Raw genomic sequence first — 72,089 nt, forward strand, 5'->3', positions numbered from 1 at the left:
GGGGGCGGGAAAGTGATTTTCCTGAGACGAGAACGAGGCCGTTCACAGATCAGTTCTCGAATGGCTCAGTGGCCACAGAGGGGCTCTGTTCTCGAGGAATTAAACGATTCGCTTTGACCGTTGTTTACAGACATTTGGTGACTACGTGGAAAAAATAATGTCATGTACGTGAGTCAGTTTTAAGTGTGTCGCAGGGTTCAATAAAACTTACTTGTCCTGCCATAATGATGAGTGCCTTACTTTTAGAAGTCCCTCTATATAGCATGGAAGGACAGATTATTGACGTGAGATACACTATGTGATCATAAGTATCAGGACACCTGGCTGTAAATGACTTACAAGTTCGTCGCACCCTCCATCGGTAACGCTGGAATTCAGTGTGGTGTTGGCCCATCCTTAGCCTTGATGACAGCTTCCACTCTGGCAGTCATACTTTCAATCAGGTGCTGGAAGATTTCTTGGGGAATGGCAGCCCATTCTTCACGGAGTGGTGCACTGAGGACAGATATCGATGTCTGTCGGTGAGGCCTGGCACGACGTCGGCGTTCCAAAACATGCCCCCTCGTGTTCTGTGGGGTTCAGGTCAGGAATATGTGCAAGCCAGTCCATTACAGGGATGTTATTGTCGTGTAACCACTCCACCACAGGCCGTGCATTATGAACAGATGCTCGATCGTGTTGAAAGATGCAATCGCCATCACCGAATTGCTTTTCAGCAGTGGTGCTTGAAGCAAGAAGGTGCTTAAACATCAATGTAGGCCTGTGCTGTGATAGTGCCACGCAAAACAACAAGGGATGCAAGCCTCTTCCATGAAAAACACGACCACACCATAACACCACCGCCTTCAAATTTTACTGTTGGCACTACACACTCTGGCAGATGACGTTCACCGGACATTAGCCATACCCACACCCTGCCATCGGATTGCCACATTGTATACCGTGATTCGTCACTCCAAACAACGTTTTTCCACTGTTCAGTGGTCCAATGTTTACTCTTCTTACACCAAGCGAGGCGCCGTTCGGCATTTATCGGCATGATGTGTGGCTTATGAGCAGCCGCTCGACCTGGAAATCCAAGTTTTCTCACCTCCCGCCTAACTGTCATAGTCCTTGCAGTGGATCCTGATATAGTTTGAAATCTCAGTGTGATGGTCTGGATAGATGTTTGCCTATTACACATTACGACCCTCTTCAACTGTCGGCGGTGTCTGTCAGTCAACAGACGAGGTCGGTCTGTACGCCTTTGCGCTGTACGTGTCCCTTCACGTTTCCACTTTACTATCACATTGGAAACAGTGGACGTAGTGATGTTTAGGGGTGTGGAAATCTCGCGTACAGACGTATGGCACAAGTGACACCCAATCACCTGACCTCGTTCGAAGTCCGTGAGTTTCACGGTGCGCCCCATTCTGCTCTATTACGATGTCTAATGAGTAATGAGGCTCTAATCTGGACTACCTGGCAGTAGGTGGCAGCACAATGCACCTAATATGAAAAATGTATGTTTTTGGATATGTACGGATACTTTTGATCACATAGTGTATATAAGCGAGAAATAAGACCCTACTGCATTGAATATCGTGGTTCTAACAACAAGTGTTCATATTCGTATCAGTTTTACGAACATTTTAGTAAACGGGATGTCATGAAAGTGAAACGTTTTGAGAAACAGTGCTCGGTATAGACAGGACCCCTTATAGCTCGTTTGTATATCTGGTATCAACCAAGTCCCCTTCCCGTGTGTATTTACAATATTATGCGTAACTGACGACATATCTACAGTTAAAAGGAAACATAGATATAAATATAAATTTTATCGTTTGGAAGATTTCATTTCTATCGTCCAAAAGGTCACCTATGTCGTGAACAGAGCATATCACAGCGCTGGCCTCTGAGCGAGCGGAATTCGGAGACCGTACTTAACACATATACACGACAGGCAAGCATGTAAGCTGCGCAGTACAATTGGAAAAGCAAAATTATACTGAAATTGAGATGACTGATATGTCGAGATAACGTGCTTACATTAAGGTCTCCAGTGTGCTGAATGAACACCTTATCGCAACTATAATTAAACTGGTATCCAGTAATACTTACGAAGCCAGACAACAGTGACTAAGAAAACGCAGTCTTTAAAACACTTGGACCACTTGAATGGGTTATCTGAACAGGTGGTTGGAACTTTTTAATATCACGTAACCACGTGCATTATTTTCGCAAGGTGTTTTTATTCTGTATCAGAATCCATTGTTTAGCAAGGACATTGGGTGAAACTTCCCGTTGGTGTGTTTGTGAGTACCCTCCTTGTCGCTAAATTCTGAACACCGGTACATGTAAGGAATGACTACAGAAAATAGTCTTGATTAAAAATACTCACTGATGAACTGTGACTTGCGACCCATGAAAATTTTACTTTAACGCTACATGAGATAAGCACAAATTAACGAATGGATGACTTACTTTCAGCAATGGTTAATTAGTGGTTTTAAATGAATATGAAAATGTACCTTAATGAATTGCTCCCTATCATTTGACATATGAAAAGTGTAAATGCTCCACCTCAAATACGAAGAATGTGCGACGAGCATGCTTCGCTCACAATTGTAGTTTAAATACTTTTCCATACAAAAACTGAATACATTGAAAACAAAATAAAGACAAAGACTCCTGCGATATCGTTACCTGCTTCGAAGATCTCACTGCAGACTTAACTTCTGCAACGATACGGAAACAGTTCAAGTAATCTTGTGCTGCACAGATAAGTGCCGATTGTGCAAGCAGTTCTCATGGAATAAAAACGTTCGTTGAAGGGTAATGATCTAACACAATTTCGTCTACCGTTTCATTTATAAACTCCATAAACATGTAGCGTGTTACATGCTATCCATTTGGTAATGGCAAGTATTATAAATATATTCATGGAGATGGTGGGTAAATTGTTGATTACTTCAAAACAGAGTTCATAATACACGGATAAACATAGTTATACTTACATGAATCCCGTGGTATTTTAAACCACTGCCAAGCAAAGATTTTGCTCACAAAATCCTAATGAAATCGACGACAACAGCAAGAATATTTTAGATGAATGAGAAAGTTCGCCTAGTCGTCTCTTCGGTTAACTGATGCCTAACTCAAGTACTCTGTCTACGAGTCCGAGGCTTTGACCGTTTTATTTGCGTTAGAGAAGTACCGTTTCTACCTTGAACATCGGGTTTTCCAATTAGAAACCGACAATCAGGCTTTGAGCCGGGTATTGGGTAGGCCACTTAAAACTGGCCGTATTGCTAGGTGGGCGGTACGCATTTCGGCGTTTCAGTTTGAAGTTAAACATGTCAAGGGCTCTGAAAATATCCTTGCGGACATCACACACATTCATGCCCGAGGCAGGATTCGAACCTGCGACCGTAGCGGTCACGCGGTTCCAGACTGTAGCGCCTTTAACCACTTAGCCACCCCGGCCGGCACTCCGTATTATCCCCAGGGGTCCTCTGCGGAGAGAGTTAACCGAAATCTTACGTCCGCGTTGATTATTTACCATCAGAAAACCCCTAGTGAATGGGACTCCATTCTTCCCTGGCTTTGTTTTGCCTTTAACACCGCCAGTCATGAAGCCTTGCGAGCTACCCCCGTCTCCTTGATCCTTTCCTATTCGATTAATTCCCCTCTTTCAAACTTTGGGGAATTTAAGATCTTATTCCAGCCGATATTAGTCCTAGTGTTATCAAGGAAAACTGGAACCTGACCAGGTGTAATGTACTCAGATCCCATAATAAATAAGCTGAGTGCTATAATCGTAATCGAGAAACCTTTAAGGGTAGGCCAGGGGATCAAGTTTATGTACGCAATTTCCCAAGGAGACAGGTGCGTGAAGGGAATCTTAGTAAATTTACTCCTCGTTTTCTAGGGGCCTTGCACTGTTGCGTATATTTTAGGCCTGGTAAATCTGTTGGTCAAGGAGAACAGTTCAGGTAAGCAGTATCGGGTTCACCTTAGCCAAGTTAAGTTTGAGGGGGGTAGGTTCGGCTGTGGCTGGCTCATGTTATGCGTTGGATTAAACCTTGGTTGCTATTCTGTGTTTAGTCTCCCGCAGTTATCGCGATTATGTTGTTATCCTCTCTCTCCACCAGTGGCAGCAGCAGTGTGTATCGATATTCGCACCTTGTACTATCTTTGACCTCGCGCTTATAGTTTCCGGCTGTGCTGTGTGCGAGCAGTTGGTCGGTTGGCGTGGAGCAGCGAGGAAATCTCCGCGGCGCGTAGTTTGGCCGGGCCTGCAGATGGTCTCTATGTGGTGTCGGAGTGTGTGGTGCTGTTCCCATTGCTACGAGGCCTGTGGCTCACCGACCCTGGACACGAAAGTTGAGTTTTGCCTTAATCTACCAGCAAGTCACGACTGTTCACATTGTGTCGTTTGGACTTCCTTGTCGTCTGTTGGGACATTCCCGCGAGCGACAACGTGTGTTTTCAAGTTGGCAAATTTTAGCCACCCTCCGGTGGAGTTTAACAGCACTCGGTTATTTTGAATTGAAGTGCACCAGTGAAATTTTCTGCCTTGTGGCCGTTAACTTTCCGGTTACCTGCCTCGCAGGCAATGTGTTTTCCTCATCGTGTTGTCGCTGTCCAGCATGGTGTGTAGTTTGACAGCTCAATGTATAATTGGTTGTGGGCGCCAATACCTTCTTCGTTGTTTCATTGAACCCCCTGTTGTGTGCTGGTCGAGTGAAGCGAAAGTTATCTCGTCGGTGGGTCCGTTGACTGTCTGTCGGTTGGGTTGTCGTCGGATCGAGAATGGTTGGGCCGACTGCCTGTCTCACCTAACCGAGCGTTAGTGTTTGAATTCCAGGCCGACGCTCGGAAACTTCTGATCGCCGTTAGGTGTACTGCCTTTTCTTGTTTGTTCTTGTTGTTTGTATTTGTATAGCTTCAAGCCGATTTTTAAATTAAGGTTGTTTTGCCCTTAAGGCGTGAGATTGTTTAGGCCTTCAGCCTAATTTAAAGAACTGTTTTAAGGTAAGGCCTTTGGTCTTTTAAAAATTTATTTTGGTTTCAGTCTTAAGTGATGGGCCTTCAGCCGATTTTTAAATTAAAGTTGTTTTGCTCTTAAGGTGTCAGATTGTTTAGACCTTCAGCCTAATTTAAAGAACTGTTTTAAGGTAAGGCCTTTGGTCTTTTAAAAATTTATTTTGGTTTCAGTCTTAAGTGATGGGCCTTCAGCCGATTTTTAAATTAAAGTTGTTTTGCTCTTAAGGTGTCAGATTGTTTAGGCCTTCAGCATAATTAAAGAACTGTTTTAAGATAAGGCCTTTTGCCATTTAAAAATTTAATTTTTGTTTTGAATCTTAAGAGATGGGCTTTCAGCCGGTTGTTTTTGAAAATTAAAGTTGTTTTGCTCTTAATGTGTGAGATTATTTTGGCCTTCAGCCTAAGTGAAAGAACTGATTTAAGATAAAGCCTTCTGCCTTTTAAATTTCTGATTTTGGTTTGAGTCTTAGGTTATTGGCTTTCATTCGATGTTAAATTAAAGTGGTCTTGCCCTTAAGGCATGATATTGTATGGCGCGTTCAGCCAGTAATTAATTTCCAAAAATTAATGCTGTGTTTTTTTTAAAAAAATCTCGGTTCTTTTAATTTTTGGTTAAATAAATGAAGCTGCATGTTCGAGTGTAAGTGACAGACGCTTATTTTGGCCCTTTTCCACAATGTAAGCTACCTGTCCTGTCCTGCGGGTTTAGGAGGGCGTATCACAAGTGTGCTGTGCGCTGATGAGATTATGGCGGTTGTGGTGGAACAGTCGTTAGTGGGCAAGTTCTGGGGAACCTGCCGCACCTTAGTTGTATTAGGCTTGCCTAGGGCACGCGCAGCTCTGCCTATGTGGACTTTTATTTCCCTAGTTGCTCATGGGACCGAGATGGAACCTTCGACATCTTCTCCTTTTCTTCACAGGATACTGGGTGTACCACCTGAGAGTACTCACACCCATTCATCCAAAAGAATGAGGGAGTAAGGAGAGGACTCTTTTTCAGGAGTCCTGAAAAAGTGTCTCCCTTCTGTATTCATAAAAGCTAAAATGGGATTGCTGGTACCTTAAAGTCAAGCAAGCGGTTGCGAAATGGTTCCTTTCTGATCGAGACTAGCTGGGAAAAAGCGGGTAACGGCCACAAGGCAGAAAATTCCAAAGGTGCACTCGAATTGTAGTCAACCAAAATAGTTAATTGCACCGCATGGCGGCTAAATTTCAGCAGCAGAAACACTCGGTGTTGCTCACAGGAAAACCTCCCTAACAGCAAACCACATGAATGGACGTGGCTTGCGTAGTTGAAACCGCTACTCAAAAGTTGTATATGCAACCACACCTTCCTGTTTAAATGACGGCTGCTTCCCTGACGAGTAATAACTAAAGGACTGTCTTGTTCTTCATCTTGTTCTTCCGCCTCCGCGCCTCTCCATCACCACCACCAACCTCTCCTCCTCCTCCTCCCCTCTCGCTCCCCTTCCCCCTCCCCCGCACCTGAGACGTCATGTGTTGTGAGCTGTCATAATCTAGTCGCATTTCCTGAAAGACGTATTAACGAAACTGTATTCTGTTCGTCGCAATTTCCATCAGCACAACAAGATTGAAAAGAAATCGCGAAGCCATTTGAAAACAGATGGCATTTTCTAAAACGGGAGCGGTCGACGGTAAACACGTCTCAGGTATTCCGCTGACTGTTGCGGGATGTTATTTCGTCATCCATAACCAGTTTCACAGTCAGGTACTTTTTGCTGTTACTGATGCTAATTATGAACTAATTTACTTTTATTGTGACAAGTGGGCGTGTATGTGACGGTAGTGTAATTAAGAATACAGATTTTTACAAGAAAGTTGTGAATGGCACTTTCAAACTACCTCCACCATCAATGGTGAGTGGATACACACTACCTAAGTATTTGTCGGCGATGAGACTTCACCATTTGGTAAAAACTTCATGAAACCATTCAACAGGAATCAACTGGACGGAGAACGAAGGATTTATAATTATCGAGTGTCACGTGCCATATGAATTGTGGGAAACGTATTTCGAACAATGGCTGCAAGATTCTGAGTGCTTAAGACTCAAATGAATTTAAATCTGGACAACATCTCTTCTTCTGTAATGGCTTGTTGGACGCTTCAGTTTCCTACGCAGAAACAGCATAGACAGATATTCCTCATGAGAATGTTGCGACAGGGAAAATTACGACGCAGGAGTGATCGAAATAGGATGTCATTGCGACTTACTGGGGCTACAAGGAATTCTAACTATGTTCATTGCCTCTGCTCAGTAAGTTGGAGAAGTTTACGACCGACACTTTAACGATGCTTGCAGCGTGCCTTGGCATGAGAACTTTGTCTGTTTTTCGCAAGTGTACATGTAAAGACCACCGTATTCATCGTCTATTTTCTCATTTGTCGTATTTTGTTCTGCAGTGCTTGTAACAGCTGTCATTAAAGATAAAAATAAGTAATGTTGGCTTTAAGTTACAGCTACCTGATTCCAGTATTTCAACTAATTTTATTATGTAGTGATGTAGAATGCCTGGGCGTCTGTAAGTTATGACAAATGCCCTGGATAAATCATGGGGCAAATGCCTGGAATTCATAAATAACCAGACATTCGTGTATTTTAAAGATTAGTTGATAAACGGTATTTATAAAAAATTTAAGGTGATATTTTGTATTGGAAATGTTGTTTTGCGCCACTGCGTCTTTAATGGTTGGGTAATCAAGTTGAAAAAGCTGTTTTACAGTGAGGGGAGAGCTATTAGGGAAAATAAACTGGACGGTAAACATAACTTTTTACATGTTTAACGAGGTCAATTTTATCTTCACAATACTGCAGGAGTCATACGGAAGTATTTAAAAATACATTTATAACCAAGAAAAACATTCCAACTGTTTAATACATTCAGTAATAATTTTGTTATAAATAATTATTCTTGAATAGTATTCAGAGATTTGACACGGACTATAAAGTGTGTTACATTACAAAGCGATGACTTAAGTACAATGTTTTTTTCTTTTTCTAGTAGATATACCGGTTATGACTACACAATGCGGTGTGTGTGTGTGTGTGTGTGTGTGTGTGTGTGTGTGTGTGTGTGTGTGTGTGTGTGTGTGAGAGAGAGAGAGAGAGAGAGAGAGAGAGAGAGAGAGAGAGAGAGAGAGAGAGAGAGAGAGAGAGAGAGAGAGAGAGAGAGAGAGAGACTGTTTGACTGGACACTGTATGAGTGCAAGAGAGAGAGAGAGAAGGAGAGAGAGACCGAGAGTGAAGATCAGAACTGGTGAAAGGGTACAGTACCGCCCGACATTGAAAATAGGTACAACATTCTTCGTTATTCATGTCAGAACATCATAATTTTTGTAATAGCAACTCAATTTCACTTAATACACCGAAGCCGGATACCAGTGTAGGAAAGAAGGACAATTTATTTATTTAATTGATCACATGTGCACTCCCACAAAATAAATCCCTACATCCAGTTTGGTGAGATCTGTGAAATGAATGAATGTATGGTCGTCTGCTAACCGCAGATAGTGAATGTGCAATATATGATAATCTTTGAGAGGGTCCTTTGGTCACCTTTGGTGGAACCAAGGAGAAGAAATTTACCTGAGCTTTGAGCGCCATAAATGTGGCTGACCAATACGATAACATGGTGCTCCCTCACCTCGGCGGAGGTGCGAGCTGACCTGAAGAATGGCCATGTTTCAACACTCTGGCGCTGGATCTTGTGTTGGTAAGACCTGTCTTAGGTGTGCTCCGTAAATACAAAAGAGTGGAGAAAATATCATACTTAAGAGTAGTTTGGCATAATTATTTCTCTATTTCAGGAACTTTTGGGGGGAGAATTAAATGACAGGCAGGTAATATTAAGGGGATCGTAGTAATCTTCGGAAGTGACCAACGGTCACAATGAAACCACGTGTAGCAATAAGTTGAAATACTTGCGAGTGCAAGTACTAAGTTGAAATACTTCAGAGTTCTAAAGTTAAGCTGAATTACTGGCGTGTGTACTATAAGTTGGAAATATTTAAGAAATGGCGTGTGCAGGACTTGAAATTAGAGACGAGTACTTCCACGTGGTGAGTACTGTGTGAGTCTCAATCTGTGTATGAGACAAAGGATAAAGAGAAGTACTCGTCCATGGTATCAGTTGAGGACTCGCGTGCGTGACGAATATGTTCCTAATATTACTTTGCGTGTTATGTTTCCGTGTGATGCTGGATTCAGACTCTAATACTCTGAGAGAGAAGCAAGGTGAGTCAGCCATATATCCAGCAACGCTTGCATTGCACAGGAAGACGTGCATATATCCTTCAGAGTTCGTAGTAGGAAAGAAAAGTTACGAAGTGGAGCAATGTCGTCTGAAACTGGGATGAATACTAATTGAAGTGGGAAAGCTGAAAGTGATGTGATTATAACGTTGTGACTATTCTTTGTGTTGTATTGTATGTGGCCAGTGTGATGTATTTCATGTAATATAAGTATGTGCGGTTTGCATGGGAGAGTAGCAAGATAGGTTCAGAGGCAGTGGGTTATGCATGTTCCTTTTTGTAGCGCTCGGTCTGGAGAAAATTTTCGTGATGATCGGTGTGAGAGTCGAAGTGTGAGATATAGCAAAAGATCCACCATCCTATCCAGAAAGTGCACTGTAGCGATAGATCATTACGAGACCATAAGATAATCACCAATGTAAAGCCATGCCCACTGGGTGGAGTTTCTCATGTGTAATTGTACTATAAAATGGAATGGTGTGTTTAGGTTATCTGTGAATCATAATAGAATTTATTTGAATAAAAAAGATAGTGAAAAGAAAAAGACTGGTGGCCTTGTTCTTTGAATAGTGTGTAGTCATGATATCTAGAATTTATAACGTGTGCGCCATTCATATGCAGTGCGATGGCCACGTGTTGATCAACGTCGTTGGGTGAGAAAGAAAATGTGGTATCGCCAGTGCGTAGTGAACAATCAGAGTTGTGTAAATTTTTAATAGTCAGATGTGCGTTATCCGTTTCCGTTGCGTAATATTCAAACAGGAGAATAATTCGTAGCTTAATGGTGGGTACTATAGCTCATAATCAGTCACTGATGTTACACGAGAAATAACAACAAATCCACTCGCTTGGCAGACCACTCATCTTGCAGGCCTGACTGCTTGATGCCACAGTATGAGCAAGGCAGGTGGGTGTCATAAACACGCACCGTTCCCTGGTGGATCAAGTGTCCCTTATTTTAATTGGTAAATTATACACTCTAGCAGTGAAAGCTTTTTTATAAATATCCAGAATTTAAACATTCAAAACTGCTTTGGGCAAATTCCTGTTAAATGCCCATTTATAAATGTCCTGCCCAGTGGGCATTTGTCCAGTCCACACCACTATCCTTGAGGCTATAACACTTACCAAAATACATATAGAAGATGCAGCAGATAGTTATGAAAAAGAACATTGGATGCAAACTGAGAGTCCTGTAAAACGTGCAAAGGTTCTACGCTGAGAAAATTATAAGCGATGCTCTATCTGCAGGGCAAGTAGGAAACCTGATTTTCCACTACACACTTGTCATGCAAAATTATGCAGCAATAAGCAACAGTACCACTGTCGAAAATTTCTACAAATTCGGAGATACAAAATTCTATGTACAGCGCCGACCCTACATTACAGCGCCGACCCTACATTTTAATGTTTAATTTTGTGAATTGTATATTTTAAAAATAAAAATCGAGTAAACTTGAATTTTCTTTTGTGCGTATTACCTTATAATATTTCTTTTGAGTTCTGTAAATTATTGCACACGTTTCTTGAATGATCTCCCCGAAGAACAGTGGCGATATCATTGCCGAGAATTTAAGATCTCCGTAAAATCTTCCAGTTACTAAGAACCTTAAAGCTGCTGTGAGGCGCTATTGAGCCGATACTGACTGCCTCATATGTGTATCTCTTTTTTATATTTCCTGTGTAACAATTTTTTGTAACTCCAGGTAATTACTGTCATATGGATGTAATTATGCCACTATGACGGGTAAATTGGTATGAAATAACTTTTTTCTCTTTAAAAGCGATTTCTTAGTCCACGTTGTCCTTTTTTTCGTTTACTTGTTTTGGCAGACTCACGCAGGACAACTGCGGCCGCCGGTAAACGCATCAGTTCAGTTTCCGTTGCAGAACACCTCACCGCGGCGCTGGTGACACCAGTTTGCGATCGCGTGGCCAATCTCTCGTGTGCGGCGGGTTGAGGCAACACCGACTCAAAGGAAGGCCTCGGGGCTTGTTCGTGACGTCACGTCAGCTAGGCACGGCGAACGCCAGGTCTGTTGCAGGCATACTCATAATGGTGGCGTCTCCCTCTCTGACACAGGTAAATGTGAAACTATTGGCGGTAGTTGACCAACACACATTGTTCTGAGGCATTTCTGCAACCAATTAATTGTGCAATTCATTACACTTCTTAACAAATAGTGTACTCCTGAACTTAAATTTCCACCTGTTTTAAGGATTGACATACAAAAGCAACTTGATGGTCCAGCAGCAACAGAATTCGTGCTTCTTTACCTTATCTGTAAATCTGGGGAACTTACTTTTATACTGGGTTGTTTTTACAAGAAACTGTGAACATATTGCTGCTCTTCTTTAGGTATCTTGGTTGACTATGGGGTGAGGAGCACTGAATGTTAATGAAATATCTTGCTATTGTACACGTTGGGGGAGGGGGTGGGGGACAGAAGAAGAGGTAAAAGAGAGATACTTGTTTTATCAAACACATTTTTTTTTGTCTTGTAAAGTTTCTCCATTCAGTTGCAAGAGGGGAATATTTATCTTCTCTAATGTGTGTTTAAAAAAAGTTTAAGCTCAGCAGTATTTTCGATATGTGAAGCTATTTTGTTTCCTGTTTAGAATTCCTTTCGTTGAAACCGACTGTAATCTAATGACTGGCAACAGTTGGTTATTTACAAATGTAAATTAGTTCATATGTCCAGTCAAACGAAAATAAATAAATAAATAAATAAAAGAAACGAGTTAATTGTAAGGGGGTTGGGGTAAGTTTCGATAACAAAATGGATCAAGTAGATATAGTTACCGGAATGTAAAATTTCCGAAGCTTGCAATGGGACAAAGCATCTTCTCATATTGATCTACGTTTGTTTCTACGGGATTCAGTAATACAGAACTATGATCTTCATTTGTAGCTTTACGATAGTAAGAAAATCTTTCATCTAAATAAAACTGCAGAATCCAAAAGAATACCAAACATTTTGTCCAAAAATAAGAGATTCATAGTGATAAGCACGCCCAGGCGTTTCTGCCTGCTACAGACCTGGCGTTCGCCGTGCCTAGCTGACGTGACGTCACCAACAAGCGCCGAGGCCTTCCTTTGAGTCGGTGTTGGTTGAGGCCGACTGCAGCCGATATCGCATCGACAAGCCGCAGCCATCCGTCGCTCAGACCTCGGAGCAGTTAGGCAGTTTCTAAAGCACTCTTGGTCAATATATAGGAATGGTGAATCGTAAAAAGACAGCATAACCTATTTAGTACCGCTACACATCACTGTCATACACGTAAAACGACTTGCGAAACGCCGAAGTGTGACGTACCGGAATATGTACTGTACACTAATATCCGGCTTATGTTTTTAGCCACACCCCATTGGCGAATGGAACGGGGAAGCGCGGAAAAGGTGGTTATACCAGAGGAACCCTCCGCTACATACCTTAGCAAGAGTGACGGGATACAAACTGCAGAATATCTGAGAAGTCAACATCAGATATTCAGTACTAGGGGTCCGCAGCTCGTGGTCGTGCGGTAGCGTTCTCGCTTCCCACGCCCGGGTTCCCGGGTTCGATTCCCGGCGGGGTCAGCGATTTTCTCTGCCTCGTGATGACTGGGTGTTGTGTGATGTCCTTAGGTTAGTTAGGTTTAAGTAGTTCTAAGTTCTAGGGGACTGATGACCTCAGATGTTAAGTTCCATAGTGCTCAGAGCCATTTGAACCATTTTGAACCAGTACTAGGGACGAAGATGTGGAGGACAAATGGGATAAATAGCGAAAAGCATCTTTCAGTATGACTTAGACGAGCATGTTCTGAGCAAGGTCACAAGGAACTGGAAAGACCCACTGTTGCTTAATACCCGTATTAGAAAAAGTGCTACATAAGCAAAGACAGCTGATTCAAGACGAGTAAAATCTTAAGTGACAAAAAAAAGCTGAACTAAGCGAAAATGAGCATATGGAGAGCAATGAGGGAAGCTTTCAATGAATTTGTACCGATCTTACTAAAAACCCTAAGAGGTTTTGGTCTTAAGTAAAACCAGTAAATTATCTGTTCAGTCGAAGTTATCTACTCAGTCACTCTGTGTTCATAATGGCACCGAAACGGAAAGGAACAGAGAGAAGGCCGAAAGACTTAATTCAATCTTCCGAAATTGTTTCACCGCGAAAGATCGTTACACGAACCCTCCTTTCAATCATCGTACGAATCTCGAAATTGCAGATATTGAGACAAACAATCACGGAATAAAAAAACAACTACAGTCGCTTTATATTGAAAAGGTACCTGTAAGATTCCACGAAGCGCTGGATTCCTGTTTTCGAGAAGGGTGGTAGGGTACATGCACTTCGTTATAGGCCTATGTCGTTGATTTCAATGTGTTGTAGAGTTATGAAACATGTTTTATGCTTCTATATTTCGACGGTTTTGCAGAACGAAAATATTCTGTATAAAAATAATCATGGATTCTGGAAATAGACATCATGCGAAACTTATCTCGCTCTCTTCTCCCATGAGATCCATAGCGCTGTAGCAACGGCACTCAGGTTGATACTGTGTTCCTCGACTTCATGAAGACATTTGACACCGTCTCGCACTGCCGATTAGTGAAAAACATACCAGCTTGCCGAGTATCGGTCCAGATTTGCGACTAGATTCACGACTTCCTTGCAGACACAACTCAATACGTCACTCTTAACTGAACAAAATCGACAAATGTACGCGTAATTTTAGGAGTACCCCAGGGGAGTGTGACAGCACCGTTACTGTATTGTAACATACTGCGGACACTCAGGAAAAAATCCACTACTATACAGCTACAGTACTGATGACAAACTGCTGGTAAATGTATCTATCGCAAAAATCTAGAAGTAACCATCCGGAGTGAACTTAAGTGGATTGACCATATAAACAAATAGCAAGAAAAGCAGATGGCAGACTGCGATTCAGAAGAAGAAGAATGTAACTCATTCGCCAAGTAGGTGGCTTACAAGCTGCTTGTTCGACCGATTCTCGAGTATTGTTCGTCAACCTGGGACCGTTACCACGTGGGTCTGACAGAAGAGATAGAGAAGGTCCAACGAAGAGTGGCGCGCTTCGTCATGGGATCATTTGTTCGGTTTGAAAGCGCTATAGCTCAAGTCCAAGATAAGCCCTGTCTTCGTGCGACCGTAAATACTCGTGGCCACCGCCGCCGGAAATCATGTACAGTGCCTACATTGCTGCCAACCCTTTCTCAGAAGGAACATCCAGGTTGTCGTAGCTCTGTTATACGACATTGTTCAAATTCAGTGAGCTGTTCATGATGACATTCTTCACGAACATCAACTCTCCCGTCCAGTCTCAAAGGTAACTAACGCTAATGACCTTCACAGCGTGTATTTAAAGCACACACAATTTGCGTCCTCATAGTGGCTCTACCAGCGCCACTTCTATCCGAATGGCGAAAAACTTGGATCGACATCGTCTTTCAGATATAGAGACACGCCTACCAACTTTCGTTCATGTTGCATAACTCCTTCTTGATGTTACTATTTTTTCCGTCATTGTATTTTCGTATTATGTGACGAGCCGTTAAACGACCGGCACAGGGTCACGTAGTATTCCGTCAACTGACTCGCTCCAGATTATTGCGATACATCGTAGAAAGAGACCCATAGAACATAAGTAAGTCGCGTCCAGACGGCCACGCAAAGAATTTAAGTTATAAAATAATGTACCTGAATTATAGGTTCTTGTGTATGCTAAGAGTATATCTACTTTATAGAAAAATACAAGCAGTTTACGACTGAATTATCTTTAACAGCGAAGAAAGAACTCATACACAAAACCGTTAGCTTGTAGTTTGACAGCCGTGGTGAGCTCCCAGGGACCACTTAACATGCAGAGCACCTTATCATGGCCATGACTAAATTGCATCATTTCCAGTGGTAAAATTAACCTGCATTAAATTCATTATATTGATATATATTCATTATATTGATATATATATCTCTGAAGGCCGGTCGCGGTAGCCGAGCGGCTCTAGGCGCTTCAGTCCGGAACCGCGCGACTGCTACGGTCACAGGTTCGAATCCTGCCTCGGGCATGTATGTGTGTGATGTCCTTAGGTTTAAGTAGTTTTAAGTTTTAGGGGACTGATGACCTGAGATGTTAAGTCCCATAGTGCTCAGAGCTATCTGAACCATTTTTTTCCTCTCTGAAGTGAAAACGATGCGGTATTCGCACCGTGGGTACCAGACTGTGGTCAGCTAATTGTTCTAGCATTCACAGGCCAATTCCCAGCTGATAAGTTCGAGAGGAGGTCTTCAGCGGTTCGCAGAGCACGTCTCAGTCGATGAGGACGCGGCGCACTCTGTGATTTACGTAACGCTGCTCCGAGGCCGGTCCCCTCAGTTATTAAGCCGCCGACTGCCAAGGCGCCGCTCCCAGGAGTCGCTTGTATAATATGCGTCATAAATGTTCCGAAACCTTGACGAAGGTCTCACGCGACGTTGCGCGTTACCGACTCGACGTAACGACGCATGCAAACCAAGTCCACCGGCAGGTAATTTACGCCGAGTTGCATCACAAATGACGGCACAGCTGTTACTCCTGTCTTAGTGTTAGGAATCTTGCCATTCGGCCCCTATGTCTACATTATGTTATAATACGTCTCCCATATTCAATTCCAAATTTATTTTGGCATTTCGGCAAAATAGCCATACAGCCATCTACACGGTACAAGATTTTTTTTTACAAATACAGGCTTATTATACATTGAAGAGCCAAAGAAACTGGTACACCTGCTAATATCGTGTAAGGCCTCCGCGACCACCCAGAAGTGCCGCAACACGACGTGGCATGGACTCGACTTCGGTCTGAAGTAGTACTGGAGGGAACTGACACCATGAATCCTGCTAGGCTATCCATACGGGGGGTTGGAGATCTATTCTGACAGCACCTTGCAAGGCATCCCAGACATGCTCAATAATGTTCATATCTGGGGAGTTTGGTGACCAGCGGAAGTGTTTAAACGCAGAAGAGTATTCCTGGAGCCACTCTGTAGCAATTCTGGACGTGTCGGATGTCTCATTGACCTGCTGGAATTGCCCATGTCCGTCGGAATGCAGAATGGACATGAATGGATGCAGGTGTCACTTGCCAGAGTCGTGTCTGGACGTATCAGGGGTTCCATATCTGCCCAACTGCACACGCCCCACACCATTACAGAGCCTCTACCAGCTTGAACAGTCCCCATGGATTCATAAGATTATCTCCATACCTGTACACGTCCATCGGCTGGATACAACTTGAAACTCGTCCTACCAAGCAACATGTTTCATCAACAGTCCAATATGAGTGTAGACGGCCCCAGGCGAGGCGTAAAGCTTTCTGTCGTGCAGTCCTCAACGATACACGAGTGGGCCTTCGGCTGCGAAAGCCCATATCGATGATGTTTCGTTGAATAGTTCGTACGCTGACACTTGTTCATGGCCCAGCACTGAAATCTGCAGCAATTTGCGAAAGGGTTGCACTTCTGTGACATGGAATGATTCTGTCCAATCGTCGTTGGTCCTGTTCTTGGAGGATCTTTTCCGGTCGCAGCGATGTCAGTGATTTGATGTTTGCCAGATTCCTGATATTCACGGTAAACTCTTCAAATGGTCGTACAGGAAAACCCCCACTTCATCGCTACCTGGGAGATGCTGTGTCCCATCGCGCGTGTGCCGACTATAACACCACGTTAAAACTCTTGATAACCTGCCATTGCAGCAGCAGTAACCGATCTAATAACTGCGCCAGACATTTGTTGTCTTATAAACGCGTTGCCGACCACAGCGCCGTATTGTGCCTGTTTACATATGTCTGTATTTGAATACGTATGCCTATATCACTTTCTTTGGCGCGTCAGTGTAATTGAACTTTCATTAGTGGACAGGGTTTCCCATAAAAAACGAGTGATCATAGGACAATGAAACTTACAAACCACTGAAGGAATAACATTTTAGTTTTCACGTGAGATGATAACTGTTGCTTATGTTACAGGTTACGAACGTTGCTCAGTGCGACAACCAGCTACATCCACGACAGCCGGGAACTGCTCTAGAGATTGCTGCCCAAAACATGGGTGGACCATGGAGTGTTCAGCTGTCGTGTCACAAATCTCGTGCACTGCTTGAAGATCGCACATTGCGTCCAGTATTCTCAGCCATGGCAACGTTAACTTCTTCAACAATTTGTGGCGCTATTGGCCGTCGGGCTCTCCCGAACTTCCAATTCATGTTCTTCAACCGTGGTGCCGAAGGGCGACCTCTCTGTATTCCGTTAACGCGTCGACACTAGCGAAGACCAGCAACACTGTTGCTATTGCCAAGTCCAGACCGGTGTTGGCTGTCGGCAACTGTAATGCACACTGGCGACTGTGTTTGAAGCGTATGTCGCCGTACCAGCAACTTTGCCTAACACTCCTAACAACGCAAAACTTCCACGACATACTCTGAACATCATTCCTATAAGGCTGTGTACCCATATGGCAAATAGCTTTCTGTCAACACTAGCTCGAGTAGCTCATGAAATCATACTCAAATTCACGTTATGCACAACTGTAACATCGATTGTTTCAGTACTCCGGTGTCTGTAATTCTTCAGTTGGTCTACCATTTTTCGATTAATAACATAAATTTGTCCCTATAAGTAACCCCATAGACAAGAGTAATGAGCAGACTATTCCGACGAGCGAGGCACCCACAAACGTATGCCTGCAGTGTCTTCCTCCGCTAAGGAAATTCATAAACAAAATGGTTCAAATGGCTCTGAGCACTATGCGACTTAACTTCTGAGGTTATCAGTCCCCTAGAACTTAGAACTACTTAAACCTAACTAACCTAAGGACATCACACACATCCATGCCCGAGGCAGGATTCGAACCCGCGACCGTAGCGGTCGCTCGGTTCCAAACTGTAGCGCCTAGAACCGCACGGCCACTCCGGCCGGCAATTCATAAACCTATCTGTCCTGTACATCCAATACAGTGACCAGCCAGAAAATTATGATTACCGACTACTATCGATAAGGTGACGGCAGCGTCATCTGGCGAGGAATGACTGCTAATCAGACACACGAACCGTGCATGTAGCATCAGTGAGCGCGTCGTGCGTATGTAGAATGGGGAAGGCGCGCGATCTATCTGAGTTTGACCGAGGGCAGATTGAGATGGCCCGGAGGCTCGGCACGAGAATTTCAGAAACTGCACGAGTGTTCGAGAGGTGCTGCAGTGAGTGTCTACGACACGAGGCGAAACCGAAATGAAACCGCGTCCAGACATCATGGGGTTGTGCGGCCACCCCTAATTACGGACTGGGCAGACTGATAAAACAGGACAGGCAGCGATCTGTGGTGGAACTAACACCAGACTTCAATGCTGGGCAGAGTGCAAGTGTGTCTGAACAGTGCACCGAACACTCCTAACGATGGGCCTCCACAGCTGACAACCCATGCACGTGCCAATGTTAACACCACCACAGTGGGAACTGCGACTGAAATGGGCAAATGACCATCGACATTAGTCGATGGCGCACTGGCAGAGCGTTACATGGTCTGGTGAATGCCGATCATGCCGATCGCAGGGTGCAAATTCGTTGTCTTCCAGGAGAACAGCTCCTTTACACCTGTACTGTGGGATGGGGACAAGCTGGAGGCGGCTCCATTATGCTCTGGGGAACATTCACTTGGGCAGCCTTGGGTGCAGTGGAGCTCGTGCAAGGCACCATAACGGCCAAGGTGTATCGTACACTGGTTGCAGACCACGTAGATCCCTTCATGACGACCATATCTCCCGACGGCAGTGGCATTTTTCAGCAAGCCAATGCGGCATGTCACAAGGCCAGGAGTGGGATGGAGTGGTTCGAGGACCCCAGTGGTTCTTTCCAGTTGATGTGCTGGCCTCCCAAGTCGCCAAATCTGAACCCGATCGAACACATCTGGGCTTTGATTGTACGTGGTCTCAGAGCTCATCGTCCACCTCCACGGAATTTTCAGGAATTACGTGACTTGCGTGTGCAGATGTGGTGCCAACTCCCGCCAGTGACCTGCCAAGCCCTCATTGCTTCCATGCCACTTCGCGTCGCCGCTGTTATCGAAGCGGAAAGTAGGTGTAGCGGCTATTGGTTAGGTGGTCACAATGTTCTGGCTGATCGGTGTAGTTAGCTCACGAAATAATCCAGAATATGTATTCACCAAAAAGCTAAAATACATTCTCAGCAAGTTTTATACTCTTGAAAAGAATTTCTCAATTAAGAATACTCGTAGCTATGACCTTATACATGATAACAAAGATATACCAATACTAGATGGTGCCAAATTTGCATCAATGGATATAGTAAGCCTTTACATTAATTACCTATTCACGACACACTCCAGATAACTAAAAGCAACCTATTAAAACACAAAAAAGTTATCCAAGGCTGATATGTATAAAATCTTTGAGCTACTGTAAATAATCCTGGGACATAATTACTTCTCTTTTAAGAACAAAATTTACAAGCAAGAAGACGATCTTGAAATGGGTAGCAGTTTGCTAGGAATCCTTGCAGATATTTACATTAAACACACAGAAAATCAGTTCTTCAGTTCAGAATGTTTATTTAGAGATAAAATAATTTATTACAAAAGGTACGTTGTCGATACCATTATCCCCCACAACGGTACAACTGAGGAGATTGAAAAACTTGCAGATAGTCTCAGTAACTTGCACAAGAACATTAACTTAACTGTAGAAAATCAAATACATGCTCTCTAATGCGAATAGCCGGCCGAAGCGGCCGTGCGGTTAAAGGCGCTGCAGTCTGGAACCGCAAGACCGCTACGGTCGCAGGTTCGAATCCTGCCTCGGGCATGGATGTTTGTGATGTCCTTAGGTTAGTTAGGTTTAACTAGTTCTAAGTTCTAGGGGACTAATAACCTCAGCAGTTGAGTCCCATAGTGCTCAGAGCCATTTGAACCATTTTTTCTAATGCGAATAACAATCATGCTTCTCAAATTTAACGGAAACATATCATTAGTGATGTTGCCTTAAATAAATCCTCCTGTCACCTAACGCAACACAAAATGGCATTCTTACAACTTACACTTAATTGTGTAAGCAAAATCCCACTCATTCCTCTTGATGAACAGAAAAAAGTTAAAATTGTCAAAAGAATGGAAACAACACAGATAAAAGTGATAAACCTAACGACAAATTCAGAAGGACCCATGGACACCTACTAAATCACATCCATAAAGGTAGTAATCAAATACTCTCCAGCACTAACAATTAGCTACAGCAGCACATCATTCACTGCAACAAGACAAATAGCCAATGTCAAAGTGTATAAGGTATTTACAAATTTTCAATTGATAATTGTCCACCGTTCTACATAATCCAGGCAGTAAGGAGATTCACTATAAAGTACCGGCATCATATGGGTGCCTTCTGGCTGCATAAATTTTGATAAATCCACTTGTGCAACACACCTGAAAGAACATGGCCACTCAGTCACAGATTAAAGACAACCTGCAGATAATAAAAATAATATAAATAAATAACATCACCTTCTATTGTGTAACGAGCGGTTATTATTCGACACTCTCCGTGAATGTTACTTGAATACGGGGCAGCGACTGTCGAGGCATGCGGCGCATAGCTCCATCTTGCTGGAAAAAGCAGAACTGCCTTTCATGTTCCTTTAACTGATACTAGACGTCGTCGTAAACTTGGACATAAATGTCTGTACTGTTAGTGGTTTCAAAGGACATAGGACCGATAATTCGGCTACCAGATACCGCGCACCAAACTCAATTACTTAGTGGCATGTGAACTGGCTACTGGCCCAAAGACTGGACTACATCTATTCTAACTCCTCTTCACAAAAAAAGCCAGTCAGGGAGTGCTACAATTATCGGCGTATAGCATTAATAGCACGTGCTGACTAAGTCCTAGTGCACATAATGAATCAACGCCTTCAAAAATTCCTGCACTCTCAGATTTTTGCAGAACAAGCAGATTTCGTGGCAGATACAGGTCCTCGAATGGAAATCATGTACTTGACGCAGATAACTGAAATATGTGAGTTCTGTGTCCCTGCCTTTACATGTTTCCTTCATTATGAAAAGTGCTTTGACTGTGACATCTTGGACAAGTTGTGGCAGGTAATCAATGAGTTTGCATCTCCGAAACATGTAGTATCATTACTTACTGCTACAATAAAGGTGGATGCTGAATATTTAGAATAGATTGTGTACTGTCACCTACTGTCTACAACACCTACGCAGTGTATGTCACAAGGGACGCACTGGACGGCTGGGATGGCAGATTTTAAATCAGCGGCAGGAAAATCAACAACCTACGCTTTACGGTTGATACTATCCTCTTTGCAGGAATAATATGAGGTTTACAACTTCGCTTCCGCCGTTTTGCAATAGACGGCAGTAGTGGAAAGTAGTGGTGCAAGTCGTTCGTCGTAAGTGTCATACAGTAAGCTTAGGTATTTGAGAACATAACATCAAAACATCAGTCGATTTTTGATTACATCGTAAACTTATTCTCGACTGAATACGTCAACATATGAGCCCAATTCTCGTCATCTGCGGGAGGTTTTAATCTTCTGCTTTGATATGAAGAAATCTGCGTCTGAGGCTCATAAAAAGCTGCGCAAGACCTATGATGAGACGCCTGTTAGTGACAGAACTTCGCAGAAAATGGTTTCTACGCTTGAAGACGTTGAAGACCGGCACGGTTGTGAAAAAGAGAAAGCTTTTGCTACTACTGCATCCGACGGGGACAATCACAGGAGATCGTTATCGAAAGCAATTGACGTGTCTGAGTCGAGCACTGAAAGACAAACGGCCAGACTACAGCGATAGACATGACGCCTTGCCGAAAACCCTGTAAAAACATACTTGGAAATGTTGAAATGGGAAGTTCTAACCCATCTGCTGTATTCTCCAGATATTCCTCCCTCTGACTACCACCTTTCTCGATCTACAGTATACCACATGCGGTCATGTGAACAAGTGCAAAATTGAATCGATTCATGGCTCCCCTCAAAAGATGCCCAGTTTATACACTGCGGGATTTGTATGCTACCCTAAAGCTAGGAGAAAGCAGTAGCCTACGATGGCCAATACTTTGAATCGTAAATTTTTTGTACGTTTATCACAATAAAATCTCGAAATTCTAGAAAAAAACGGCAGAAGCAAAGTCGTAGACCGAGTAACTAGAGGCGGGTTGGAAGTACCAGAGAGGCGTTATTGTACTTCAAAACAGCCCCATGAGATGCAATTGCGAGTTAAGTTCCTTTCTTCGTGACATGAGGAATGGTGTTTGTAGCAAGCGTGTCTGACCCTGATGGTAAACGTTTTATAATATTTCCCACAAGCAACAAGCAATAGTGCATTTTACTTCACTTCGGTTGTTTCCGATGGCTTCCTCGGCATGTGTAATTATGGAGCTTGTTTCCAAAAGGTACCAAATCCAACTGGGCAGATTTCCGAGCAGAGCAGAAAAATTCCCTGTAGCCAGAATAGTTCTCGTATGCAAATCATACTCGATATGCAGTTTATCTGGGACTCACCGATATGTCTTTTAGAAAAATGTAAGATATTCCCTATTATTATCGTAGAATTATTAGGAATTTGGTACTTTTTGCCATAAATTATTTTAAAAGCTTAAAATTGTACGTAATGAAAAAATAACACTCTTTCCGCAAAATACATTCCCCATCTTACGTATGGTTATTTCTGGAGGCCAGTCTTTTCTTAATGGTGCCTTTTTTCTCCCCAAACGTTGCTCACTGCATTTAGGGCTTGTTGAGTCAGCTACTAATTTCAGCCTGTAGTTTCTTCATACCATCACCATCTCTTGTTCCACAAACTGCTGCCAGACTTCTCATTTGCTCATCAGCTGCATGCTCAACCTTCCTTCTCCCAATATTAAAAATATCTGTAAACGTAAATCTACAAACAGAGATCTTCCCCTGAAGAGTAGTTCGTATTCTGTAGTTTATAGTTTTCTTTATGCTTGAACATTCTTTCTTATCTTGATCAGGCCTTCTTTTTTAGCATAATTCAGTTTAGCTTGTCCTATTAAAGCGTTTCTCTGACTCACAGCGTTCCGTTATCTGCTATTTTCACGTGTCATGTTCTGACATGCATAATGCCTTGCTAAAGTTATGTGCGATTCCTCACTTTCTAAAATATGTACAGAATTCGGTCGCAGGTTCGAATCCTGCCTCGGGCATGTATGTGTGTGATGTCCTTAGGTTAGTTAGGTTTAATTAGTTCTAAGTTCTAGGCGACTGATGACCTCAGAAGTTGAGTCGCATAGTGCTCACAGCCATTTGAACCATTTGTACAGAATTTGTAAACAGATGTGCTTTTGTGTACGGTGTTTATATGAAGTAACAGGCATCTGTGAGCAATTCGTATATGGACATGGCCTTTTGCACAAGATGCTTTATGTTTTTAAATGTTTTAGCAACCAAAAACCTTTCATAATGTGCTGATTTTTATCCATTTGAGATCTTGTGCATGAGGTTAAGCGTAAAATGAACATGTTTAACAACAAAAAGAGTTTTAAGACCTGAAGACAACAGCAGTTGCTTATTGAAACTGATTGTCTTGCATAAAGAAATATTTCATGCGATCTTGGCCGCTGAATGGCTTTTTACAATTAAAATAGATCGCCCTTCAGACTCTCAAAATGAGATAATTCAGTTTTATTTTCTATCTCTGAGTACATGATATCTACAGTAATAATATAACTGTAAAATCGTCGTATCTGTCTGTATATTTGAACACTGTAGTAATCACCAAAATTACCAGAAGAATCTTCTTGGGGTTTCATGGTTAAGGCAGTTTGATCGCAGCTTGAGCCAACCCGTATAGGTTCCATTTCATCAAAATCCTGTCACGAAAAGAGAGAGAGAGAGAGAGAGAGAGAGAGAGAGAGAGAGAGAGATCACAGTTTCAACTTTTATCTAAAACCATCTGCTCAGCTTAGTATTTCAGATGTTAATTCATCACGGTGTAGTACATAAACGAACAAATAGATGGCGTTGTCAGTTTCGTTGTGCCATCAAGGAACCGTTAGATGAAGTTATAGTCTTTTTTTTTTTTTTTTTTTTTTTTAAGTGAGTGACAGATGTGTTTTCGAAAGTTTACGTCATTAACGCAATTAAGCGCCGCAGTCTTATCTTTACGAATACAAACTAACACCTAGTTTACTCGGCTAGAATATTTAGATTTACTGGCTTCATTTTGTGTATTAAAAACTTAACGACAATGCCGAGATACTTTCGATAGGGTTTATTTATATTACTTTGAAGAGAAACCGAATACCCTTCCCAAGTTCAATAAGACCCTTCAGGTCCTCAAACGCCATGCACTGCGCGTCGTCTTCCACACCCATTTACCTTCCCACACAAGGATACTTAATCAACTCATCACATTTCCGCCTCTCCTCACTCACATTGTGCACCTCGGAACAATCTACACCACCCGCAAACTCGACTCCAATTATCGTATCGTATTCCCTCTAATTTCCAATCCTCATACGCTGCCGCGCCTTTACCAGCACGCCCCACCAACCTTTCACTTACTCACCCTCCATATGCTCTCCTGCTCTCCCAACGAAACTTCAACCACCAGGTCACGAACTCCGCTCCAGCACTTACCCAACCTACCAGCAATAGGTTCTCGCCACCCAATCCAGGGCTACCTCTCCCTCCCCACATTTCCTTATCCCCTTTTTTCTCCATCTGCCTTTCTTTCCCCACTCCCACTTTTCCGAGCAACTAATATTGTCGCCAATTCCCCCTCTAGTCCACCACCTCTTCTGTTCCAACAGACACTACCACCCCTTCGCTGCAGTGCACCATTTCTCCAGCTTTAAACCACCACATTCCTACCCTCTTAACTGGCGAACCTTTTTCCCTTCAACAACTGACTCCCTATCCCAAAGCAGATCCTTCCAATTTTTGGTGACAGGAAAGTGTTTCTTTCACATATCACTGTTTCAGCAACATGTTTTAAATGTTTCAGATGTATGCTTACTGTATTTTATTTTACCACTTATTCGTTTTTTTAACTACCAGTGCAGAAGTCATCCATCGTATATCTCAAAACTTACATTTCATTTTTCACCTTGTCTTCAGTGTAGATAGCTCCGCTATCTGTTTCTTTGCTTTTGTATTATACACTGGGTGAGGAGCGGATTGTCTGTACCCCTGAAAGCCCTCCCCCCCCCCCCCCCCCCCACCCAGACTGGGTATGGGAGGGTGATGAGATAACAATAAAGAAATGAAAAAAGAAAAGAAAAACGGATTTGATCTGCGTGCCTACTCGTCGCATATGGGTTTCGCTTTGCTTGTGAATAAAAATGTGTAGAAAACAGTCGAGTTTTTCTAAAGACCCCAGAACGGGTAAAAGACAGTGATCAATGAAGATCTTGAGGCAAGACTTGCTGCGGCTAGAGAACACCATGATTTAGCTCGCTCTTTGGGAACCCCTTCCGAAAGTATGGCGCAACATAACTCTTACGAGCTTCATGCATCAACTCGCTTCTCAGAACCTTTCACTCACAGAGGCTTAAAGTTACTTCTCTCGAACGTAACATCATACAAGTGCGAGTTTTGATGGGAAGTGGCGCAAATGAGCGAATTTCTATATTCCGAATCCCACTTATTCCTAGCAATTTACCATTTTCCTTTAAACGTAAACAACTGCCGGCGCGCTTATGTTATCCCATGACCACAAACAAAGCACAAGGCCAGGCGCCGCGTGCTGCCGGTGTTTACCTTAAAGTTAGTGGCTTTTCGAACAGGCAGGTATATATGGCTATCTCCCGAGGTAGTAAAGCAAACACGCTCCTCCAACATCGTACACAAAGAAGCTATGTAAGTCGAAAATAACCGCATACAAAGCCTCATGCACAGCTAAAATGAATTCCCAGACAATGTAGGGTTTCTGTGCCAGTATAAAATAAAAAGGAAACATGAGAAAAATACTCTGCCTGCGTTACAGTTTTGCTGTTGGTTTGACTTTGGCAGAAGCAGTGGTTTGAATAAGATATTGCTTTAGATCACGTATTTTTGCTCGAGGCTCCTGTTTTATCATTCTTTCGGCTAAATACCGTAGGTTCAAGAGATCTATTTTATTTTTTGCAACTACTCCGAGGAGCAGAGCCTGCCGTATCATATCCAGCCCACGAATTTCTTTTTAAATTAATGTTAATTCCTTATCCCTAAATATAGATTAGGCTGCTCGACTTGTTACCCATGGTATGGTTGGATTTTCAGCCAAATTTCGGGTGGTCTGTTAGTGGGGCAGAGGGCATATGAAGCCGCGCGGAGTGGCCGCGCAGTTTCAGGCACCATGTCACGGATTTCGCGGCCCCTCCCGCCAGACGTTCGAGTCGTCCTTCGGGCAGGGATGTGTGTGTTGTAATTAGCATAAGATAGTTTAAATCACTTTAAGTAGTGTGTAAGTCTAGGGACTGATGACCTCAGCAGTTTCGTCCCTTAGGAATTCACACACACACACACACACACACACACACACACAGACGCAGAGGGCGTATGAACGTGTATTTGTTCGTACGACTTGCTCGAGGATGAAGTTACATGTTCATTTAATAAAAACAGGGATTTTAAGTGCGGAGGATTGTCATTTCGTAGCTATGAGAATTAATTATGACAATCGATAATTTCTGTGGTATCTTCTCAGATAGATATTGGTTTTGTCGTAAATTCCAGGTGACTACGACGTTAATAGAAGCAAAATCAAAACGAAATACTTCATACGGAATGCAGTCATTTTGTTGGAGACAATAAGGTTTTTTTTGTTGTTATTAAATATTCGGTAACTGCAGACAAGCGAAAATGTTTTATTGAGCATTCAGTTTGCCACTCAGATCAGTTGCATTTCAGCTACTCCAAAAAATAGAAAAAAGGAAAAATTTAACTTCTGGTACAGGCTCTGGTTAACCTACGTTCCCACTAATTAACCACGTTCAGCGAGCGCCAATTAGTTTCTTGGCCTGTAAAAACCGCTTTCTGCGCACGCACGCAAGTAATGAAGAAAATGGTGACAGTGGTACGTTTAAGACCTTCGTACATAACCGGAGCATAATGGTCAACTCCGAATGAACTTCAGGAGGGAACTGAGACATTGTAACAGCGCTCGTCCGACTAGTATAGAGTTAACAATAAGAGCTACTGGTCTCGGCGAATTCTACACGGGTGTCATAGAGGGCGTTCTTTGACCGCAAGAGGCGCAGATCTCGTATACGTTTGCTGTTCTAGCGACTGATAGTTGCTGGCAGTGCGCTCTCCAAGGAGTGCACGCATTATGTACAATGCATCAGTGAAGGTATTCAAGAGAATTCGCAAAAAATACCTATAAATGATTATGTATGCACCTGTTGGTGCTGCACGAAGTCTCATTTGTACGTGCCATGTGTTATTCGGCCTAAGACGACATCTTGAAAACAAGTACGAGTATTTACACTGTATCCTTACAGTTTCTCATCTCAGAAGAAAACCTCAAATACTGGAACGAGGTCGCTTAGCACGTACAAAGAATCGTGACTGGTGATGAAACACGGGTTTCCTATGTTAATGAGCAGGCAAAATGACAGAAAATGGTAGGATCTTTAAAAAAAAGAAACCTAAAGCCAGTGAGTCAGGAAGGTTATACCTACCGATTCTTTGGGAGGCCAAAGCAATCCCTTTTGTGTATATAGTGTGGTCCATTGATCGTGACCGCTCCAAATATCTCACGAAATAAGCGTCAAACGAAAAAACTACAAAGTACGAAACTTGTCTAGTTTGAAGGGGGAAACCAGATGACGTTATGGTTGGACCGCTAGATGGCGCTGCCATAGGTCAAACGGATATCAACTGTTTTTTTTTTAAATAGGAACCCCTAATTTTTATTACATATTCATGTAGTACGTAAAGAAATATGAATGTTTTAGTTGGACCACTTTTTTCGCTTTGTGACAGATGGCGCTGTAATAGTCACGAACATATACCTCACAATTTTAGACCAACAGTTGGTAACAGGTAGGCTTTTTAAATTAAAATACAGAACGTAAGTACGTTTGAACATTTTATTTCGGTTGTTCCAATGTGATACATGTACCTTTGCGAACTTACCATTTTTGAGAATGCACGCTGTTACAGCGTGATTACCTGTCTAAACATTCTGCGTGGTGTCTGTTTGTTCTATATCGTGTCTCCCTACCACTTTCGCGCAACGACGCTCTGAGCGTGTTTTTTAGGGAATTGACTAGTTTGGACCTGGGACCTGTTGCTGGTAAGGAGACGCCAGACCACACATGACATGTAGAGTTCAGAAGAGTTCAGTGAGACTAGCGATGATATAACCAAATACTTAATGATTTCAGCGTCAGCTCCACTGCACTACCTGTAAAAGAATCTTAATACTAACTAAATTTAGTAGAAGGGGTTCAACGCTTTCCTATTTTTAGTTAGCTGGTAAAATAACGTCGAAAGAGCAGTTAAGTTTACAATTGGAAATTTTATTCTACTCACAAAACATCGTTTATAAATTGCAATAATGATAAAAGAAAAGGTTTTAATACAGGATGGTAAAAACCTTCTGCGTTCAACAAAAATGTGAACGAATATTCCCTGAATGGGTTTCCAAGTCCTACAATGGATCGAAGGATGACCTATGCCATATCACATCTATAATCTAGGTTTAAATTAAGTTTCACAAAAGAGAAAACTATCAAAATGGTCTACAGTGACCCTCAATTATCTTTAATTACTTATCTAACTTGTCGTAAATTACAGTGGCTGATGTGGCTTCTCAATAACTATATAACAGAATAATCATCGCGTTTCAGATTTTTACTTCAAGTGGCAAATGTGAACACCATGAGCTTTAATTGACGATCGACACTAATATTACAGAAAGAGGGGCTGTAACAGATGAGACTTCTGCAGTTCTGAGTGAAGCATTATGCGCTCAAAAATGCGGCGTCGCGTGCGTTCATTACCTTGTCGGTGTTCGTCAAGGGGGCGGCGGGCAGCACAGCTCCGCTCACCTCGCCGTCTCGGAAGCAACTCTCCCCTAATTTCTCCTTACTACAATTTACCGAAGTTGGCTTAAAAAAAAAAACTATCTGTCTGTGTTTTCATCTGACCAATCAGGGTCTCAATGTTAACCTTAAGCTCCACCTACAAAAATTCTGTCTATCCAATGAGAAACGTTATACTTTTCGTGGTGGGGCAATGTTTTTAAAGTTTGCAACGTAACAGAGAAGCGAAAAAGTCTCACGCTAAAACTTGCAGCTGGTGTGGTCCTTTTACCGTTATCGTAAGATCTATACTGTTCTTCTGGAGGGCTCTATCATTTAACATGGGCTGGGGGGTGGTCCTAACGTAACAGAGACGCGAAAAAGTCTCACGCTAAAACTTGCGGGTGGTGTGGTCGTAGCGGTTAGCTGGCGACGTGGGTGTCCGTCCCTTATCGTAGGGCCTTCTCGCTTAGCACGGTTCTGCTCTCGCCTTCTGTCTGTCTGACAGTGGGAAGGTATGACATGCATTTAGGCATTCTTGTGTTAGTCTGTGGTATTCCATTTGCTCACTCGTTACTCGTATTACTTTGGTTAATTTAATGTCACGATTTATCGGAGCTATGTGACATATTACTGGATTTGCTTGTCATGTCAGGGTTTTCATGGAAGGTGTTGGATTTGCCTGACACCTTACACATCAACACCCTTCGAAATTAATTTTTGCACTGAAGTTAGGCAATGATTGAATCATTGTTTAAGTCAGTCAAAGATTATTGATTTATCTAAATTTTGTTGCCTACTATTCAGCCACATTATTGTGGTTCTATGCTAGTTTGTATTACTAATTTATATTTTTATATTCTTCCACATTATTCTTAAAAATGACAAGAGAATAATATTTTTATGCTATTATTAATTAATTATTTTCTTTCTTTATTTAAGTGTGAAGTTTGTTTTTTAAGAAGTTTGTTATCGAAAGTGAGGAGTCTTTCACATCGATTTTCTTAGAAATATATTTTTTTTTATAAATGTAGTAATTAAGTAAAATCTATTACTAACACATTTTCTAAATATCATGTGCAAGTAAAATGTTTTGTTTCTAGACACTCATTTCAACATTGTTACACTAACAAATAGGAATTATTTCCAAGAATTGCTTTGACAAAGAAATATACATACACAAGTATTGAGATATTATTCTAACAAATGGTACAAATGTTAAAAAAGGGAAAACATCCAACAAGATAATTTTTATTCTTTGTTTTTTTAAGGAGAAAATAAGTAAAATATAGTTATTCTTTTACTTTTATGAGGAGAAAATAAGTGGCATATAGTTTTAGTGTTTATTATACCTTACTTTTGTTCTTTACATACTGTCCATTTCAGAACTAATGACTTATTTTTATCGATAGTCTATTTTTTACTTAAGTCCATAGTCAGACTGTTATTTTGTAGTTTATTAGCTGTCTGGTGTGCTTAACTTATTTAGTTTTTCACACGTTTCTTTTGCACAATTCCTACATCACATAATTTGATTTCACACGTTCACACAATCCTATGAATGTTTAAGCATGAGGTTGGCGAATGTTTCTGCATGAAGGTGATGGACTTGAGCGAGATGGATGTGGGCAAGTATTTGATGTACAGCTTCGTTCGTCGTTCCTTGTTGGCTTTGCAAGTGTGTGTTGCTGTTGTGGAGGTTCCGTAATGGAATGGAGCTGTGAGTGCAGAATCTCGTGGTTTACTGGCTTTGTATGCGTGAAAGTCATTGTTATGTGTCGCTGAAAGCGGTCGTTTTTCGTTGTAATACTTTGCAGATGACTAGTTTACAATAGGATAGGGATTTGGGAAGGTATGTCGTCTATTCTTCACCCATCTTCTTTCTTGGTCTCAATCTTGCAAATCTTCAACTTCTGTTCTTCCTGCATTTTCTCTGCTTCTTACTTGCTTCTTGGTTCTTCTCTGGGCAGGATATGGAAATATTTATTGATAACTAGTCGCTTTGAAGTTCTCCTCTTAGTAACAGTTTGATAAATTGTTTGGGCTTGTCATTTTTACTTTGTGGACGTTTTCTTCAGTTTCGTGCATCAGTGTGCTGTTTAATAGCGGTAGTGTGACTTTTACACATATTTTTTGCCAGTGGTGGCTTGCCCAAGCGGTCTTCTCGTCGGGCCATTTTTTGCTCGCTTAACTGAGTGGGGGCGCTCGGAGACCCTTCCGGCGTTCGGCGTCCCGTCGCGTCTCTGCAGGGCTCCGCTACTGTGCGGGTCAGTGTTCCATCCCAGCAGGGTTCCGCCTAGCGGGAAAATTTATTACCCACTCTACGAGGGCCCTCTGTTGGTCTCGCTGTCCTTTCCCTTCTCTCAACACTTCTGCCTTGTAGGAATCGTGTCTTGCTAATTACGTCCTTTTCTTTCTTGATACATCTCGCGTTGCAACTTGTGGGTCATTGCATCTTGTCCTTGCTGGAGTTTTTACGATGGTTCTTACAAAAAGTTTTACTTATGATCATCTAACATATGTCTAGTACCTACATTGTTTTATGCCTTCTTATAAAGCTTTACAAATTTCGGCGCCCTTTCCATGTTACAATTCTAAGATATTTTGAGTCTTAACTTACAGAAGAAACCTTAAATTCGTTTTTTATTTTTTTGTAGTGTCGTGGTGTATACCATTTTAGTATTTCATGCTGTTAGACAATCTACGTTTTATTCCTTCACCTTAATCTATGGTACTATTGGTGTTATTTTTGTTCGTATTTTTATTGAAACTACTTTCTTTTTCCCACCTTCCTCTCTCTTCATTCTTCTTTCTCCTGACGATATTATCTGCAACATAATCTTGAAATATTGTGCTGATTATTTACCAGTAATAAAATTAATCTTCAAACTTGTACTGAAAGTGTTTAATACTGCCAGTCTTAGGTAAAATACCCTCTAATTCTCTTTTACTGTGTTCCGAAATAACTTGAACTTCTTGCAATTTTTCGTCGATTTCTTTATGGACTTCTAACATGAGTTCAGGCGATTCCCGCTTTTGTGCATACCATTCTAATTCTTCATCCTCTTTATCTCGCATCATTCTTAATTGTTTGTTTATAACTGGTATTTCTTCTAATTTTAGCTTTTGCTCAAAGAGAAGTGTGACATTCCTGAATGTTACGCTACCTTCCCCATATCTATTATTGCTCGTCTCTCATTTAAAAAATCTGCACCTATTATCAAATCTACAGTTAGTTTAGGTATAATCACGAAGTTGGCTTTGATCTTTTGACCTTGGCACGAAAGAGTTAACCTTGTTTGTCTCTCGTAACTTCCGCAGCATTGTTTCTAATAGTACCTCTTACTTTAATCTTACGCGTTTTCAGAACTGGCAATTCCTCATTGTCATTACACTGCATGAATAAATTTTCTGAGATCGCAGTCAGTTCACTTCCGCTATCAATTACAATATTCACTGGGATATGCTTTACCATGGCCTTCACAATTGGTTGAATTTGAAAGGGTTGGTTCTGTTCCTCTTCTTCTTGCATCAACGAATTCTCCACTGAATCATACATGAGTCTTTTTAGGAATTTCCCTTGTGAATTCGAACTTTCTGTAGGATAAGCTTTGACTGCTACTTCTCGCTCTTTTATTTCCTCTTCTCTATTTCGTCCTTCATTTACGCTTTCTTCAACATCCTCTACTTTTTCCTCATCCTCGTCTATCTTCTCCTTCTTCGTCGCTACTTCCACATAATCGCATCTAAATGCTCTAATTATCGCTTCATAACTTCCTTCATTATATACGTTGGGTTGTGTGCCCACTCGTAACTTATTTTCAACTTCTGTCGACTGCGCATTATCCTCATTGAATTCGCTTTCCCTGGTTTCCATCTCAAATAGCTCTGCAATACTCATTACTTCGTCCTTTCCTCCTACATTCGTTGTGCATGCCTCTGGTAATTCATCTTCCTCGTCAGTATTCTCCCAATTAATTTTGTCCCAACACGATATTGTTATTTTCTTGTCTTCGTTTTCATCTGGTCCCTGCGGATTTGTTTCTTCCTTCTTCTCTTCTCGTGATAAGATTTTTACTTCTCTGTTCAAGGTGCTGCAATTGTCCTGGGTGGGTGCGTAATTCTCTTTCGCATGGGCGCTTAACTGTCAATTCGAACGTTTATCGGGGTTTGGTGGTCTTACCTCCACCTCTTCTGTCTTTATTCTCTTTTCTTGTTCAGCTTGTTGATAGTGGTTTCTTTGTTGCGTCATCTTCCGAAAATATGAACTCTAGTTCCCTTAGAATACCTTTAAATGCTTCGACGTCATTGCCTCCGCGATGATTGCTGGTATTTCAATGGTAGCTTCATTCCGCATAATTTAATCAACTCTCCGTCACTGTATGGTACATCTAAGCATCGATTTTTCTTTGTCATTAATTGGAAAAATTTCACGGGGCTCTTCTCTCCCGAATTTTCAAAATATGGGTTCTGTAATAATAATTCGTATTTCACTCTGTTCTGTGCTTCGCTGGACCAATATCGTGAGAGAAACGTCTCTCTGAAATCTTCGTACGATCGGCATGTCGCTGCAACATTCTGCATGGTTTCTGCGACTGTTCCTGACATGTGTGCACATATAAAGTCTAATTTGTGTGCTAGCGTCCAGTGTTCTGGTATTCCTACTCGTAATTGATCAATAAAAGTTCGTGGATGTAATGAGTTTCCTTCTCGAAAGTGTTGAAGTTTTCTGACTGTGAGGAAATGATCATTATCGTAATTCGTCATAGTTCCATATGAAATTCGCGATTCTTCGCCACTTTTGTTTCTGATCATTTCTCCCGTCGTTCCTTCCGGTTGTGGTAGATCCATTGGATATTGTCCACTGTAACTATCGCCTACCCTTGCGTAGTATCGTTGGAGTGGTACACAAGAATTTTCTTCCATCGGTTGTGAACGTGTAGCTGAATGCATTGCACTGTATTCTTGGCGACCTGGCTTTCCATTGTCAGGTGTTGGTTCGGTATCTTGTCTGGCTAACCTTGCTGCTTCATTGCACGATCCAAACTATCTTGAAACATACATTTGTGGTTCCGCATGTGTTTGTGATGACGTTTGTTCATCAAGAATCTCGAAACGTGTTTGTTGCTGTGCAGGCTGTCTGATTTCACGTATGTTACTTTCCGCCTGTGATTGGAATCGCAAATGCGTAATATCTTCGTTAATTGCTTGTTTTTACGGTGCTGTTACAGATACGGATGTGGTTGCATACTCTGTGCTTGTTCGATCCTGTTCACTACGCTCTTCCATGGTTTGCAACAACTCTGTTCGCAATTTCTGAAACTGTCGCTTCGTTTGCGCTTCTATTTTAAGTATGCGGTTATCATATCTTTTCAGCGCTGCTTTCGTGATACGTTTGTGTAACACACTGTTTTCAACAATTTCACGCGCTGTACCTGCTGCTTGTCTAGTAATTTCGTTTATCTGTTTCTCTAGTTTCTTGACTTACACCACATTAATGCAATAAACGCTCAAAATGATGTCTGCCAACCTCAATGAATTCGGCAATACGTGTAACGACATTCCTCTCAAAAGCGAATAGTTCGCCTTCCGCAATGTTCGCACATGCATTGACAATGGGTTGACACATGTTGTCAGGCGTTGTCGGTGAATCACGACGGCAAATATCCTTCAACTTTCCGCACAGAATGAAATCCGGGGACGTCAGATCCGGTGAAGGTGCGGGTCATGGTATGGTGCTTCGACGACCAATCCGCCTGTCATGAAATATGCTATTCAATACCGCTTCAACCGCACGCGAGCTATGTGCCGGACATCCATTATGTTGGAAGTTCCTGGTGCATAGAAATATGGTACGGGTGCAATCGATGTTGATATAGCATTCTCAACACCGACGTTTTTGAGATTCCCGATTCTCGCGCAGTTTGTCTGCTACTGATGTGCGGATTAGCCGCGACAGCAGCCAAAACACCTGCTTGGGGATCATCATTTGTTGCAGGTCGTGGTTGACGTCTTACATGTGGCTCAACACATCCTGTTTCCTTAAATAACGTAACTATCCGGCGAACGTCCGGACATTTGGATGATAACGTCCAGGATACCGAGCAGCATAGATAACACACGCCCGTTGGGCATTTTGATCACAATAGCCATACATCAACACGATATCGACCTTTTCCGCAATTGGTAAACGGTCCATTTTAACACAGGTGATGTATCACGAAGAAAATACCGTCAGCACTGGCGGAATGTTACGTGATACCACGTACTTATACGTTTGTGACTATTACAGCGGCATCAATCAAAAAGCGAAAAAAGTGGTCCAACTAAAACATTCATATTTCTTTACGTACTACACGAATATGTAATAAAAATGTGGGTTCCTATTTATAAAACTAAACAACGCAGTTGATATCCATTTGACCTATTGCAGCACCATCTAGCGGACCAACCATAGCGCCATGTGGTTTCCCCCATCAATCTAGACAAGTTTCGTTCTTTGTAGTTTTTTCGTTTGATGCTTATTTCGTGAGATATTTGGCCCAGTCACTATCAGTGGACGACCCTGTATTACAGAACGTGGAAAAAAGTGTAAGATAAGCGAATGCACGACTACTGCTTTGTTGGTTTCTCACTTGCAGCATCACATGCTCGAAATGGCGCATGTGACGCTGTGGATCTCGGGATATTGAATTCCATAACTATTTCCGAAATGAGTTGTCTCACGCATCTAGCTCCAACTACCATTCCGTGATCAAAGACTGTTAATTCGTGTCGTGTGGCCATAATCACATCGGAAATCGCAACTCCCAGCTATCCTGCGACATAAAGTGTGTTCCTGCATCTGAAAGATGATGCCTAATCATATTTCGTGCCGGTCGCAAATCAGATTTGCATTACATACAGGCTGTAACTGCCGTGAGCGTTTGTTACCATTGACATTGGACGTGCTGAGTTGATGATGGTCAAGAATGTCTTTAAGGGGGGAAGGACGCCATTATCACCTCACTGACTTTGAATGATGTCGCGTGCTAGGGCGACCAGGAGCTGGATGTTGCTTCTGCGATGTTGCAGAAAGACTGCGCAGAAATGTAACCACTGTACATGATTGTTGGCAGCGGTGGTCACGAGAAGACCGGAATCCGGACGGCCACGTAGGACTACCGACAGTTAAGACCATCGTATTCGGCGCCTTGCTGCTCTGGAGCAGCGGTCTGACCAGCAGATGGCACTACAGTGACACAGCGAAGTGTGAGGTATCGGTTACTCCAAGGACAGCTCCGTGCCAGACGCCCTGTAGTGTACATTCCACTGACCCCGGACCACCGACGTTTGCGACTTTAGTAGTGTCAAGCCAGAGCTCACTCAGGGTCAGGGTGGAGGTCTGTTGTGTTTTTTGGTGAAAGATCGTTCTGCTTTGGTGCCAGCGATGGCTATGTGCTGGTCAGAAACAGACCACCTGAAGATCGGCAACCACCCTGTATGCGTGCTAGACACACTGGACATACACCTGGTTTTACGGTCTGGAGTGCAGTTTCGTATGACAGTAGGAGCACTTTCGTGGTCCTCCCACGCACCTTACGGCAAGAAAGGAAGAGTGAATTGATTGTTGGTGTTAATAACGATCATCTCCCTTTACCTCCTCTGCATTACTGCAGATGACGTGTCGCTGAGCACATTTGTTCTGTGCGTGCAGTACACGAGAGGCGCCTAGTTGTTTCCACTGCACTGTGTGGAATACGAAGGTTCTGTTATAGTTCACTAACCTGCTGTCTTCAAGTTGATGTCCGCAGCGCAGAAAACAGCACGTAGGTCGTAGGTTCTGTATCTTGAGGCTGTAACTGACTTTAAGCGAGGTTCTGTTCTGAAATAATGCGTCACTTCTTTCGGATGCCACTCGCGTATTTTAATGTAGCCACACGAGAAGACTACATGATCTTAACACAACACCTTCTGATACAGCAAAGTACATGATCAAACACAATGTTTACGAAAATGTATCTTTACACTATTTGTGGCACGTGTCTGTGTCTCATGACTACCGGAGTGAATCTTTTAATACTGAATACTGGCAAACACATCTTGCGACAGACAACATGACTGTACATCTCGACTGCCTAATCCAGAGTGACGAACAGCCCGAAACACTTCGCGCGCCATACCAGAAAAGTCGTGACACGAACGCTTCCGAAGTGCTTCGTGTGCAATTTCGTCAGTCTTTTGTTTTTGATTAAAATTGTTTTTAATAATTCTAAAATGACTGATTGATAGCTGTTGAGGGATATTTATATTAAAAAGTCAAGTCATTCCAATCAGTAGTTTAACTAAAAACAATAACTGTACTTTAACGTTTTGGCGCCCTTGCTCCGAACGCAGCAGCCAATCACAGAGCAGTTGCATTATGCAAGCGGTCTTTCTCAAGGGAATGGTACCGAATCTAGCATCTGCCACAGGTACCTCACACAACATTTCAAGCCGGCTGCGGTGGTCTAGCGGTTCTAGGCGCTCAGTCCGGAACCGCGCGACTGCTACGGTCGCAGGTTCGAATCCTGCCTTGGGCATCGATGTGTGTGATGTCCTTAGGTTAGTTAGGTTTAAGTAGTTCTAAGTTCTAGGGCACTGATGACCACAGATGTTAAGTCCCATACTGCTCAGGGCCATTTTGAACCACATTTCGTCATCTATATACTTCTTGCATCTCCACTGCTCTGGGAACAGCTTCTTGGAGCCTAATATGATGGCTGACTAAACCTGAAATATTACAACCTTCACTGCAAAACTGTATCTCAGTCTGGTGATTCGACCTCTAGTGCTGCTATTCGTGAACAGCATTCCAGGGAGTGTTTTCCATCAGGACAATGCTCGTCCACATACTGCTCTTGTAACGAAACATGTTCTACAGAGCGTTGTCTTGGACAGCTCGATCCCCAGATCTGTGCCTAATCGAGCACATGTGGGACATCATCGGACAACAAATCCAGCGTCACGCACAAGCACCATTAACCGTCCCGGTACTGACCGACCAAGTGCTAAAGGCATTTAACTCTGTCCCACAAACTGACATCCGGAAGCTGTACAACGCAATGCATGCATGGTTGCAGGCTTGCATCCAACGTTATGCGGAGCACACCGGTTATTAATGTACCACCGTTTCACATTTCCAATTGCTTCTCTCTCTACATTAACCTGTGATCTCGCAATGTTAATCACTTAAAGATGTTACCTAGACAAATGTATTCCAGCAATTTAATTATTCTACATTAATTATTTTTTGGGGTTGCGGTTACTTCCCGCTAGAGTAGTCGATGATTGGTGACGTTAAGCGAGTAATACTTGTAATCAGCCATTCCCAACTATCCATGTGGCCACTGCAAGTGAGTCTGTGAAGCACATTGTTGGCTACATTACATTTTTGGCACCAGGAGATACGCGGATTTCCAGCAGCTACAGACGGTATACGGCTCCACAAAAAGAGTGTTGTGCAAAAACTTTCGCTGTTCGTTGCTAGCTTCGAGTGTTTGAAGTTACAGTTGCTTGGACGATCAATACTTGTCAAGGGACGCAAGCATGACATTATTGTGCAGGGTTACTCCAGCTGTCTGAAATCGACTTTCAGTAGATTCTTCGTTATTGATCCGAGTGTGGAACAACGGTGTGAAGTTGCTGGGAGCCACGTCTCAACACTTCCACGCGAGGCCGGTTGTCAGCGGCCACATGTGGTTCCCGTACGACCACCTGTTCCAGACCGAACCGGCTAGTTCCGCATCCGGAGCGAGATTCTTATCGTGGCTCCGCTGTCATAGTCACGTGACTCAACAGCAGGTGGTCGCATTCGCTACCGGCGCCGACATGTGGCTTTTAGCTTGCTCCACAAGTGGCTGCAGAACCATCGCTTTGCGACACCCGACATCCTCAGGTGAAGAAAGCACGGCAATTTGCAATATTCGTTACAAATTTTAATAGTAGCGATGGGACTACAGTGCAGTAATAACCAGCCGGTAACATCACAGGTTTCCTCCACGTGGTTGATTAATGGTGTGTTTCCTGGTGTTAGGTGTATTTGTTATCTTACGCCATAGATCAGTGCTTCCCAACGTTTCTGGGGCCATTACCTCTGAGTGTAATCAGGTATTAGCTAGTAACCAACTCCTCCCCCCCCCTGCCCCTAACATCATCTACTGTACCCTCCAACTAAACTTTAGATTGAAAAGAATTTTATCTGAACACTTCTATTTTTAAAATAACGATACGTAAATGACATTTAGTTTTTGTAAGTGTTCTGTTAAATGACAAACTAGTGAGTCACTGAGACAATTACTTGTGCTTATTCCCTACAATCTTTTTTCAATTTTTCTTATCTTTATAGAGTGAATAATTAATTCTCAGTGATAGCGAGAGATACCTACAACTCCTCCTCGAAAAGAAAATCTTATTATCCACATTGAGGGTGGACACTTGTTACAAAACATGCTTCCCCTGCAGCACACCTCTCCCTAGCGACACTTGCTTCACCCTAAACATGCACTCCGGTTAAAAAAAAAAAAAAAAAAAAACAAAAAAAAAAAAACGCTACAATGCACTATATTTATTGTTCGTAAATCACAGCATTGCTGGATTCCTTACTTCAGAACTCACAAAATATGGAAGACTTCAAGCCACCAATTCTTTCCATTGCAATTACGACTCGAAGTCGCGCAAGAGGTATGCGACCATTATGGTCTATCTGACACATAAAACGCTGATTGATCGCTAATAACAGATCTTGGATGTTCCAGAGAAATATTGTATTAATACAGACTCTTTATAACACTTTCGGGCGTGGTTCATAATCTGTTAAAAAATACATACATCATAAGCACAAAAATATTTCAAGACCCCCACAATAAGGTAAAATAAAAGACAGTTTTAAAGAGTACATACCAGTGCACACAATAATGAAATTTGCATAATAACTGACACATAGTGCACGAGATTTCACAGAGAAAAAGGGCCAAGGGCAATGGTTGAACGCGTGAGTTCAACAAACTCACGGGCATCACCTAGACTTATTTTGCCAAAGTTCAACAATTTTTCCATGATTATTTCCTGGGTTTGTTTAATGGGAATATCAGCATAAAGATTGTTAATATCTAGGGAAGCAAGTACAGCCTCATCCGGGACCTCAACAACATTTAGCAACCTGAGTAATTCAAAGCTACTGGCCATGGCTAGTAATAATAATAATAGTACGGGTAGGCACTCCAGCAGTGTAGTAGCCAATAGTTACTTACTGTTCTACTCCGCTAACAAGATGTTCGCTTATCTCTTACGAAATGACTGTTGAAGCAATTTTAGTCCATTGTGGGAACTACCTATAACCCTTAGAAAGATATTTATGCATCCACTGAGGTGATAATAGTCATGGGATAGCGATATGAACATACGCAATGACGGAGATATTGCGTACACAGGGTATAAAAGGCCAGTTCATTGGCGGAACTGTCAACTGTACTCAGATCATTCGTGTGAAAAGGTTTCTGACGTGATTACGGCCTCACGACAGGAATTATCAGACTTTGAACGCGGAAAGGTACTAGGAGCTAGACGCATGGGACAATCCATTTCTCAGATAGTTAGGAATTCAATAATATCCCGAGATCCACAATGTTAAGAGTGTGTCGAGAATACTAAATTTCACATGTTACCTCTCGCTATGAACATCGCTGTGATCGACGGCTTTCACCCTACGATCGAGAGCATCGGCGTTTGCGGAAAGTTTTCAGTCCTAACAGACAAGCCACGCTGCATGAAATAACCACAAACAGCAATATGGGACTTACTACGAACGTATCCGTTACGACAGTGCGGCGAAATTTGACGTTAATGGGCTACGGCAGCAGACGACCGATGCGAGTGCCTCTGCTGAGAGCACGACATCGCCTGCAGCGCCTCTCCTGGGCTCTTGATCGTATCAGTTGGACCCTAGACCTGGCTTTGTCAGATGAGTTCCTATTTCAGTTGGTAAGAACTGATAGTAGGGCTCTAGTTTGGCGCAGACTCCACGAAGCGGTGGACTGTAATTCTCAACAAGCCACTGCACAAGTCGGTGGTGGCTGCGTAATGGTGAGGGCAGTGTCCTCTGGTCCTACTGAACCGATGATTACCTGCTTCGGGACCGGCCGGTGTGGCCAAGCGATACTAGGCGCTTCACTCTGGAACAGCGCGGCCGCTACGGTCGCAGGTTCGAATCCTGCCTCGGGCATGAAAACAACCTCATGAATCCCAGGACCATGCATGTCAGCAGGGGACTGTTCAATATGGTAGTGGTTCTGTAATGATGTGAAGCGTGCGCAGTTGGAGTGATATGGGACTCCAGATACGTCTAGATACGACTCTGACAGGTGACGCCTACGTAAGCATTCTGTCTGATCACGGCATCCATTGATGTCGATTGTGTATTCCGACGGTGTGGGCAATTCCAGCAGGACAGTGCGACACGCCACATGTCCGGAATTGATACAGAGTTGCTCCAGGAACACTCTTCTGAATTTAAACACTTCCACTGGCCACCAAACATGAACATTATTGTGCATATCTGAGATGCCTTGAAACGTGCTGTTCAGATGAGATCTACAGCCCCTCGTACTCTTATGGATTTATGGACTGCCCTGCTGGATTCATGGAGTCAATTCTGTCCAGCATGCCACGCAGTGTTGCGGTAGCTCAGCGAGCTCGCGGGGGCCCTACACGGTATTACGCAGGTGTGCCAGTTTCTTTGGCTCTTCAGTGTATATGTAATTAAAGCGATGATCGCCAACGGTCCCTTCAGTGCAGATACACACCGACCTCAACTCTTATGTTCATCAGGAAGATGCCGCATGTAATGAGTCTAATGAGCAAGGCCACGACATCAGTAGTGTGTGGTATAAGTTGAGAATTGGGGTCTGACGGGAGGCGTGCTAGGGTAGGCTGTGCGGTTCTGATGAACGCTGTGTCCAGATGGCGTAGTGGTCAGCCCATCTGCCTAGTAAGCAGAAAACCCTGGTTCGAATCCTTGATTGGCACACTTTTTGGCATGGATCTAAATAAGTGCCCACTGGCAGCTAATGTCTTTAATTCGTTTGTATCTTAAACGTAAGAGGAGATATATCATCAATGGGTATAATTTTTGACTTACTGTCACATCAGAAACGTCTTCTTTTTGTTGTACAAACGACAAAATTACACTACCTCTGTCAAATTCTATTTTTGTGCACTGCGAATCATTGAACTACCTGCTTCCACAGGTGTAGAAGAACAAATAGCTGGCCGCTGTGGCCGAGCGGTTCTAGGTGCTTCAGTCCGGAACCGCGCTGCTGCTACGGTTGCAGGTTCGAATCCTGGCTCGGGCATGGATGTGTGTGATGTCCTTAGGTTAGTTAGGTTTAAGTAGTTCTAAGTTCTAGGGGACTGATGCCCTCAGATGTTAAGTCCCATAGTGCTCAGAGCCATTTGAGCTCTGTTGGGGTACTTGGAGACCATTTGGAGCCAAACAACGTTGGTATTTTTGTGAAGGACAATGTACTATGTCACCAGGCATCAGTTGTTCGCGACTGGTTTGAAGGACGTTCTGGACAATTCGAGTGAACGATTTTGCCATCCATATCGCCCGACATGAATTCCATCGAACATAATCGAGACATCAGTTCCTACACAAAATCATGTACCGGCAACATTTTGGCAATTATGGACAGCTATAGAGGCAGCGTGGTTCAGTATTTCTGGAGGGTACTTCCAACGACCTGTTGAGTCCACGCCACGTCAAGCTGCTGGGCTACGTCGGGCTTTTGTCACTGGGAGGTATCCCATGTCTTTTGTCACCACAGTGTGTGTGAGGTATATGTGTCAACCTTACTGTCATAGATAGGTGGAACGAAGTGCAAAGTGTGTGTGTGTGTGTGTGTGTGTGTGTGTGTGTGTGTGTGTGTGTGTGTGTGTGTGTGTGTGTGTGTGTACTGAGTGGAATATGTGAGGAAGATATTTTTCATGCATTCGTTTCACAAGTCATGACTACATTGTGTCACATCTTAACGGTAACATTTGAAAAATAAATGTAACTTTTGCCAATTTATGGAACCAGTGTTGCAGTCTTCTGAAATACAATAGTGGCCTGATGATGTTTTAAAAATTATTTAGTTTCGTGACGCAAACACAATCGAACCTTTTGTTTTCAGCACTCAGAAAATTTCGTTTTACCCCCCGTAACTAGCCTAAGGATGGGAACCACTGTCATGGATTCATACAGACCACGCAGACTCCTGACTTTTCTCTGCTGACGTTTGAAACTGTGCCTGAGTGACGTCACGGAGGACAAAAAGTCGAGTTCCTGCTACGACGTGGAAGCGACATTTACACTTTTGTCATTTATAGCTCAAGCCAAGTTCTGCTTTTAACAGTTCAACGACTTGTATTACTCTTAGCATTAAACATGTAAGAGTAACGTTAAGCTAACTTCCTCGAAATTCTCATCGTTTTTACTTTTGGCCAGGTGGACGGGTAACAGAAAGTTTCATGTATTGGTAAGTCAAAGTTGTTGCAACACAAATAGCGCATGTACGTTAGCATCACTTTTCTATAAAGTCCTGTTGCTTCTCAACGGACTTGGTCCATCGTTGCGCAAGCTTCCTGACGCCCTCAGAAGCAGCGAGCCACGCCTGCTCCACGTCCTTCAATTCTCGATGTTAAGTGAATCGACAGCCTCTTAACGCTTCTTTGAGTGGACCAAACAAGTGACCATCAGAAGAAGAAAGATCAGGACTATACGGAGAACGTAAGAAGGTATACGAATGTCGTGTCTGTTCTTTCGCACATGTCCGAACGAACACACACCGCATACACTGAAGCATCCAAGAAACTGATATAGGTATGCGTATTCAAACAAAGAGATACGTAAACAGGCAGAACACGTCGCTGCGGTGGGTAACGCCATATAAGACAACAAGTGTCTGACACAATATTGTTAGATGGCAGGCTATCAAGATTTGAGTGAGTTTGAACGTGGCGTTGTAGTTGGGGCACGAGCAATGGGACACAGCATCTGCGAGGTAGCGAAGAAGTAGTGATTTCCTCGTACGACCTTTTTCACGAGTGTACCGTGGATGTCAGAAATCCGGTAAAACAAATCTCCGACATCGATGCGGCCGGAAACAGATCCTGCAAGAACGGGACCAACGACGACTGAAGACAATCGTTCAAAGTAACAGAAGTGCAGCCCTTCGACAAATTGCTGCATATTTCAATGCTGGACGATCAACAAATCTCAGCGTACGAATCATTCAACGAAACATCATCGATATGGGCTTTCGGAGCAGAAGGACCACTCGTGTACCCTTGATGACTGCACGACACAAAGTTGGGCCCGTCGACACCGACATTGGACTGTTGATGACTGGAAACATGTTGCCTGGTCGGACGAGTCTCGTTTCAAATTGTATCGGGCGGATGGACGTGTACGGATATGGAAACAACCTCATGAATCCTAGGACCCTGCATGTCAGCAGGGGACTGTTAAAGATGGTAGTGGTTCTGTAATGGTGTGAAACGTGTGCAGTTGGAGTGATATGGGACCCCATATACGTCTAGATACGATTCTCACAGGTGACACGTACGTAAGCATCCTGTATGATCACTGCATCCATTCAGGTCGATTGTGTATTCCGACGGTGTGGGCAATTCCAGCAGGACAATGCGACACGCCAAATGTCTAGGAATGGTGCAGAGTTGCTCCAGGAACACTCTTCTGAATTTAAACACTTCCACTGGCCACCAAACATGAACATTATTGTGCATATCTGGGATGCCTTGAAACGTGCTGTTCAGATGAGATCTACAGCCCCTCGTACTCTTACGGATTTATGGACTGCCCTGCTGGATTCATGGAGTCAATTCTGTCCAGCATGCCACGTAGTGTTGCGGCAGTTTAGCGTGCTCGCGGGGGCACCATATTACGCAGGTGTGCCAGTTTCTTTGGCTCTTCGGTGTGTATGTAATTAAAGCGATGATCGCCAACGGTCCCTTCAGTGCAGATGCACACCGACCTCAACTCTTATGTTCATCAGGAAGATGCTGCACGTAATGAGTCTAATGAGCAAGGCCACGACATCAGTAGTGTGTGGTATAAGTTGAGAATTGGGGTCTGACGGGAGGCAGGGCTTCACTTTAAAGTGAGGCAGATACAATGTTCAACCGGAACATACTGACCGGTACCTAAGAGCCGGTATGTCCACTTCAGCGACGCATCGTAGCATGAAAGCACTGAGGCATTGATAGGTCGCTGGAGGGAGTTGGCACCACATTTGCACACTCAAGTCACGTAATTCCTATAAATTCCGGAGAGTGGGGCGATACGTTCTGACGATAGGTTCAATCCCAACCTAGATGTGTTGGAGCTCTGAAGCCAAATGCAATCACATAACAGATTTGTTCGATGAGGTTCAAAACTGACTAGTTGGGTGACTCGCCACTGAGTTCCTCGGACGACTCCATCACAATCCTGCCCATGTGACATGTCTCATTATCTTGCCGCTGTCGTCAGGAGAGATGGTCGTTGTGAAGGGGTGTACGTGGTCTGTGACTAGTGTACGATACTCTTTGGCCATCATGGTGCCTTGCATGAACTCCACTGGACCCATGTATGCCCATGTGAATGTTTCCCAGAGCATAATGGAGCCGTCGCTAGCTTGTCTCCGTCTCGGAGTACGGGTGTCAAGAAGCTGTCCCTCGTCAAGGCGACTGATTCGTGCCCTACCATCGGCATGACGTAGAAGGTATCGGGGTTCATCAGGCCATGCAACGATCTGCCACTGCCTCAGCATTAAAGTCTGATGTTAGTTCCACCACAGTTCGCCACCTATCCTATTTTTACCATTCCGTCCGGCCTATGAGAGGTGGCTGCACAGCCCCACGCCGTCTGGACATGGTTTCACCTTGGTTTCGCCACTTGTTGAAGACACGACAGCACTCCTCGAACTCCTGACAAGTCGTTCAGTTTTCCGAAATTCTCGTGCCGATCCACTGGGCCACCATAATCTGCCCTCGGTCAGATAGATCGCGCGCCTTTTTCTACACACGGACAGGACGCCCACTGACACTACACGCACCTTGCGTGTGTCCGACCAGCAGTGATTCCTCGCCAGGGGACACTACTATCGCCTGGGCGGATTCATATCCATAGTAGTCGGTGGTCTGGCTTGTCAGTGTACGTGCCACTATTTCTAAACACAGCCACCAAGACTGTAAACAACGGTCGATACGTCTTCATCGTCGGAAAAACTGCGATTGCTGCTAATCAGTTCTGCAGTTGCCTCTATGTTATCGTCTGTGGTTGTGTCGATGGCATTCCTTCCCGACCAGAATCCTAGACGTCTGTGCGGTCTTGGTCAAATTGTTGGCACCATTTCGCTACGGCTGGACGCGATTTTGTAGATGGTCCCCCCGTCGTCCGAATTTCACTCTGAGTCTCTGTGCAATAAAGGCGTTTTGTCAGCAAGAATAGTACCTTCCCGCGTACTGCAACTTTGGAGTACGTTTCCAGTTGCCACGCCGTTGCACTCCCACATTGAGGTGCTCCCGTTATCTGTACCGCAACAGAACTATAACTTACTTGTTGAAGTCTCCTCGTAATTCAGAAAGAAAGTAATTCACCTGCTTGGACGAATATATACTGAAACGCCAAAGAAACTGGTATAGGCATGCGCATTCCAGTGCAGAGACGTGTAAACAGGCAGAATATGGGCTGCAGTCGGCAACACCTATGTAAGACAACAAATGCCTGGCGCTGTTGTTAGACCTGTTACTGCTGCTACAATGGCAGGTTATCAAGATTTAAGTGAGTTTGAACGTGGTGTTACAGTCAGCGTATGAGCGACGGGACACGGCATCTCCGAGGTAGCGATGAAGACAGGATTTTCCCGTACGACCATTTCACGAGTGTACCGTGAATATCAGCAATCGGGAAAAACATCAAATCTCCGACTTCGTCGAGAACGGAAAAGGATCCTGCAAGAACGGGACCAACGGCGACTGAACAGATTCGTTCAGCGTGACAGAAATGCAGCAGTGTCGTAAATTGCTGCAGATTTCAATGTTGGGTCAACAACAAGTGTCAGCGTACGAACCATTCAACGCAACATTATCGATATGGGCTTTTGGAGCCGAGGGCCCACTCGTGTACCCTTGATGACTGCACGGCACAAAGCATCGCCTGGGCCCGTCAAACCGACGCTGGACTATTGATGACTGGAAACATGTTGCCTGGTCAGACGAGTCTTGTTTCCAATTCTATCGAGCGAATGGACGTGTACGGAATGTAGACAACCTCATGAGTCCATGGACCCTGTATGTCACCAGGGAACTGTTCAAGTTGCTGAAGGTTCTGCAATGGTGTGGGGCGTGCGTAGTCGGAGTGATACGGGACTCCTGATACTTCTAGATACGCCGGACTGGGGCAATTCCAGCAGGACACTGCGACACTCCACACTTCTAGAGTTGCTACAGAGTGGCTCTAGGAACAATCTTCTGAGTTTAAACACTTCCGCTTGCCACCAGACTCCTCAGGCATGAACATTATTGAGCATATCAGCGATGCCCTGTAGCGTGCTGTTCAGAAGAGATGTCCACCACATCGTACTCCTGCGGATTTATGGACAGCTCTGCAGGATTCATTGTGTAAATTCCCTCCAGTACTACTTCGCACATTAGTCAAGTCCATGCCACGTCGTGTTGCGGCACTTCTGCGTGTTCACGGGGGATGTATACGATATTAGGCAGGTGTACCAGTGTCATACACACTTTTGTTGTCGCCTGGCCACCAAGAGCTGTTGCATAACGATTTGAGTCACGGATCCAGTTATATGGCTCCTTCCTTGTATAGCGATTTTACGACTGTGACGTCTGGGGTCTGAAGATGGCATCAATGTAATGCCGAAACTGGTAGCATATAAGAAGTTCATAAAATAAATTTCTACAATACATACGGCTGTTGGTAATTTATTGCATCCAGAAAAACTTTCGTTTTGTCGCACAACGCCTTCTTGGTGTTGCAACTTTTTTCCGTCAGCATATTTACCACATCTACTCAATTATAAAGTAATATTAAGCAGACTTATACGTGGGAGCTCGAGTCTTTAAAGAATTCGGAGTGTGGAGGTTTCTGGTGATTACTAGCCCGGCACACGCTTCAAATATCATCATTTCTGTTTGTAAAGTTACTATTCTGGTCGTTAACCTCTGCTGCAGTAGTTATTTTGGTTTGTCGATGCAATTCGCGTTTTCCGTCAATATTTTGTTCTGTTTATCCGAGAGAACAATAACAGTGATCATTTAGCAGAATAATCGCAGAATATTTCTCACAAAATAACTCGTTTGAACAGACTTTAGCGACCATCAGGTCGTGGTGACGGCTAACTGTATACACGTAGATGAGCACATCCTCAACCCAGTTGTCTTGTGACACTTCCCGGCAGATTAAAACTGTGTGATACGTGGTACTTACTGGGATTAAGGAAAATGTGGAAGGGAGGACTCACCAACAGGTTTTCACACAACCTGTTTATTTAACAATATATAAACTGCTTTTTACAGATAATCGAAGCATTTAACCATAAAATTTTCCTTAACAAAATGAACAAATTTACAAAATTCTTTTGACCTTAAACGTTAAGTTGAATAAGCTTTGCAAGAGAAATCTGAAGTGCTGTATTACAAAACAGCAAGCATTATGACAATGATCAGCTGCCCTTCTAAAACGCATGAAAACTATATAAGCACCATAGATGAGAAGAATGATTCAATTACTCAAAACAAATGATTTAACTTTTAAATTGAAGCCTGTATGTCGAAAGGTTCAGGATTATGACGCGCACTTGTGCTTAAAGGTTAAACAGATTAGCAAACAATATAAGAATGATGCGGCTTACTCCAAAGCAACCAATTTCTTAATTTCAATCGGCAAACAAGGTGCGACTGGACCCCAACCCGTCCCTACTGACAATTTTTACTAAAGAACTGTTGACAGTTGGCTGTTAATATTTTCAAGGTTAAACTGATTGTCAGTTATTAAGACCGCTCTGAAGGAACTTCTTAAAAGTCACTTGTGAACACTTATTACAAGAGAACTCACTCGGCAGAACCACAAGATCCAGCTAAAACACAACAACAATGACCTGGCCTTTCAAATACAGCAACGAACAGCTTAGTACAACAGGTTGTTCAGATTATAACTAATGACTGAGAAATGCAGTTACAATCAAAGAACTGAACCGGTTAACAGCTAAATCTAACCACAAGGTCCCTCTTTTGTTTAACAACAACCGGTGCCTTAGTACAATTGTTCCGGCTGTATTTACAACCAAGAGCTGATTAATTAGAATATTAATGATCCGGTACAAACCAGAAAGGAAAGGCAATATAATAGCGGGAAAATTTCTCAAACTACAATTAGTGTGTTAGTACAATACTACTGCCTATATTTACGACCGAGTAGAACTCTGAGGATCAGGTACAAACGAGAAAATAATAAGGAGGGCCGGTTGACAAAGAAACAAATCACCACGAGGATTACAGAATGGTACTCCCCTTTATCAGCAAGCAGTTTCATGGATCTGCGGTGCGTCGCAGCCGTTACTGAGTGGTGCCGATGAAAGCCAGGCAGAAGCGGGCAGCCAGGCCACGAGCGGTCGTCCGACACGAATGTTGTCAACCAGCGCACGGGATGTCAGCCTGCTGCTTGTAGTTAACACTGACCCCGGTCAAGTACTGCGGTATCTTCGCTCAGTGCAGGCCCTCCTTGGCCAGCTCGTGGCTTCGGACGCTCGGACCTCGTGACCACCTCTTGTCGCGACGCAACCGCCAATCCCCAAACTTTGTGCCTCCCTCTCGGGCTTTTTTTTCCCTTTATTGAGATTCGATTCCCCCAAAAGGGGGCAGTCTCGCAGCAGCTTAGTACTCCGCTCTTCAGCCCACAGAATTTTTTTTAAATGAATAAATAATAAAAGCAGGCAATAAAATCGCTGACTTAAATGGTAAAATGGCGGAAAATTGTGGAACTTAAAACATAAAAACAAAGGGTTGGCGATGCTAATAAAATACACAGGAAGCAGACAGGTAAAATAATAGACAGGCAATTAAATATAAAAATCACACACAGCGACAGCATGATTTCTGTTCGCACGCCGGCCGGGGTGGCCGAGCGGTTCTAGGCGCTACAGTCTGGAGTCCTCGTCCTCCGTCGGCTCCTTCCCCCTCCCCCCCCCCCCACTTCATTTTTACTTTCCTTCCCTCTTTTCTTTCGCATCATCTGTCCAGGTTCCCCCCATCTGCCCTCAGCTGTGGTGTGTCATATTTTTCGCAACTTTTTAGTGCAGTGTTTTAAGTGAATGTTCAGTGTTGTGCGTCTTTTCCAAAGTGTTGTGGACAGAAAATGGTGAGGCCAAGGTAGGTGAGGGTGGGTGAGAGGTGGACAGGACGGGCGCAGATGGTAAGTGAGAAATCAAGGAGCCGTAAGGAGCGAGTGGTACGACCTACGATGATTGGCTGCCCTCTTGGGCTAGCGAACCCCGTATATGTATTGGTAAGGACACAACCCACAGATACGAATTTTTCCTCATAGATATTGGCAATCGGACTGCAAGAGGGATAGTCGATACTACACCTGAACCTGTGAGGCCAGACAGAACATAATTAAATGGCGCCACGACTCACTGTGAGCTGGACCGTATTCGAGCACGGAACGTTCGTCCTTTGCAGGTAACTACACCTACTAGCTTCGCTAGCTAGGCACGATTCACTGCCCATCTTCACTGCTCTACTTGTGACAGCAAATCTCACCTATTTTTCAAACTGTGACGGCGGGCACCTGGCTAGCTGAGATATTAAGAGCAGTTACCTGCCAAGGACAAAGGTACCTGTTTAGAATATGGTACGGTATACAATCTGCCAGGAATTATCAAGTCAGCTTACTCTGTGCTGTACAGCGAAAATTCATTCTGGAAAATTGTTATTTGCCAACGTTAAAGTACTGTATGTTGCTGCTTTTCATCATATATGGTCGCCAGTGGTGGCTGAAACCTCTAGTCTCTGATTGTACCAGAAAATAAATATCTTAAAAATAGTCTAGCAGTCATAGTTTGCGTTCCGATAAGGTAATATTTTACAAATTAGCTCGACGGGTCAACCCTGTTAGCTCGTATGTTTGTTTTTTGGTGCACGGATGCCGTCTGGTTACGCGACGCGGCATCAGCTGGGCAGAACGGCAAACTGCAATTAGTCTCGCTGCCTGGCCTAAATTGAGGTGGAAAATTAGTGTAGCTACGCAGCAGTAAACACACATACGTCGGTTGAAGCGGAAATTCAACGGATACTGAGGCCATTGTCATTAAAAAAAACTCTATCGAGAAGCCGGCGGTTAGGATTGTCAAACATGGCGAGCTACGTTTCGATTCTTCTAGTGAAAATAGAAGCAACATCGGCATTTTCATTCGAGAAATCAGAAAAATATGACTCTAAGTTTCTGTGTTCCTTTTGAAATTTGAAATACTTCTTTTGCAGTAGATAGGAACGACCTCTAGCGTGACTGATTTGTAGCCGTCAGATGTACGTAATTCTCTCTCCGTCCGAACACGCCTCGGAAGGCCCAACGGCGCCGACCGACCGCCGTGTCATCCTCAGCTGATAGGCGTCACTGGATGCGGATGTGGAAGGGAATGTGGTCAACACACCTCTCTCCCGGCTATTGTTAGTTTTCGTGACCGGAGACGCTTTTCCTCAGTCAAGTAGCTCCCCAATTGGCCTCACAAGGGTTGAGTGTATCATGCTTGCCAACAGCGCTCGGCAGACCCTAACGTTCACCCACCCGAGCGGTAGACAAGCCAGAGACCGCTTAACATCGGTGATCTGATGGGAACCAGTGCTACTACTCCGACAAGGCCGTTGGCAGAAGTACTTAATTACAGCTGTAAAAAGATGAAGTAGGACATTCTGCTTGTAGCATATTCCTTCTCTACCAAGTAGACGTTAGGTTGAACCACAATAAAGTCAGGAGTGGCGACATGTAGAAACTCTATCACCAGTAACCTTTCTTAGACTAGTTATCTATGTCTAATGACGAAGAAAACGCTATGTAGGGTCACAGGACACTTATTCGATCTTTTATTAGAGCTTCTGTATGTCGATAAAACTGGTTCTGAGCTGGGAATGCATCTCAGACCGCCCTTAACGCAGAATTCATTCCCTTCGTGACAACACAACTCGACTACAATTTGTTGTTTGTTCAAAACTGCAGATTCCTCAACACCTCCACATACTGCGAGGGAATGGGTTCGAATCGTAGCCCGGCACTAAAGTTTTCATTATGTATTATCATGTTCTAGCATGAGAATACCTATCTGCTGGTGGATAATAAATTTGATTTTTTAATGTATTTTCATTCCTTGTCAACACTAACGATATCTGAAGTTTTTGACTCTCAGATAGAAACAGAACTATTTGCGAGATCACTATAAGTTCCATGATGTTATTTCGAGCTGCTGGTGGAGAAAAATTCTGCAGCTGACGTCTCTTTGAGTGTAGTCAACAACGATATGTGCGGGATTTGATCCCCCAGTCAGCACTGAACTCTTCGTCAAATTATTTCTAGTTCAGACATGCTCACATGTCGCTGCTGGTGCAACAAACCCATATTTAACGTTCGTTTTCTCTAGAATATAATAGCGGTAGGGGCGGGTAGGAGTCCTGGGAAGGAAAAAATTAATGTTTCGTCTCGTCATTTCAGTTGAAACATTCAGCTGCTGCAGGTAAAATCCGATATGTCACAGTTGACTGTGCGTCGATAACAATCCGATTAGGTTCTGGGTGCGAATCTCTGTCCAACAAAAAGCTTTACGTCACGGCATATCAAGTAAGTTACTCGTGAAGAAGCAATATTAAACTTCTCTCGTAGTTCGTTAACAGGAACAATAGATGCTGGGTAGGAATTTGCGTCCGTTAAAAACGTTTATGTTATGTAATTTAAAGTTGATATTTACTAACTGATACTGTCTAAAATCGAGGTATATCGCTTTCTGTATGCCTAGTCTGGAATGACTGTTAGTTTCTGTCAGTCACGAAATCTTTGCTTAGTCTGCATGACCTGGGTTTGAATGCATATGTAGAACGAGACTGTTCGTCGTGTCATTTCAACTTCATACATATTCTCAACTAGCTGCTCGTGAATAACTTCAAGTTTTAATGTCATTTAGTGTTAAATAATAAGTATAGTATCTTACTTTGAAGAGGAAGGAAGTGATGAATACGAGGAACTTACTATGTGCATTACCTATTTGACGTAATAATGACAGTGGTAACATTTGAGGTATGTCTTTTACTGTAGTAAATGTGAGCTTACAAGCCTTGAGGACAGTCTTATCTGTGATAAAGTGTTCCCTGATATTCGTAGTATCGAGGTATTACTTTACATCTTGAGTTATGGCGATACAGAGCAGTGTTTCCTAGTAGTGACCTGCTGGAACCATTTTCAGTAGTCAAACGACTGTACCAAGGAGCGATTAGCCGGCTGGTGTGGCCGAGCGGTTTTAGGCACTTCAGTCTGGAACCGCGTGACCGCTACGGTCGCAGGTTCGAATCCTGCCTCGGGCATGGATGTGTGTGATGTGCTTAGGTTAGTTTGGCTTAAGTAGTTCTAAGTTCTAGGGGACTGATGACCATAGATGTTAAGTCCCATAGTGCTCAGAGCCATTTGAACCATTTGAAGGAGCGATTAGAAGACCTGCCAGACAGCTGCGTTATGCAGGTTGCATGCGAATCAGGCGAAATGCAATTCAGGTCTTTCGGATACTTTTGAGAACGACTGTACATTCAGTGGTTAATATGGATACTCTCTGATAAATGGTTGCAAATAGCCGGTACTAAAGCCATAATAAATTAAAATGACATACCTGAATCTGATTTGTAAGATAAAAATTCTTTACGCAGACTGTAGTGCATGCAGAGCAAGGAAAATCTTTCATAATAACGTTAAGAGGGGTTCGTTTAGTGGATGTTAACCACTTTCATAACTCTGGGCTGGTGCAGAAGGAAAAAGAAGGAGACGAGTGTATGTGGAGTACTTGTGAGTGATTTTCAACAGTTGAGGCTTTACTGAAAGACAGTGAGTGTATTGGTTGAGACGTAGGACGAGTTTGCCTTGCAGTGACGATTTGCGACTTGTAGTTAATATTTGAAGCCAGTAGTTAGATGCACTGAGCGCCGAGCCAATGTAGATTGTTAGTGTAAAATAAACTGGTAGTATGAGGCACCAAGCTGCTGTGTAATAACTTGCCACGTCAGGTAAAGGTACGTGAGGATCGAGAAACTGAAGACGCAGAAGTTGTTTCAATATTCTGTATCTACTGTTCACAGGGGATGCAACTGTCATCCGGTAGAAACCCACTTTTGTGATGTTAAATGAGATTTACAGGAATACGACTACCACCCTTGGATGCAATGGTTTGGCGAGGAATAGTATAATGTGAAAAATGGAGGTAACTTGAGCTCACAAATACAGGTAAGGTAACTACAATAAGGAAATATTTTGAAGTTGTAATGAATATCATTATAAAGCCTTACGCATTGTTATAGTATCAACGTTCTGCACATGTACCCGTGTGTGTTTCAGAAAATTGGTACGAGATGTCGATTAAAGAGAATGCTTTTACTCAAAGACAATAAACAAAAGAAAGCATCAGAAGAGAGAGAGAGAGAGAAGGAGAGGGGGATATAGAAATAAGAAGGCCCATCATGATAAACAGGCAGCATGTAAATGCAAAGTACTGCGTCAGTGCTTAGCTGTATGGCGCGCCAGTAACTTATATATCGTGAATGCACAAAATACGTGCACGAAATTCCGTTTAGCATCCGTGGATACTTCAGAAGGCGTCCCTACTCTTTCATCTTCCTTCCAGTGAGCCTCATCGGTAAGAGTTTTTTTTTTTTTTTTGGTCATCAGTCTACTGATTGGTTTGAAGCGGCCCGTCACAAATTCCTTTCCTGTGCTAACCTCTTCATCTCAGAGTAGCACTTGCAACCTATGTCCTCCATTATTTGCTTGACGTATTCCAATCTCTGTCTTCCTCTACAGTTTTTGCCCTCTACAGCTCCCTCTAGTACCATGGAAGTCATTCTCTCATGTCTTAATGAGTTATAATAGTTTAATTATTATAGAGTCAGTATTATATTTTTCTCATTAAGCGTTTTCTTTCATTTTTTAAGAGGTCCAGAAGGCTTAGGCTAGATGTTTCAGTTTTAAAGGCCCTTGATTCCAGTCTCGTTTGTAAAGTAATGGACACTTCATTTTTATTATTTTTGAATATGAGGCCAAAGGGCCGTATTTGGTAGTCGCATTAAACAAGATAATTGTATGTAATGGTTTTACGGAAATTTTATTTGTCAAATGTTCTCAAGTATTGCTGCTACAAGGTTTTACAAGTAATATGAGGCACACGACCTGCACGCAAACATGAGGCAGATGTTCTGAACACACACACACTTATATATATATATATATATATGTGTGTGTGTGTGTGTGTGTGTGTGTGTGTGTGTGTGTGTGTGTGTGTGTGCGCACGCGAGACGGCTTACTCGACCAATTTACGACAGCCTCGTGTCAACCATCTGTCAGACATCGAGGTTATGCTTTAGAGGTCGTCCAACTTATGGCTGTGGTTATAACTGAGCGTATTATTTGCTATTGCAGTATGATGACTCTGAATGGAGTAATTAATTGTAGATAGATTTGAGTATCTGTGGATTGTGACAACAAGCCACCCTTCTGTATGAGGCCTTCGTTCATGAGACAACGTTCAGATTCTGTGTAATATTGTGCACTTGGTGTTCTTCTTCTTATTATATGTATCCAGAAATAAATTTACCGGTACACCAGTACATAAAAGCGAATGTGAGGAGGCTTGTAGACAAGTGTGATTGTGTATTTTCTTGTAGTTTACTTTGGAACCAGCTTTACCCTTATAGTTCAAGGCATGATATTCATCAGACGATCAGTACGTGAAACGAAAAGCAAAAATGATACCCATGTCTCAGTTAAAATGTCCTTGACGAACTTGTGCTACAGGTGAAGCTCAGTACAATTTGTTCGCAGCTCGTGGTGCGCTAGTTAGCGTTGCTGCCTCTGGATCACGGGTCCCGGATTCGATTCCCGGCCGGATTGGGGATTTTCTCTGCCTGGGGACTGGGTGTTTGTGTTGTCCTCATCATTCCATTGTCACCATCATCATTCGTGGCAGCAGCTGGCTTTGATTGTGTAGAAACTGGACTGTATAAAAACTGTAAGTGCAGCTGAGCGCCCCACAAACCAAACATCATAATCATCAGCACAATTTCATCAGAATCCACTTTATTCACAATGAGAAGGTGATGTTACACAGCAGTTTATCCCTAAACTCTTACGAAGCGTTTAATGTCGTATGCACATCCTCATGCTCAATGTATTCGACCTTTAATGCTGCCTAATAACTGCATATGATATTTAGTAATGCGAGTGACTGCACAGCTAATTTAACTCTTCTCTTACATTCTTTTTATAACAGTTAAGGCAGCCATTTTATACAGTCATGGCGAGCTTTTTGTAGGTGGCTCACAATAAGGGAGATTACGTGAAGGATCAAGCAGAGTAATAAATTCGTTCAGTGCTGAAAACTACCCTTGAAATCAGGTAAAGAATGCAGATTTCGTTTGGTCCCAACTCCCCTCGGCGAGCGACTGAGGGGCGGCTATCTGCCTAAAAAGCAGTGTTGCTTGAGGCACTGGGAGGATTCCTTTCAGGACAGATTGAAACCTAAGCCAGCTCTAGCTTTCAGAGAAGTTAGAACGTTAGTACAACCGTTTGTCTCCTCAGACGTGCTACACAGGAATGTTAGCTTAAAACACTTGTAACCTTTTCCTGGCTGGAGAGCACGTTATTTATTGTGTGTACCTACGTGTAAGTCTTTCAGTTCGTCAGCTTCAGAATCCTGTCATGGACTGGGAGAAGTTTTCTGTCTTCCTCCCCACACCTTGGAATAATTGATTAATGATAACAAAATCCGCAGGAGTACGAGTTTGCTTAACTTACGTGTAAAACAATTACTGAACGGAACTCGCAGCGTCCGTTGCAGTTTGCCAGCGATTGTCCTACACTACAGGAAAATTACAAGTGGTTAAAATAGATCACACTTATTGCTAGCAGAATGAAGAATAAATACTTGTGGACAGGCGAATGAGAAGAAAATACTTGCTGCCAGATACCACTTGCACCCATATGGATGTTTCCATTGTATTTCCGAGTGCATAGGTCAAGCCAGACTCAACTGTTACCACCGCTGCCTACTGCATTCATGCTGTTTGAGAGTGGTAAGAATGAACTTTCAGTAGAATCACCAAGTCGACTGTAGTTAACTTCCATGAGGGCCTAACTGCACAATTTTAACATTCTCAGCCATACAGTTGCTTGTGTCACGCACTTTAGTGATTCTGCCGGTGTTCGTTATTATTTTTCCAGTTTCTTGCTTTGAACCATATCCCATTTTGCAGTATCCACGACTTATTCTCGTGATTATACATTTACTGTGCTCACTCACCTGACATAAAGTTAAATTTCATGAATAAAATCCTTCGTTCTTTCATTAAATGTTCACTTGATTATCTCAGTGCAACATATCTTGATGCTTCATGATAATAAACTTTGAGTCTTACAATGACTGCTCTGTCCTTTACGGATAAAAATCCTCCTCTCAGTAATACATGCATGTGTAGTGTGGTACCTACAGAAGCACAGCAATATATTTTATTTACTTTCTTGATTAAATGAAATTTGTTTCTATTTGGAAAAGATATAATATGGAATATGTTATCTGGCTTTAAAATGAAAAATCATAAAAATGATACCAGTTAAAATGTAACGGAATAGAGTGAAAAACGACCATCTTTGTCAAATTAATATTCGTGGTTTTACTGACATCCTTCACTTGTCACTTTCCTCGTCATCTTTCCTCCTCATTGGAAATGTATTGGTGCACATAATTATCTAATAAGTTTATTTTTATTATTTGTTAACGTTAATCTGTCCATTATTAACTATTTAACAAGTGGAAAAGTGGGTGAGTGTTGTATAAACCTCAGGACACGCAGTTAAATTTTCATATATTTCTGGGATATTATCTAATGCACCACCCGGTTATATTATTTTATCCGTATTCTCATAAAATAAGGATATTTATTTAGTGTAATTTCATTCATTTGCTTGGTTGGTGGGAATACATACTTCGTTTATCACTCAAAAGTATTTAATAATGTTACCAAAGGATACAAAGGCAATCTATGTCATGTACACATATAGCGATAAAGCTGTCATCAACCTGAAAAGTGGTTCGAACTCCACAGTAATTTTCTAGCCATGGTCCCGTTGCTTTCTGCGACTTCTCAACTCATTTATCCAGTCTGTTGTAAGCAGCCCAGCAGTTTAACAGGGAATACGAGCCATAATTCGACCTCGCATTACTAACATTAACAAATCATTGTCGAACGTGAAAGAACAGTTACATGTAAAAAAAGTCTATGGACCAATCCCGGATTGGTACTTGGACCGTCGTGATTTGTAATCTGACACTTACCAGCTGTACCGCCGAGCAAATAGGAAATCATAATATTTACACTTTTATTAGTTATTGAAACAGACCGTCGCACATTAATAAAGTTAAAAACTCTTTAGAATTTTTCAGAATGAAGTACTGAAGGTATTTTATGATGAGACTGAAGCACTTCACCGCAGGCAATTGATAGTAGAACTTCTGTTTTGAAAGGATAAGCTGGAGATAGGACGGTAAGCTTAGGATCGCAATGGTGATGGAGCTGGAGAATTTGGACTTGACAAGCCGTAACATTTTGCTATATTCCACTGTGGTAGGCACGTGGGCTTTTCTGTTCTTATCCAATCATAGTTACGATTTGCATCAGCTGTGTAGGCAACTACTGTTATTAAGAATTTCTTAGTTCGAAAGGTTCAAAATTCGTCGTTACATGATGAAGCAGTAATTCTACTGAGGTTGGGTGAATGCGACTAATGATCGACTATTCACATTTTAGATGTTCTCCAGAAAGGGGCCTTACATTAAGTAATTTCCACCTTTCCCTACTTGACTGAATTTGCTTTGGAGTTAATAATCTCTGTACAGAGTGTTTCAGATGAAAACGCATTCCTTTTTTCTTTCGTTGGCTTTTCAGGGTTACTTCGTTATATTTGCCCGGCGTCTCATTGCAGTTGGAAAGCTCTACACATCTATGTACATATTGTCTACATTTAGCAGTTGCATAGCATTTGATGCAGCAGTCGACGTAGATATTTGCGTGATGCCCTCACTAGTTCACATATCCCTGTTAAGCGTTTAGGACTGCGGTGGCAGTGGTGCTGCGTTACATAAGCTGGTGGAAGGGATGGCAAAATTATCTTAACTGCGTGTCGACACTTCCCTCATCTTATTCTTCTCCCCTAGCCAGGCGCCGACGGAAGGTCGTATTGGCAGTTGGTTCCCCTTGTTCGTAGTAGTTAGTCAAATGAGTTACTACAAAGAGCGGCAAACTGTCACAACACGGCCCACCATTTGAAGTGACTAATCTTTCCTAAAAGTATATTTGTTACATCTCTCAGTTTCTGGCTGTTGATATTGTTATTGGTATTGGTCGCTATTGTTCGGCCAATACACAGACGGTTAATCCTGGTTGTGGAATGAGGCTGGAACTGTCGCCCGGTGATGTCCCATACTGCTCGACTGGAGACAGATCTGGTGATCGAGCAGGCCAAAGCAACATGTCGACATTTTGTAGAGCACTTTGGGTTACAACAGCGGTATGTGGCAGAGCATTAGCGTGTTGGATAACACAGGCCGGAATGCTGTTCATGACTGGCGTACAGTATTGCAGTCAAGATTCATGGGTTAACCACAAGAGTGTTCGTGCTGTCATATGAAATCTTACCCCAGACCGCAATATCGCAGCAGGAACATCCAGCTTTCCGTACCCCTACTACACTGTCTCATTCTTACTGGTTGTGGGGCTGATAATGTCTCTTGACTAACATCAACTCACCTCGTTCAGTCTCAAAGGTAACTGTTGTTGTGGTCTTCAGTCCTGAGACTGCTTTGATGCAACTCTCCATGCTACTCTATCCTGTGCAAGCTTCTTCATCTCCCAGTACCTACTGCAACCTACATTCTTCTGAATCTGCTTAGTGTATTCATCTCTTGGTCTCCATCTACGATTTTTACCCTCCACGCTGCCCTCCAATACTAAATTGGTGATCCCTTGATGCCTCGGAACATGTCCTACCAACCGATCCCTTCTTCTAGTCAAGTTGTGCCATAAACTTCTCTTCTCCCCAATCCTATTCAATACCTCCTCATTAGTTATGTGATCTACCCATCTAATCTTCAGCGTTCTTCTGTAGCACCACATTTCGAAAGCTTCTATTCTCTTCTTGTCCAAACTAGTTATCGTCCATGTTTCACTTCCATACATGGCTACACTCCATGCAAATACTTTCAGAAACGACTTCCTGACATTTAAATCTATACTTGATGTTAACAAATTTCTCTTCTTCAGAAACGCTTTCCATGCCATTGCCAGTCTACATTTTATATCCTCTCTGCTTCGTCCATCATCAGTTATTTTTCTCCCCAAATAGCAAAACTCCTTTACTACTTTAAGTGTCGCATTTCCTAATCTGATTACCTTAGCATCAACCGACTTAATATGACTACATTCCATTATCCTCGTTTTGCTTTTGTTGATGTTCATCGTATATCCTCCTTTCAAGACACTATCCATTCCGTTCAGCTGCTCTTCCAAGTCCTTTGCTGTCTCTGACAGAATTACAATGTCATCGGCGAACCTCAAAGTTTTTATTTCTTCTCCATGGATTTTAATACCTACTCCGGATTTTTCTTTTGTTTCCTTCCATGCCCGCTCAATATACAGATTGAATAACATCGGGGAGAGGCTACAGCCCTGTCTCACTCCCTTCCCAACCAATGCTTCCTTTCATGTCCCTCGACTCTTGTAACTGCCATCTGGTTTCTGTACAAATTGTAAATAGCCTTTCGCTCTCTGTATTTTACCCCTGCTACCTTCAGAATTTGAAAGAGAGTATTCCAATCAACATTGTCAAAAACTTTCTCTAAGTCTACAAATGCTAGAAACCTAGGTTTGCCTTTCCTTAATCTAGCTTCTAAGATAAGTCGTAGGGTCAGTATTGCGTCACGTGTAACTACCGCTCATTAAATTTTCAAAAAATGGTTCAAATGGCTCTGAGCACTATGGGACTTAACATCTGCGGTCATCAGTCCCCTAGAACTTAGAACTACTTAAACCTAACCAACCTAAGGACATCACACACATCCATGCCCGAGGCAGGATTCGAACCTGCGACCGTAGCGGTCACGCGGTTCCAGACTGAAGCGCCTAGAACCGCACGGCCACACCGGTCGGCTGAAATTTTCAGTGTTTATTTAAAACAAACATGATTTGCTTTCTCATAGTGGCGCTACTGTGTTGTTTCAGCTTTTTTCCGTCAGTATATGTGGAATAAAAGTACCTATTGCTCATGTGATCCGTCTCAGTGACAAATCTTCCATTTTTCATGACGGAGAGATTGAGCGAAAGATATAGGAAGTTAATACACCAGAAAATGTGTTTGTGGTATTACAAAAACGGACATAGAAAAATGGTGAATGTTCGCTGCGCTGAGGGAATTAATTTTTGAGCGTGTGAAAACATTTAAACATATTACGCGAATGCGGGATCAAGGACACGAGCGTGCGACGTCGCTTCGAACCGATGCTACAATCTGAAAAGCTGCAACATATATTTAACTTATTAAAAAATTTATTTCAATGGTCGTTTAACCATTTCTGTCGTCTTTCCTATTAAATGTTGTGCTCTTTTGTCTCTACGTTGGTCATAGGGTATGCTAACAACAATGCTTCATCACCTAAACCGTCGAGGGGCGTTGCCTAGCAAATACTTCCGTATTCTCTCGAGTACTAGAAGTGCCTATCCGAATTCGCTGTGTGAATTATTGAGTGAAAGAAGCTTAAGCTTTGATTCAAGTGTTGTAGAATGAATTTTGTGTTTCGAGAACAACTATCGAAACATTTTAAAGTTCTTGGGGAGCTTTTGAAGCTTTGAACGAAGCGAACACCCAACTTCAGATCCGAGGAGCATTGTACCCGCAAGAGGTATGGGCTATTCGCGTATCTGCCACTTATTTATTCACCTTTCGGAATCATCTGTAGTTAGAATATCGTAGAAGCTTTTAATTGTCTGTGTACTTAGTGGAGGAATACTAGCAGGTTGAAGCATGTGGTAGAGTGTGATGTGATTACAGAACCTGATGTTATTAACAGTATATAACGTGAAACACCATTTTGTTTCAATTTTTCATAGAGATTCAAATATTAAGTGCTTGCTTTTTCAGACAGATTTCTATACTTTCTATTTGTCGTAGTTCATGCACTTTCATTTTGTATTTTCAAACTAATTTCTTAGTTCCTCAATAGCAAACGTGTCAAGCGCATTGTCCTTTTCCGCCCGTTTGCTTTGACCCATGACATCCTATGTGACGTCATGACTTTGTATTGAATTGCGGACTGTTATCAAAAGTTAGCCTGTGGTTGTGTTACTTACCAGTGTAATCAGTGATGTCGGTAAACTATGCCGTTATTCCAAATGCGTCGCGTCATACGAGGGTTTGGTTTGGGTGGAACCTGAGACCACAGATTAAACTGCCGTGGAGAAATTTTAATTGCATACCCCTCCCATTATATCTCTGGCAAGTAGAAGTCACCTCATATTACAACAGCATGATCAGGAAAGTTTTTATTCTGTTTTCTGACAAATATTTGTCTGTTTCTTTCTGCATATCGCACGATTTCCCAGAGCATAAGATAAATTTTTGTGAGTGAAACGATTAGTGATTATGATTATCATTTGATTCTTATAGTTATTTAGCTCTCTTTTTAATGTGGGAAGTTCGTCGTGAGTGAGGTTAGCTCTAATGAAATTGCATTGCTGGTGGTACTGTTATTCATAATTTTTTAATTTACAAATATTTGGCCGTTTTTCGAATGTGACTCTTTGAGAGGCTGCGCTTATGAAATCCACTGTTCCTAAGAGGCTCAATTTGTTTTTCCCGGTCGCTCACTCTCGCGGTATATAATTGATTTTTTTTTGTGGTTCGTATTATTTGTTTAGCTGAACAGGATCGGGGTTTTGGTATTTATTGGTGAATTATTTGTTTTCGGTTTTTGAGCTATTTATTTCTGTTTGTAGTGTGATTCCAGTTATTTGTACTTCTTTTCTTTCGGTTTCTTCTAAAGGAATTTGTGGATATAACTTTTCGATTAAGTTGATGTTATGTGGGTGTTGTTTTGTATCTCTGTCCTCGGTTTTGGAATGGAGTTCACACGAAATATGATACCAACTGCCATTGTGTATGTCTGTTTGCTTCTTTTGTTCTCTTTATTCTGGAGAAATTCATGTGCGTCATCCTTGCATAATGAGGTTCGTGTGTGTGTGTGTGTGTGTGTGTTTTTTTTTTTTTTTGGGGGGGGGGCGCTTGTATATACTGCAATACTATTTGTGTGTTATTTTTTTATATTTTTAGGTTTACCACAGAAAAGTTCCTATGCGATATTTTTCGATTATGTCGTTTTGTGGAGCTATGTGTGATATCACTGCCTTCCTTTGAGCTACAGGTCAAGCGAGGAATTCCAGTTCTGCCATTTTTGCAGTTTTTTCTGTTTATGTTAGAGACATTTGTAGGGGCTGTGTTATCGCTGTCTGTTAAAGCTATATAGGTACAGCGTACGCTGCGATTAGACTTGTTTTTTCTGTATGTTGTGTGTGTGTGTGTGTGTGTGTGTGTGTGTGTGTGTGTGCTATTTTCCAGTTATGTTGTTTTGTGGAGGTGTCTAGTACCACTGTCTTCATTTCACCTGTATTGGTCAAGCGAATTATTCGAATTCAATTTTGTGTTTACTGTATATTTGCGTTCGGCTTATTCTAGATAAGTTCTTAAATGGTCTTAGGTTTAGTAACCTTTTTAGTATGTTCCCAACCACAACTCTACCATTCCTGCGATTGTCCCGATAATTTCATTTCATATGGTGATTCAAATAGTTCCAAAGGATTTTTGTTTTTTAAGAAGTGCGTTATACAATACACAACGGTATATTTTAACAGAAACGATCGATTTCGGTCTAGGACCAGACCATCATCGTGTCCAAAAACCGTCTCAGCTATTCGTCTGAGTAAATGGAATCGCAGTTATCAGATGTACATTGTTCTGTCATTGATACTAGCTGTACATTCATAACATTACGTCCATTTAACCTCGACAACGTTTTTTCCCAATATTCGATATATATAGATAATATCAATGATGGAGCTTTGTACATCTGCTAACTGCTGTTCCAATTTAACAATCGCATAGGAGAGATGGTTTTTGGACCTGATGATTTTCTGGTTCTAGACCGAAATCGATCGTCTGTAATGAAATATGTCGTTATAGCTGTGTGCTGCATATGGCAGTTCTTAACATTAATTAAAGCTGTACAGCACCGCCTACACAAAATGCTTTGTGTTTGTTCTTGATTGTAATGGTCTATATTGCTGTCGCCGTCTTGAAATGTGCCATCGGGTTCTTATTAAATGTCATCTGTGGTTGTCGTAGTATCTCGTGTAAACTATCCAGTTTACCCCAAATATGACGTCGTGGGTCAGAGCAGACAGACAGAATTGTAGCATGCTGTATTCCTTTCAGTTGCTGAGATTCACAACGACAACGATGCTAGCGATCTTTCTAGCTTGCCGATTACACATAAATAGTGTCTGTAGTCACAACAGGGTCATGCTGCTGAAATTTTCTTCGGTCTGTGAAAACGAACACATTTTGGAAACTGATGCCAACTGTTTTGTGTCATACTGAGTTGACCTTCCACCGTAACAAAGGCGTATAACTCTCTTGTTGGTTAAAGAAATCGAATTGAGAGCTTGAAGTATTTTTAATTTGTAAATTTTTTGTGAATTTATTAGTTATTCGGGCGTTTTCATCCTTTAGACACTGCTGTATATCTTTCAATAGCAAGGCATGATTATTTCGTCTGACATTGATGTGCTCTTTATTTGCTGGGATTGCTGTTAGTGGGGTTGATATTTAATATTAATCGCAGGGTATGCTAACAACAATGCCATGTCACCTAAACCGTCGAGGACCGTTGCCTAGCAAGTACTTCCGTATTCTCTCGAGTACTAGAAGTGCCTATACGAATTCGTTCTGTGAGTTATTCAGTAAAAGAAGCTTCAGCTCAAGAACAATTAAGGAAACTTTTTGAAGTTCTAGCGGAGCCTTAGAAGCTTTGAAGTAAGCTAACGCCCAGCTTCAGGTGCACTGTACCCGCAAGAGGTATGAGCCATTCACTTAAATGTAACTTATTTATTTACCATACAAAGCCATCTGCAGTTAGAATGTCGTACAAGCATTTAAATGACTGTGAATTTAGTGGAGTAATACTGGCAAGTTGAAGTTTTACTACGGATCATGTTATGATTTCGGAACACGTAATTAGTACAGTGTAACATGTGAAAGATCACTTTGTCTTAATTTTTCATTGAGGTTCATAAGTTAGGTGCCTGACTTGTAGAGACGAACCACTTTACTGAATTTCTGACAAAGTTCACTTACGTTTGTCATACATTTACAGATTAAATGGCTCTGAGCACTATGGGACTTAACATCTTAGGTCATCAGTCCCCTAGAACTTAGAACTACTTAAACCTAACTAACCTAAGGACATCACACAACACCCAGCCATCACGAGGCAGAGAAAATCCCTGACCCCGCCGGGAATCGAACCCGGGAACCCGGGAACCCGGGCGTGGGAAGCGAGAACGCTACCGCACGACCACGAGATGCGGGCTCATTTACAGATTAATCGCTTAGTTTCACAATGATAAGTGTCACCAACCTCCTAGCTTCTCAATTGTACAGACATGTTGGCTGTGATCATTGCACAGTCGTGCCGCTGGAACTTTCTTCCGTCTGTGAAGAAGTAGACGCTTTGGAAACTGATGGCAGCTGTGTAGAGTAACATTTAGTCGAGCTGGCTCTGTAACAAAAGAGTTTTCGTCTCCTGTTGCTTCAGGAAATTGAAGTAATATCTTGGAATGTAGTTAGCTGTTAAATCCATTGGGAGTTGACTAGCTATTCAGGTTGTTTCATTAGATACATCTGGATACCTCCCAGTCGCAAAATACCATTATTTTGTGGTACATACAATGATTTAATTAAATTTTTTCAGCACTGATCGTTTACCCATTCCTATCGACGTTACTAAACAGTGTAGAGCTCTGCAGCTACTGGCGTTCCTGTTTAATGTTGTTCACAGGATATGCTAACACCGATGCTATGTTACCTAAACCGTAGAGGACCGTTGCCTAGCAATTACTTGCGTATTCACCCGAGCACTTGAAATAACGATATGAATTCGTCGTATGAGTTATTGAATTAAAGAGGCTCCAGTTTTGACTCATATACTGTACTGTTACACTTTGTGTTTCGAGTTCGAATAACGAAACATTGTAAAGTTCTTGAGGACTTCTAGAAGCTTTGAACGAAGAGAACGCCCAGCTTCAGAAGCGAAGTGCAATGTGTCCGGGAGAGGTATAAACTACTGACTTAAGAGTCTTCTGTTTACTTACCGTGTAGAATCAGATGCAGTTTTAATATTTTATAAGCTTATAAATGACTGGATATGTAGCGGCGAAGTACTGGAACACTTAAACGTTACGACGAAGTGTGATGTGATTTCGCGGTATGTAAAACGAAGAAAAAAAAAAAAAACACAGTTCCATTCACATTCCAGTACACTGTTTCAATACGTCATGTAGCTACAAAGGTTACGAAAGAGCGTGACTTATAGGGACAGATCTCTTTGCTGAGGTTTTCACAATTTTAGTTGCTGGAATCGTCTATTCTTTAACTTATTATTTAGTTCCACAACGATAGCGGCGTCACCTATGTCTGTTACCAAATCTGTTATATTCTACCTTCCGTGAAGAACAAGGCAATACGTAAACAAGTTCCAGCTGCGTGCAGTCATAATGAGTTGACATGGCACCATATCAAAAATATTTTCTCTTTCTGTTACTCAAAGAAATTAAAGTAATACCTTTGAGCATCGTTACATGTTAATTCCGTTTTGACTTTATAACCTGTACTGGCGTTTTCTTCACTCAAATGTCGCTGGTTAAATTTCAGTCGGCACTAATGACGTGTGTCGCTTTGGATCTGAGGAAATTCTCTCTGGGTTCCAGCGGCTATCTGATTTGGTGAAGGCTGCCGGTCTTGCTTACGAGATGAAGGCAGAGCTCACCATCTGCAGCATCGTTGACAGAACCGACTGCGGACCTTTGGTGCAGAGCCGGGTGGAGGGTCTGAATCAGAGTCTCAGATGGTTTTGCGACCGTGTTGGCTGCAGATTCCTTGACTTGCGTCATTGGGTGGTGGGGTTTCGGGTTCCGCTGAATAGGTCAGGAGTTCACTACACTCAGCTGGCGGCTACACGGGTAGCGGAGGCTGTGTGGCGTGGACTGGGCGGTTTTTTTAGGTTAGAAGGCCTCGGGGAAGTACGGGGTGGGCAGCAATCTCAAAGGGTGCATGGAAAATACAGGACGTGCTTGGATCAAGGAACAGTCGGAATTGTAGTTGTAAATTGTTGTAGTTGTGCTGGGAAAGTCCCTGAGCTTCAAGCGCTAATAGAAAGCACAGAAGCTGAAATCGTTATAGATACAGAAAGGTGGATAAAGCCTGAAATAAGTTCTGCAGAAATTTTTACGAAGTCTCAGACGGTATTCAGGAAAGATAGATTAGGCAGAATTGGTGGTGGAGTGTTTGTGTCTGTCAGTAGTGGTCTATCTTGTAGTGAAGTCGAAGTAGATACTCCGTGCGAATTGGTACAGGTGGAGGTTATACTTAACAGCCGATTTAAGTTAATAATTGACTCCTTCTACCGACCCCCAGACTCCGATGATATAGTTGCTGAACAGTTCAGAGAAAATTTGAGTCTCGTAACAAATAAATACCCCACTCATACGGTTATATTTGGTGGGGACTTCAACCTTCCCTCGATATGTTGGCAAAAATACTTGTTCAAAACCGGTGGTAGGCAGAAAACATCTTCCGAGATTGTCCTAAATGCTTTCTCCGAAAATTATTTCGAGCAGTTAGTCCACGAACCCACGCGAATTGCAAATGGTTGCGAAAACACACTTGACCTCTTAGCCACAAACAATCCAGAGCTGATAGAGAGCATCATGACTGATACAGGGATTAGTGATTACAAGGTCGTTGTAGCTAGGCTCAATACCGTTTCTTCCAAATCCACCAGAAACAAACGCAAAATAATTTTATTTAAAAAAGCGGATAAAGTGTCACTAGAAGCCTTCCTAAGAGACAATCTCCATTCCTTCCGAACTGACTATGCAAATGTAGACGAGATGTGGCTCAAATTCAAAGATATAGTAGCAACAGCAATTGAGAGATTCATACCTCATAAATTGGTAAGAAATGGAACTGATCCCCCGTGGTACACAAAACAGGTCCGAACGCTGTTGCAGAGGCAACGGAAAAATCATGCGAAGTTCAGAAGAACGCGAAATCCCGAAGATTGGCTAAAATTTACAGACGCGCAAAATTTGGCACGGACTTCAATGTGAGATGCCTTTAATAGGTTCCACAACGAAACATTGTCTCGAAATTTGTTAGAAAATCCGAAGAAATTCTGGTCGTATGTAAAGTACACAAGCGGCAAGACGCAGTCAATACCTTCGCTGCGCATTGCCGATGGTACTGTTACCGACGACTGTGCCGCTAAAGCGGAGTTAATTGAACGCAGTTTTCCGAAATTCCTTCACCAGGGAAGACGAATGGAATATTCCAGCATTTGAAACACGAAACATGAGTTTCTTAGAAGTAGATACCTTAGGGGTTGCGAAGCAACTCAAATCGCTTGATACGGGCAAGTCTTCAGGTCCAGTTTGTATACCGATTCGGTTCCTTTCAGATTACGCTGATACAATAGCTCCCTACTTAGCAATCATATACATCCGCTCGCTCACCGATAGATCTGTACCTACAGATTGGAAAATTGCGCAGGTCGCACCGGTGTTTAAGAAGGGTATTAGGAGTAATCCATCGAACTACAGACCTATATCATTGACGTCGGTCTGCAGTAGGGTTTTGGAGCATATACTGTATTCAAACATTATGAATCACCTCGAAGGGAACGATCTATTGATACGTAATCAGCATGGTTTCAGAAAACATCGTTCTTGTGCAACGCAGCTAGCTCTTTATTTGCACGAAGTAATGGCCGCTATCGACAGGGGATCTCAAGTTGATTCCGTATTTCTAGATTTCCATAAAGCTTTTGACACCGTTCCTCACAAGCGACTTCTAATCAAGCTGGGAGCTTATGGGGTATCATCTCAGTTGTGCGACTGGATTCGTGATTTCCTGTCAGGAAGGTCGCAGTTCGTAGTAATAGACGGCAAATCATCGAGTAAAACTGAAGTGATATCAGGTTTTCCCCAGGGAAGCGTCCTGGGACCTCTGCTGTTCCTGATCTATATAAATGACCTGGGTGACAATCTGAGCAGTTCTCTTAGGTTGTTCGCAAATGATGCTGTAATTTACCGTCTAGTAAGGTCATCCGAAGACCAGTATCAGTTACAAAGCGATTTAGAAAAGGTTGCTGTATGGTGTGGGAGGTGGCAGTTGACGCTAAATAACGAAAAGTGTGAGGTGATCCACATAAGTTCCAAAAGAAATCCGTTGGAATTCGATTACTCGATAAATAGTGCAATTCTCAAGGCTGTTAATTCAACTAAGTACCTGGGTGTTAAAATTACGAACAACTTCAGTTGGAAAGACCACATAGATAATATTGTGGGGAAGGCGAGCCAAAGGTTGCGTTTCATTGGCAGGACACTTAGAAGATGCAACAAGTCCACTAAAGAGACGGCTTACACTACACTCGTTCGTCCTCTGTTAGAATATTGCTGCGCGGTGTGGCATCCTTATCAGGTGGGATTGACGGAGGACATCGAAAGGGTGCAAAAAAGGGCAGCTCGTTTTGTATTCTCACGTAATAGGGGAGAGAGTGTGGCAGATATGATACGCGAATTGGGATGGAAGTCATTAAAGCAAAGACGTTTTTCGTCGTGGCGAGATCTATTTACGAAATTTCAATCACCAACTTTCTCTTCCGAATGCGAATATATTTTGTTGAGCCCAACCTACATATGTAGGAACGATAATGAAAATAAAATAAGAGAAATCAGAGCTCGAACAGAAAGGTTTAGGTGTTCGTTTTTCCCGCGCGCTGTTCGGGGGTGGAATGGTAGAGAGATAGTATGATTGTGGTTCGATGAACCCTCTGCCAAGCACTTAAATGTGAATTGCAGAGTAGTCATGTAGATGTAGATGATTGTTACGTCGTACATGTTGTTGAATAGTTCACATGGCCCTGAAGATCAAAAAATGGTTCAAATGGCTCTGAGCACTATGGGACTTAACATCTATGGTCATCAGTCCCCTAGAACTTAGAACTACTTAAACCTAACTAACCTAAGGACAGCACACAACACCCAGCCATCACGAGGCAGAGAAAATCCCTGATCCCGCCGGGAATCGAACCCGGGAACCCGGGCGTGGGAAGCAAGAACGCTACCGCACGACCACGAGATGCGGGCTGGCCCTGAAGAGTAATCATAGGTTTAGTGTTGAACTTAGGTTGTTGTTGACTCTGCCACAAAGAAGGAAAGGCGCAGCCCGGTGAGAATACACTGACTGAGACAACGGGTATTTGTAAAAATAGTAATCTCCTCAGACACTGCGGAGAGATTTGGGATTTAAACCACCACACTGTTGCATAGATTGTTTACCAGTTACTTCATATCACCAACAAGATGTTCCCTTAAGTACACACTAATTAAATTACCGATCCTGCCTCTCGGTGCCATATTGAACGAACGGATGATAGTAACCAAATCGCGTCGTAATGTCTGTCCAAATGCGAAGTTTAAATAACTATACCTGGTGTATATCTGAAACTAGTGTAGAGATGCACTGTCTTGCTATAGTTCTGTCAGTCTGTCTAATAGTCACTGCTATCGAAACAAAATTATTCATTGCAGAATAATTGTACCACGTAATGAACACACATTTGGCTGTCATCGAAGAGCTAGTGTTATTTTAATTCATCTATTAGGAATTAGTAAAGGGAATTAAAATAATGAATCCCTCACCAGTCGTAAGTGAATAACATTTTTCAAGTAAACCAATGATATTTAATCGATCTGGATGTTACAGATCCTTTGTAACACTGACAGCTCTTAATATTACAGAAGTTATATTTAAAGTCATGACATCACGGTCTCAAGGTTTTCCTTGCGACACAGTTGTGAGACATCACAATAAGATTTACTCGTGGACGCGGTCTGGTCGTATCTAACGTGCTGCCCGTTATCGTTGCACCAATGTTACGAAGCATCAAGGCGTTTTTCTCCCGGTGTCTGGGAGGGGAGAAAGACGAAGGTCTGCGACTGGACAAGACCTTGGTCGCTGCCCGAGGTAGCTTTG

This window comes from Schistocerca americana, chromosome 8 (assembly GCF_021461395.2).
Source record: "Schistocerca americana isolate TAMUIC-IGC-003095 chromosome 8, iqSchAmer2.1, whole genome shotgun sequence".
Taxonomy (NCBI): domain Eukaryota; kingdom Metazoa; phylum Arthropoda; class Insecta; order Orthoptera; family Acrididae; genus Schistocerca; species Schistocerca americana.